The sequence below is a fragment of the Panthera tigris genome, chromosome C1 (assembly GCF_018350195.1).
Source record: "Panthera tigris isolate Pti1 chromosome C1, P.tigris_Pti1_mat1.1, whole genome shotgun sequence".
NCBI lineage: Eukaryota > Metazoa > Chordata > Mammalia > Carnivora > Felidae > Panthera > Panthera tigris.
Genome location: NC_056667.1, coordinates 100652048 through 100724136, shown reverse-complemented (window position 1 = coordinate 100724136; position 72089 = coordinate 100652048).

The following is a 72089-nucleotide window of genomic DNA, read 5'->3' as shown; positions in this document are numbered from 1 at the left end:
TTAACCATATATGCATAGGTTTATTTCTTAGCTCTTTGCTCTGTTCCATTGATCTATGTATCTATTTTAACGCCAGTACCATGCTGTTTTAATTAGGATAGGCTTTTAATGCAGTTTGAAATCAGGAAGTGTGGTATCTCCAGCTTTGTTCTTTGTTCTCAGGATTGTTTGGCTATTTGGGGTCTTTTGTGGTTCCATACCAATTTTAGGATTTTTTTTTTTTTTTAATTTTTTTTTTCAACATTTTTTATTTATTTTTGGGACAGAGAGAGACAGAGCATGAACGGGGGAGGGGCAGAGAGAGAGGGAGACACAGAATCGGAAACAGGCTCCAGGCTCCGAGCTGTCAGCCCAGAGCCTGACGCGGGGCTCGAACTCACGGACCGCGAGATCGTGACCTGGCTGAAGTCGGACGCTTAACCGACTGCGCCACCCAGGCGCCCCAGGATTTTTTTAATATGTGAAAAATGCCATTGGAATTTTGATAGGAATTGCATTGAATCTTTTGGTGGCTTTGGGTGATAAAACCATTTTAACGATATTAATTCTTCTGATCCAAGAACACGGGATATCTTTCCATTTATTTGTGCCTTCTTTGATTTCTTTCATCCGTGTCTTACAGTAAAGCTATTTCACCTCCTTGATTAAACATATTCCTGAGTATTTTATTGTTTTTGATACGATTATAAATGGGATTGTTTTCTTTATTACTTTTACAGAACAATACTGTTTTACAGAAATGCAGCTGATTTTGTATGTTGATTTTATATCCTGCAACTTTTGAATTTGTTTATTAGTTGTAACGGTTTTTTTTGGTGGAGTCTTTGGGGTTTTCTCCACATAAGATTATATCATCTGCAAATAGAGACAGTTTTGCTTCTTCCTTTCTGATTTGGATGCCTTTTTTCCCCCTTGCCTAATTGCTCTAAGACTTTGAGTACTGTTTCATAAAAGTGGTGAGAGTGGCCCCCCCTTGTCTTGTTCCTGATCTTAGAGGTAAAGCTTTCTGTCCTTCACCATCACGTATGATGTTAGCTGTGGGTTTGTCACATATTATTGTCATATATATATTTATGAAAGAAAATATATATTATACTTTATTATATTGAGGTACATTCCATCTATATTAATTTGTTGAGAGTTTTTGTCATGAAAGGAAGTTAGATTTGGCAAATGCTTTTGCTGCATCTGTTGAGGTGATCGTATGATTTTTGTCTTTTATTCTATTTCTGTGGTGTATCACATTGGTTGATATGTGTATGTTGAATTATCCTTGCATCTCAGGAATAATCCGACTTGATCCTGTTGTATAATTTTTAAATTGTGTGGTTGAATTTGGTTTGCTGGTATTTGACAGAGTATTTTTTTGCATCTGTATTCATCAAAGATATTGGCCTATAATCTTTTCCTGTAGTGTCCTTATCTGTCTTTGGTATCAGAGTGATGCTGGCCTCATAAAAGGAGTTTGGGAGCATTCCCTCTTCTTCAGTTTTTTTGGAGATTTTGAGAAGGATTGGCATAAAATCTTTAAAAAATGATAGAATTCATCAGTGAAACCAGGTACTGAGCTTTTGTTGTTGTTGGGAAGTTTTTGATTACTAATTTGATCTTACTTACTATTGTTCTGTTCAGATTTTCTATTTCTTCATGATTCCGTCTTGGTAGTTTGTTTATTCCTAGGAATGTGTCCATTTATTCTAGGTCCAGTTTTTATTTAAAGTCTATTTTGACTGGCATAAGTGTAGCTATCCCTGTTCTACTTTGGTTTTTCTATTTGTGTTGAATATGTTTATCCATCACTTCACTTTGTCCCTATCTGTGTCCTTAAAGCTGAAATGAGTATCTTGTAGGCAGCATATTGTTGGGTCTTGTTTCTTTGTTCATTCAGCCTTTTGACTGGAAAATTTAATCCGTTGTATTCAAAGTAATTATTGGTAGTTGAGGACTTATTAATACCATCCTATTGTTTTATGACATTTTGAAGTCCTCTTGTTTCTTTCCTTGTCTCTTGCTATTCTCCTTTATGAATTTTGATGATTTTCTGTAGTGATATGCTTTGTTTAATTCCTTTCTCTTTATCTTTTGTGTAGCAACTATAGGATTTTGCTATGTGGTACCATGAAGCATACATAAAAGATCTTTTAGGTGTAACAATATATTTTATGGAGATAACAACTTAACTTCAATCACATACAAAACTCTACCCTTTTTCTCCCCCTGCCATTTTTGTTTTTGATGTTGGTTTACATTTATTTATTTATTTATTTATTTATTTATTTATTTATTTTAGTAGGCTTCATGCCCAGTATGGGCTTGAATTCACGACTTTGAGATCAAGACCTGAGCTGAGATCAAGAGTTGGGTGCTTAACCAGCTGATCCATGCAGGCACCCACAGTTTACATCCTTTTCTATTGCATATTCATTAACAACTTATTGTAGCTATAGTTAATTTTATACTTTTGTCCTTTAACTTTTATACTAGAGTTAAGTGCTTAGCATGTTACCATACTACAAGTTTAGAGCATTCTTATTTTGAATTTATGCTTACTTTTACCAATGTGTTTTATATTTTCATTTGTTTTCATATTCAAATCAATATCCTTTCATTTCAGCTTGAAGAAGTCTTTTTGGTATTTTTTGTAGGGCAGGTGTGGTGATAAATTTCCTAAGATTGGAGGGATTTTTTTTGGAGGTAAGTCTTTATCTCTCCTTCATTTCTGAGGGAATACTTTGCCAGATAAAGTATTTTTGATTGGCAGTATTTTTCTTTCAGAAAGCACTTTGAATGTGTCATTTCACTTTCTTCTGGCCTACAGAGTTTCTACTAAGAAATCCAGTGATAGCCTCCATTGTATTTGAGGAAATGTTTTTTCTCTTGCTGTTTTAAAAATTCTCTCTTTTTCTTTGATGTTAAGACAGTTTAATTATAATGTGCCTTGGAGAAGATTGTTTTGTGTTGAAATTTTGGGGTGACTGATTAGCTTCTTGAACTTGCATGTCCAAAACTCTCCCCATATTTGGGAAGTTCTTAGCCATTATTTTTTAAAATATGCTTTCTTCCCCCTTTAATCTGTCTTCTCCTTTTGGAAACTTTTAATAGTGCATAGATTATATATTTTCTTATTTTTTTTCTACTGGAGGCATGAGGCAGATGAGGATGGCATGGTGTGTGCTGTGTATGAAGGCAGTGGCAAATAGTATTTGGAGGAAACGAAACTCAGGTCTGCAGGAAGAAGAGAAAAGTGAGATAGCTAGGGACAGCTGAAGGAGGGTGGCCAAAGCTGAAGGTACCTGGAATGCTCAAGTGAGTTCCCATTCAGGTTGGCTCCCCACCTGACACAACTTAAGGGTATCATATAGTTTGCATATGCTTTCTTTACTCTTTTCCATTTTTTTTTTTGCCTCCTCACACTGTGTAATTTCAAAAGCCTGTTTTCTACTTCACAGATTCTTTCTTTTCCAAAGGAGCCATCCAGATGGCTAACAGATACATAAAAAGATGCTTAACATCACTCATCATCAGGCAAATACAAATGAAAACCACAATGAGATACCACCTCACACCTGTCAGATGGCTAAAATTAACTTAGGAAACAATAGGTGTTGGCGAGGATGCAGAGAAAGGAAAACCCTTTTACATGGTTGGTAGGAATGCAAACTGGTGCAGCCACTATGGAAAACAGTATGGGGGTTCCTCAAAAAGTTAAAAATAGAACTACCCTACGACCCAGCAATTGCACTATTAGGTATTTATCCAAAGGATACAAAAGTGCTGATTTGAAGGGGCACATACACCCCAGTATTTAGCACTATCAACAATAGACAAATTATGGAAAGAGCCCAAATGTCCATTGACTGATGAATGGATAAAGAGGATGTGGGGTGTGTGTGTGTGTGTGTGTGTGTGTATTCCATATATATTCTTCCATATAATGGAATATATATATATATATTATATATATATATAATGGAATATATATATATTATATATATATAATGGAATATATATATATGGATATGGAGGAATATATAATGGAATATATATATGGATATATATGGATGAAGATATAATGGAATATCTATATATGGATATATATAGATAAAGAGGATGTGGTGTATAAATAAATATATATATATATATATATGTGGTATATATATATATATATATATATATGATGGAATACTACTTGGGTGGTAAAGAATATTGAAATCTTGCCATTTGCAACACTGTGGATGGAACTAGAGTATATTATGCTAAGCTCAATAAGTCAGTCAGAGAAAGACAAATATCATATGATTTCACTCATATGTGGAATTTGAGAAACACAACAGATGAACATATGGGACGGGAAGGAAAAACAATATTAAAACAGAGAGGAAGGCAAACCATGAGAGACTCTTAAATACAGGGAATAAATTGAGAGTTGCTGGGGGGGGTGGTGGTGTGGGAGGATGGGTTAAATGGGTGATGGGCATTAAGGAGGGCAGTTTTAGGGATGAGCACTGGGTGTCATATGTAAGAGGTGAATCAATGGGTTCTTCTACTGGGTTAACTAATTTGAATTTAAATTAAAAAGGCTCACTTTTAACATATATGTATGTGTGTACATATATATGTGTACACATATAAATAATGTACATATATATGTACACACACATATATAAATAAATATATATATAAACATATATATAACATACACATATATATATATGAAGATAAATAAAGAAGTAGAGGACTTGAACAACACTATAGACTATAGAGCAATTGGACCTAACAGTCATATACAGAACACTCTGCACAACAATAACAGAAAATACATTCTTCTTGAGTGCCATGAAACATCCCTTTTTTTTTCTTTCTTTTTTTTTTTTTTTGCCATGAAACACTCTTGAGGACAGATCACATTTTAGGTTACAAAACAACTCTTAACAAATTTAGGAAGATTGAAATCATACCAAGTATCTTTTCCAAGTAACCACAGGGGAATGAAACTAGAAATCAAGTGCAAAAGGAAAACTAGAAAATTCACAAATGTGTGGAAACTAAACAACACACTTTGAAGCAACCAAATAGGTAAAAAATAAACCACAAAGGAAATTAGAAAATATCTTGAGATAAATGGTAATGAAAATAAAATATAACAAAACTTGATGGATGCAGTAATGGCATTATTAAAAGGGAAGTTTATAGTGACAAATTCCTACATTATAAAAGAAGAAACAAAAACCTAACTACCTCAGATAGAGAAAAACTAAACCAAAAATTAGCTGAAGGAAGTAAATAATAAAAATTAGAGCACAATAAATAAAACAGAAAAAAAAAGTTTAAAAATAAATGAAAATAAGAATCGGTTTTTGAAAAGATCAATAAAATTGGCAAGCCCTTAGCTAGACTAATAAAAAAGAGAGCACTCAAATAAATAAAATTAAAAATGAAAGAAGAGACATTACAACTGAGGCCACATGAGTTAAAAAAGAAAGATCGTAAGAGACTATCATGAAAAATTACACCTCAATAGAGTGGAAAACCTATAAGAAATGGACAAATTTCTAGAAGCATATAACCTACAAAGACTGAATCATGAAGAAATAAAAAACCCAAACAAACCTGTAACTAACGAGATGTGATTGAAATAGTAATGAAAACTACCCCTCTCCCACCCCCACCCAGCTCCAAATAACTTCCTTGGAGAATTCTACCAAATATTTAAAGACGGAATTAACACCAATCCTTCTCAAGCTTTTCAAAATAATTTAAAGAGGAGGCATGCTTCCAAACTCATTTTTTGAGGCCAGCTTTACCTTGATATTAAAATCTGACAGAGATACTATAAGAAACGAAAATGGCATACCAATAGCCCTGGTGAATATTGATGCAAAAAATACTTAACAAAATGCTGGCAAACTGAATTCAACAATACATTAAAAGAATTATACACCATGATTATACACCAGTGGGATTTTTCTTGCAGTACAAGGATGGGTCAACATATAAGAACTAGTCATTATAATACAATATCTTTACAGAATGAGGAGAAAAAACCCATGTGATCATTTCCGTGAAGAGAAACCATTTCATAAAATCCAGTGCCCTTTCATGATAGAACTCCTCAACAAACTAAGAACAGAATGAAATAATTTCAATTTAATAAAAGCCAAATATTAAAATCCCATAGCTAATATGATACTCAATGGTGAAAAACTGAAAGTTTTCCTTCTCAGACCAGGAGTAAGGCAGGATTCCCTTTGTCACCACTTCTATTCAACGTAATAGTGAAAGTCATAGAGCAATTAGGAAAGAAAAAGAAATTAAAGTCATCCATATCATAAAAAAAGTAAAATTATTTATGTTCACAGATAACATGAACTTATAGGTAGAAAACCCTACAGATTCCATTAAAAAAACCTCGTAGAACTAAATGAACAAATTTAGTAAGTTTGCAGGATACAAACATAACACATAAAAACCAGTTGTGTTTCTTTTTATACATTAACAATGAACAATCTGAAATGGAAATTAAGAAAATAACCTCATTTGCAATAACATAAAAAATACTTAGAAATAAACTTAACTAAGGAGGCAAAAGTCTTGCACACTGAAAACTATAAAACATTGTTGAAAGAAATTAAAGAAGACACAAATAAATGGAAAAACATTGTAAATTCATGGATTGGAAAACATATTATTAAAATATCTCTACTATCTAAAGTGATCTACAGACTCAATGCAAATCCTATCAAAATCCTAATGGCATTTTTGCAGAAATAGAAACAAAAATGTAATATTCACATTGAATCCCAAAGGATCTAGAATAGTGAAGACAATTTAGAGAAAGAAAAACAAAGGAGGCCTCACACCTCCTGATTTCAAAACTTGCTACAGTGATCAAAACGGTATGGTACTGGCATAAAAACATGTAGAGACCAATGGAATAGAATAGAGAGCCCAGAAATAAACCCTCATATATATGGTCAAATGGTCTTTCACAAGCATGCCAAGGGTACACAATGGGCAGAGGTTAGTCTCTTTAATAAATGGTGTTGGAAAAACTGTGGACTTAAATACAAAAAATGGAGTTGAGTCTTACCTTACACCATCCACAAAAGTTAAATTGGATTAAAGACCTAAATGTAATACTTGAAAGTATAAAAACCATAGAAGAAAACATTAGGGGAAAAGCTTCATGACACTAGATTTGGCAATGATTTCTTGGCTACAACACTGAAAGCACAAACAATAAAGGAAAAGGAGACAAATGAGATTACATCAAACTTAACTGTGCATTAAAAAAAACAGTTAACAGTGAAAAGGCAACCTACAGAATGGGGAAGAAATTTTGTAAGCCATATATCTGATAAAGAGTTAATATCTAGAATATCTAAAGAACTCCTACAAGTCAACAACAAATTATAACAAATAATCTGATTAAAAACTGGGCAATATTCTTGAATAGACTGTTTTCCAAAGAAGATATACAATGGCCAACAAGCATGTGAAAAGATACTCAACATCACTAATCATCAGGGAAATGCAAATCAAAACCGCAATGAAATAGCACCTACCCCTACTAGGATGGCCACTATCAAAAAAACAAACAAAAAAAACACACACAAAGAAACAAGTGTTGGTGACGATATGGAGAAATTGGAACACTTGTCCAATGGTGGTAAAGTAAAATGGCACAGATGTTATGGAAAGCAATATGGAGATTCCTCAAGGTATTAAACATATGGGTACCATCCCACTTTTGGATACATATCCAAAAGAATTAAAAACTGGATCTTGAAGATATATTTGCTGCCCCGTGTTCATTGCAGTATTATTTATAGGAGCCAAATGTAGATATAATCTGAATGTTTATCAATGGATGAATGGATAAAGAAACTGGTATATACATATGTAAAATTTATATATGTAACATACACATAAAACATGTATGTAATATATGCATACGTAAAATATTATTTAGCTTTAAAAAAGGAAATTTTGTCATATGCTACAACATGGATAAACCTTGAGGTCATTATGCTAAGTGAAATAAGCCAGTTACAAAAGGACAAATACTGTTATGATTCTACTTATATGAGCTATGTAAAGTAGTCAAAGTCTTAGAAACAGAAAATAGAATGGTGGTTGTCAGGGGCTGGAAATACAGAGAACAGGAGAGTTTGTGTTTAATGGGTATAGGGTTTCAGTTTTTCAAGATGTAAAGTTCTAGAGATTTGTTGTACAATATAGTGTGTATGTTAACACTATTGTACTGTAAATGGTTAATATGGTCAATTTTAATGTTACATGTTTTTTACTACAATTGAAAATAAAAGGTACATGAGGAAAATGGTGGTTGGATATGTTCATGATTTGGATGTTGATGTGTTGATTTAAAGGATGCAACCATATGTCAAATATTATATTTATGGTTTAAATATGTGCAGTTCATTTGTATGTTAACTACATCTCAGTAAAGGTATACTATAGGAAACATGGTATATCCTTTTTTTTTCAGGTCTGATTTATTATTTATATGGATTGCTTGATTCATATTTTTGGCTATTTTAACATTCCTCACATTTGGAGCTGTTGGTATTTCTAACACAGAAGGAAATATAAGATATCTAATATCTGACTATCAAGTGGCACCTATTGTTTCCTTAAATTTTTTAAAATGTCTATTTATTTTTGAGAGACAGAGACTGAGCATGAATAGAGGAAAGGCAGAGAGAGAGGGAGACACAGAATCTGAAGCAGGCCCCAGGCTCCAAGATGTCAGCACAGAGCCTGATGCGGGGCTCGAACCCACAAACCGTGAAATCATGACCTGAGCCAAAGTTGGACATTTAACTGACTGAGCCACCCAGGTGCCCCAAGTGGCACTTGTTCTTTCAGTTCAAAGACAGCTATGCCTTGTAACATGAAGCAAGTTGTTATCAGAACAAGGTGGATAGACTTAGGTATATGGGGACTAACACTTACCATTTTTTCAAACACACAGGTGTACACATACTGAACAATTGTAACTTCTTATATTCACTTCTTAAGTTTACTTATGTTTCAAGTTTTTATTTAAATTCTAGGTAGTTAACATGTAATGTAATATTGGTTTTAGACTTAAAATTTAATGATTTATCACTTACATATAATACCCAGTGCTCATCCCAACAAGTGCCCTCCTTAATGCCCATCATCCATTTAACCAATTCCCTCACCCACCACTCCTCCAGCAGCCCTCAGTTTGTTCTCTGTATTTACGAGTCTCTCATGGTTTGCCTCCCTCTCTGTTTTTATCATATTTTTCCTTCCCTTCCCCTATGTTCATCTGTTTTGTTTCTTAAACTCCACATATGAGTGAAATCACATATTTGTCTTTATCTGACTTATTTCACTTAGCATAATGCTCTCTAGCTCCATCCACGTCCTTACAGATAGGAAGATTCCATTCCTTTTGATGGCTGAGTAATATTTCATATTATATATACACCACATCTTTTCCATTCATCAGTTGATGGACATTTGGGCTCTTTCCGTAATTTGCCTATTGACAATGCCGCTATAAACATAAGGGTGCATGTGCCCCTTCAAATCAGTGTATTTCTATCCTTTTGGTAAATACCTAGTAGTGTAAATGCTTGGTTGTCAGGTAGTTCTGTTTTTAAGTTTTTGAGGAATCTACATACTATTTTCCAGAGTTGCCGCACCAGTTTGCATTCCCACCAAAAGAGGATTCCCCTTTCTCCACATCCTTGCCAAAATCTCGTTTCCTGTGCTATTAATTTTAGCAATTCTGACAGGTGTGATGTGACATCTCTTTGTGGTTTTTATTTGTATTTTCCTGATGGTGAGTAGTGTAGAACATCTTTTCATGTGTGTGTTAGTCATCTGTATGTCTTCTTTGGGGAAAAAAAAATGCCCATTCATGTCTCCTGCCCATTTCTTAACTGGATTATTTATTTTTTGAGTGTTGAGTTTGATAAGTTCTTTATAGATTTTGGATACTAACCCTTTATCAGATATGTCGTTTGCAAGTATTTTCTCCCATTCAAAAGGCTGCCTTTTAGTTTCATTGATTGTTTCCTTCCCTGTGCAGAAGCTTGTTATCTTGATGAGTTTCCAGGAGTTCATTTTTGCTTTCGTTGCCCTTGTGTCTAGTAAGAAGTTGCTCTGGCCAAGGTCAGAGAGGTTGCTGCCTGTGTTCTCTAGGATTTTGATGGTTTCCTGTCTCACATTTATGTCTTTCACGCATTTTGCATTTATTTTTGTGTATGATGTAAGAAAGTGGCCCAATTTCATTCTTCTGCATGTTCCTGTCCAATTATCCCAACACCATTTGTTGAAGAAACTGTCTTTTTCCCATTGGATATTCTTTCCTGCTTTGTTGATTAGTTGACCATTAAGTTGTGGGACTATTTCTGGGTTTTGTATTCTGTTCCATTGATCTGTTGGTCTGTTTTTTGTGCCTGTACCATAGTGTCTTGATGACTACAGCTTTATAGTATAGCTTGAAGTCCAGAATCCTGATGCCACCAGGTTTGCTTTTCTTTTTCAAGATTGCTTTCACTATTCCGGGTCTTCTGTGGTTCCATACAAATTTTAGGATTGTTTATTCTAGCTCTGCGAAAAATAATGGTAGTATTTTGATAGGGATTGCATTAAACATGCAGATTACTTTGGGTGATATGGGCATTTTAACAATATTTGTTCTTCCTGTCTGTGAGCATGGAATGCTAGGAATTCTGTTTTTTTATGAAATTTTAAATGGAATTGATTCTTTGATTTCTCTTTCTGCTGCTTCATTCTTGGTATATAGAAATGCAACAGGTTTCTGTATGTTGATTTTGTATCCTGCAACTTTGCTGAATTCATTTATCAATCATAGCAATTTTTGGGGTTTTCTACATAGAGTAGCATGTCATCTGTAAATAGTGAAAGTTTGACTTCTTCCTTGCTGATTTGGATGCCTTTTATTTCTTTTTGTTGTTTGATTGCTGAGGCTAGGACTTTCAGTACTATGTTAAATAACAGTGGTGAGAGTGGACATCCCTGTCTTGTGCTTGATGGTAGAGGAGAAGCTTTCAGTTTTTTCCCATTGAGGATGATATTAGCTGTGGGTCTTTCATATATGGCCTTGATGATATTGAGGTATGTTCCCTTTATGTGTACTTTGTTGAGGGTCTTTATCAAGAATAAATGCTGTACCTTCATTTATTGAGAGGATCATATAGTTCTTTCCTTTTCTTGTATTAATGTGCTGTATATCACGTTGATTGATGTGTGAGAATATTGAACCACCTTTTGCAACCCAGGAATAAATTTCACTTGTTGGTGGGGAATGATTCTTTTAAAACACTGTTGGATTTGATTTTCTGTATTTTGTTGAGAATTTTTACATTGATGTTCATCAGGGATATTGGCCTGTAAGTCTCTTTTTTAGTAGGGTCTGTGGTTTTGGAATCAAGGTAATGCTGGCCTTATAGAAGGAGTTTGGTGGTTTTCCTTCCATTTCTATATTTTGGAATAGCTTGAGAACAATAGGTATTAACTCTATTTTAGTGTTTGGTAGAATTCCCCTGGGAAGCCATTTGGCCCTGGGCTTTTGTTTGTTGGGAGATTTTTTCTATTACTGATTCAATCTCTTTGGTGGTTATAGGTCTGTTCAATTTTTCTATTTTTTCCTGTCTCGGTTTTGGTAGAATGTATGTTTCTAGAAATTAATCCACTTCTTCTAGATTGCCCACTTTGTTGGCATATAATTTTTCATAATATAATCTTATAATTGTTTGTATTTCTGTCATGTTGGTTATGATCTCTCCTTTCTCATTCATGATTTTATTTATTTGGGTCCTTTCTCTTTTCTTTTTGTAAGTCTGGCTAAGGGGTTATCAATTTTATTAATTTTTTTAAAGAACCAGTTTTTAGGGGCACCTGGGTGGCACAGTCGGTTAAGCGTCCGACTTCAGCTCAGGTCACAATCTCGCGGTCCATGAGTTTGAGCCCCACGTCAGGCTCTGGGCTGATGGCTCAGAATCTGGAGCCTGCTTTGGATTCTGTGCCTCCCTCTCTCTCTGCCCCTCCCCCATTCATGCTCTGTCTCTCTCTGTCTCAAAAATAAATAAACGTTAAAAAAAAAAAAAAAGAACCAGCTTTTAGTTTTGTTGATCTGTTCTACTGTTTGTTTGTTTGTTCCTATATCATTTATTTCTGCTCTCATCTTTATTATTTCCCTTCTTCTCCTGGCTTGAATCTTCATTTGCTGTTTCTTTTCTAGCTACTTTAGGTATAAGGTTAGGTTGTATATTTGAGATTTTTCTTGCTTCTTGAGTAGTTCTGTATTGATATATACTTCCCTCTTACAACCACTTATGTTGCATCCCAAAGGTTTTGGGCCATTGTGTTTCATTTTCATTTGCTTTCCTGTATTTTTTAGTTTCTTCTTTAATTTTCTGGTTAAACCATTCATTATTTAGTATGATGTTCTTTACCCTCCATGAATTTGTGGTCTTTCCAATTTGTGTGTGTGTGTGTGTGTGTGTGTGTGTGTGTGTGTGTGAGACTTTATTTCATAGCATTGTGGTTAGAAAATATGTGTGGTATGGTATGATCTCAGTCTTACTGTGTTTGTTGATGCCTGATTTGTGACCCAGTAGTTAATCTATTCTGGGGAATGTCCCATGTGCACTTGAAAAGAATGTGTATTCTGTTGCTTTATGATGAAATATTTTGAATATATGTTAAGTCCATCTGCTCCAGTGTGTCATTCAAAGCCATTGTTTCCTTTTTGATTTTCTCATTGTTGTAAGTAGGGTATTAAAGTCCCTTGCTGTTACTGTATTACTATCAGTGAGTTTGCTTATGTTTTTTGCTTTTTGATTTATATAGGTGTGTGCCTTCAAATTGGGGACATTAACATTTACAGTTGTTAGATCTTCTTGTTGGATAGACCCCTTTATTTATTTATTTATTTATTTATTTATTTATTATTTTTTCTTAGGTTTATTTATTTATCCTGAGAGAGAGAGTGGGAGATAGGCAGAGAGAGAGAGGGAGAGAAAGGGAATCCCAAGCAGGCTCAGCACTGCCATCACGGAGCCTGATGCAGGGCTCAAAGTCACAAACTCTGAAATTATGACCTAAGTCAAAATCAAGAGTCAGACACTTAACCGACTGAGCCACCCAGGCACCCTGGATAGACCCCTTTATTATTATATAGTGCCTTTCTTCATTTCTTATTACAGTCTTTGGTTTAAGTTTTAGTTTATCTGATGTAAGTATGGCTACTCTGGATTTCTTTTGATGTTCATTAGCATGATAAATGGTTCTCCATCCCTTCACTTTTAATCTGCTGGTGTCTTTAGGTTTAAAATGAGCCTCCTGTAGGCATATAGATGGGTCTTGTTTTTTAATTTATTCTGATGCCCTATTTTTTTTTTTGATTGGAGTATTTAGTCCATTTACATTGAGTAATTATTGATAGATACGAATGTAGAGCCATTGTATGACTAGTAAAGTCATTGTTTCTGGAGATTTTCTCTGTTCTTTTCTGGTCATTGTTGCTTCGGGTCTTTCTTTCCCACTCAGTGAGTCCCCTCTAATATTCTTGCAGGGCTGGTTTAGTGATCATGAAGTTCTTTAGTTTTTGTTTGTCTGGGAAAGTCTTTATTTCTCCTTCTATTCTGAATGACAGCCTTGCTGGATAAAGTATTCTTGGCTGCATATTTTCCCCATTTGGTGCATTGAATATCACATGCCACTCCTTTCTGGCCTGCCAAGTTTCTGTGGGTAGATCTGCTGCTAATCTTATTTGTCTCCCCTTGTAAGTTGGGGATTTCTTTTCCCTTGCTGCTTTCAGGATTTTTTCCCTTATCTCTGCATTTTGCAAATTTAACTATGATATGTCTAGGTGTTGGCCTGCTTTTGATGGGAGTTCTCTGTACCTCCTGGATTTGGATGTGTGCTTTCTTCCCCAGATTTGGGAAATTTTCAGCTATAATTTCCTCAAATAAACCTTCTACCCCTTTCCCTCTCTTCTGAAATTCCTATGATACAAATGTTATTATGCTTTATGGAGTTGTTGAGTTCCCTAAGTCTACCTTAAGATCATAATTTTTTCCCTCTTCTGCTTCATTATTTTCCATAATTTTATTTTCTATATCACTTCTTTGTTCCTCTGTTTTTTTCCATCCATGTGGTCATTACATCCAGTTGGTTTCACATCTTGGTTATAGCATTTTTTATTTTGGTCTGATTAGTTTTTAGGTCTTTTATCTCTGGGGTACAGGACTCCCTGGTGTCCTTTTTTTAAAGTTTATTTTGTTTATTTTTGAGAGAGAGGACAAGCAGGGGAGTGGCAGAGAGAGAAGGAGATAGAGAATCCCAGCAGGCTCCACGCTGTCAGCACAGAGCTTTACACAGGGCTCGATCCCACAAACTGTGAGATCATGACATGAGCCAAAATCAAGAGTTGGACCCTTAACCAAATGAGCCACCCAGGTGCTCCTCCTTGGTGTCTTCTGTGCTTTTCTCAAGCCCAGCTAGTATCCTTATGATTGCTGTTTTAAATTCTGGATCAGGCATATTCTTTATCTCTATTTCAATTAGATCTCTGGCCATGACCTTTTCTTGTTCTTTCTTTTGGGATGAATTCCTCCAGTTGACATTTTTGTCTAGTCTCTGTCTTCTTCTGTGTGTTAGGAAAGCCAGTTATGTTTCTTGCTGTTGATAAATGGCTTAAGAAGAGGTCATATACTGTCCAGGGCCTGGGGCCTCAGGAGGTATTTCTGCTATATGCTGTATGCACTCTGCCTTTGTGTTTTGGCTGCTCTTTCCCTCAGGTCAGTCCTCTGCAGAGTTTCTCCTTGCTTGCAGTGGTGGGGTGGGGGTGGGGGTGGGTGAGGAGGGTTTGGTTGTTGTCTAGTGTGGCAACTTTTAAGTAGGTGTGCTTTTAGTCTGCTTGTTAAAAGAAGCCAGATCCTACTTCTACTAGAACTGAAGTTTTGTAGCACTCTATGCTCAGTAGACTTGGTTGCGTATGGGGGTTTTGTGCTGGTCTTCTGGGGGAGGGGCTTGCTTCTGCTCTGGCTCTCAGGCACACTTGCCCTAGTAAAAAAATGCATCTGCGGAATGCAGGGAAGGCGGGACTTAGTGTAAACTGCTCAAGCCTCCACTGTGGGCACTGTGTTTCTCAGGGAAGTCTGTCCATGCTGATGCATGGGGGATTAAAATGGTGTCAGCCCAATCTCTCTTCCGTCAAGAGAATTTGTACCCACCACTGTTCAGGAAGCCCTCACTGAAGAGTGAACAGTCTCCCCTTGTGTGTCCCAGACATCCTGCAGATCCCTGCCTTCACCTGTCTGTGTCCAGGCTGTCTGCTCACCTGGCAGTGCAGTGCACTTGTGTTTTATCTCAGGCATGCTGGCTGAGTTTCAAAACTCTAAATTTTAGGGACCCAGCGTGGCAGGGACCCTCACTGATCCTCTGGGTGTGGGTCTTGTTGGGATGTGGCTGGTGTCGTTTTGTCCCATGGTAGTCGCATCAGTATGCAGGGGGTTGGAGTTTACAGTAAAGAGAAGCATAAAACCTGCATTCAGGTTAGCTGCCCCAGCAGATATCTCTGCCCCTGTGCTAATGGATGGGACAGCACAATGGCGCTCACTGGCTTTTTTGTGTCCTGAGAGGCAATGCTATCTCTCCCAAATGCACTCCAAAAAGGGGAACTGTCTCTCCCAGTGCAACCTAGGGGAGCCTCAGACCATGCTCCCTGGCCTCTGCCCTCCTGCATGGGAGCATCACTACAACCCCCAGGCTCCACACCCACCATGGCATGGACTTCTAAAACTTCAGTCTTTGAGCTCTGCTGCTTGTGAAAACTCATGATAGTCAGCCCCTCTCATTTTCCCAGTCAGTGGTGCTCTGCCCTGTCTCTCTCCTTCTCTCCCCCCACCCCCATGATCAGGGCTCCCTCCCCTCTATAGCCACCTGCAATTCTTTTCTCCCCCAAATCCTGTCTTTGCACCTCCTATCTTCCATGGTGTGGCCTGTTTTCTCCCTCTAGTTGTGCAGTTTGTTCTCTGAGTCCTCAGATAGATTACTTGGGTGTTCAGAATGATTTGATATTTATCTAGCTGTGTTCAAGGGACGAGGCAAGCTAGGGTCCCTGTGCGCCTCCACATCTTAACTCCTCTCTGCAAACACTCTACTTCTTCATAAATTTAGAAATAGGCATACTAAGTGGTGCCTGGTAATGATGGTGTATACAGTGGGGCTGTGGTACTGACTAAAACAAAGAATTTTGGAGGGGCCTTATAGCAGACAAAGAGGAAATCATAATGATGATTATAAAAGCCCTACATATGTAATGCTATAATTTTTATGACAAAATGTTATAGTTACTTCCCGGTGCTGACCAAGGACATTCATAACATACCCTAAGACTTTGGCTAAAGGGCTGGGGCATCTTTTGATGGAGAGACTCCCCAGGGAAATAAGATGTTACCAGAACTAACTAAAGGCCTATATTGTTCCTGAAGTTTTGGGGCTAAGTGTTCCATGTTACTATTTTCCTTCTCTGCCTCCAGTGGGCCAAGGAAGCTCCTCCTCCTCCTCCTCCTCCTCCTCCTCCTCTTCTTCTTCGTCTTCTTCTTCTTCTTCTTCTTCTTCTTCTTCTTTTTTAAACTTTTAGTGTTTATTTATTTTTGAGAAGGAGAGACACAGGGCACAAGCAGGGGAGGGGCAGAGAGAGAGAGACACAGAATGCGAAGCAGGCTCCAGGCTCTGAGCTGTCAGCACAGGGCCCGATGCGGGGCTCAAACCCACGAACCGTGAGATCATGACCCGAGTCGAAGTCAGGCACTCAACTGACCAAGCCACCCAGGCGACCCAAGGAAGCTCTTCTAAATATATTAGAACATTGTCACTCCAGGCTACTGGCATTGCTTCAAACTTGAATTGCCCCTAATCCACGGTTGATTAATTACTATGATACAGGGAATCTCTTTTAGACTACGTTTTTAACCACCATTCCTAGGATTTGTCAAGGCAGTAAAGAAAATTTCAAAACATACTGTGTTAGTTAACATTAATGTGAGCTATCCCTTCATCTTCAAGTGTCAACAATCTATAGATTTACTTGTGTAAGCCTACTTCTGGACTTTATAGATAGTGTAGTGTGAGAGAATCGGTGTTCATCAACCCAGGGAGGTGAGACACCGTGCCGAATGAAGCTGAACATTTGAGAAAAACTGGAATAATCTATACAAAGACCAGGTATTTCTAATAGTCATATGTTTATATCTTTTTTTTTTTTTTTTTTTTTTTTTAGGACCAAACATCTGGCTGATTACATTCTTTTGTGACTTTGGTAGATACAGTGTTAGGCATGATGAGTAAAATTATGACAATTATAATGCTATTTGTACCTTGTAACACTGACAGTGTTAAAAAGACTATAGTTTATATTTTATATAACTAAATAAAATAATTATTTTAAAAATAGGATGAGATTATGGGTGCTTTTTGTTAATTTATTTTCTTAAAATTTGAGAAATATTAAAAAACAGTTATCTAAGAAATAAAAATAAATGGAATAAAAACTTAATTGAAAATGCAATAGTAGTAAGGAATTAGGAAAAAGAAGAAAATAAGAGGAAATAATAGGAAAAAGCTACAATGTGTAGAATTGCCTGAGTAGCTTTTAAATTTTTATGTCATATGATCACTAGTATTTTTTTGAAACTGAACATGAGTAAAATTTGTTTAGATAGTATATATTTCTTTGCAATTTTTGTAACCTATGTGTTAACTATTCCCTAAAGAGGCATTTATGGCATGTGGCTTTTGAAGGCTTAAAGTTTAATTGCCCTTTTGTTAGTTTAGTACATCGGTAGAACAAGAGTAAAGGATAGAAGTCTATTATTTTTTATAAGATAGAAGTCTCATTTTTAAATTAAAAAACCTCTTTTCATTGTGAAATAGTTTCAGGCTTATGAAAGTATTCAAAAAATAGTTTTAAGAGTTCTCAAATACTCCATAATCCTGATTCCCTAAATGTTAACATCTTAAATAACTACAATATAGTTATTAAAATCAGGAAGCTAACATTGATACAATATTATTATCTAATCTAATAGATCTTACTCATATTTTAACAATATCATTTTTCTGGTCCAGGATCATATATCACCATTAATTTTCACATGTTCTTTAATCTGGAACAATCCTCTAATCTCATTTTTTCTATTATGACTTCAGCACTTTTTTTAAATTTTTTTAATGTTTAGTTTCTGAGAGAGAGAGAGAGAGACAGAGCATGAGCATGGGAGGGGCAGAGAGAGAGGGAGACACAGAATCTGAAGCAGGCTTCAGGCTCTGAGCTGTCAGCACAGGGCCCAACGCGGGGCTCGAACCCACAAACTGCGAGATCATGACCTGAGCGGAAGTCGGACACTCAACCGACTGAGCCTCCTAGCCACCCCGTGACTTGGCACTTTTGGGGAGTACTTGCCAGTTATTTTTGTAGAATATTCTTCATTTTGGGTGCGTCAGATATTTCTTGATGATTAGGATTACCAAAGAAGCAAGTGTTGTGTTTTTCACAGTGTGGCATCCAGAAGCACATGATTAAGAATTTTTCCCATGACTTGTGATGTTAACATTTATTACATAATTAAGGTCATGTTTGCCGGTTTTCTCTACTCTAAAGTTAACCTTTTTTTTTTTTTTTTTTTTTTTACAATTAATACGTATCTGGTGATGAGATATTTTGAGAACATGAAAAACCATTTATCATTATACTTTTGCCCACTATTTTTTTTAAGCCATTGATGATTTTTGCCTGAAACATTTGATATTTGTTAATTGATAATTTTCTCTTTTCATGATTTTTGTTTACATTTATTAGTTGGAATTGTAAGGAAGAACTATTCTTTCTCCCCCATTTATTTATTTGCCCAATTATTTGTATTAGTATGGACTGATGGATTTTTTACTATTTTGTGAGCTGTAATCCATTACTATTACTTTGTTGTTCAAGTTGTCTCATATTTGGTAATCAGGAGCCCCTTTAAGTAGGCTCCTGTGTCCTTAGACAAGTTCCCATCTTCCTCTCTCTTTCCCTCCCTTCCTTCCCCCCCCCCCACGCCCCCCTCCCCCCTCCGGCTGTCAGTCTGTCTGTCTTTCTTTCTTTCAAGTATTTCTTCCTGGCACTGTAAGATGTTCTGAGCTCATCTCTTACGTTCCCCGCCCCAGTCCTTGAATTAGTCTTTTCTCTAAGGAGTCCTGTTGCCTTATTGGAAAAGGATATTTAGAATTTAATATCTGGGTGTTAGGGGTCATTGTTTTAGAGTTTGTCAGCAGACAGTAAATTTAGGAAATACATACATACATAGATATACATACACACACGTACACACACACACACACACACACACACACACACTCATTGTCAGTACTCTCTAGCCAGCGTCCACTAGTAACACACCTGTACTTAAACAACTTGTTACTACTTAATGCCATGAGGGAGGTTGTACACCATGGATAATGATGAGTCATTTTAGTAAGACAGTGTTGGAATTTACTACAATATTTGGGCTTGTGTTAGGCGTTTTGGGGAAGTATTTAAGGAAGTGGGACTTTGCTCTGGAAATCTTAATATATTTTATCTAGAAAAAGAGAAGACTAGAGGGAGGTTAAAGCTATAATTTGAAAAGAAGCAGTCAACATAGTAGCCAAAATCGAGGGATGTTTTGTTATTTTTGTAGTTTGCACAGTGATCCTGTTTTGTTTTGTTTTTCCCCCCCATACTTAAAGCTACAAAGTGTTTTTTTTTTGTTTTTGTTTTTGTTTTTTTTTTGGTGCCATTTCAAGAACATTCCTGTCTGGTTGATATGAGATAGTCACAGAGTGGCTTTATCTGGTATTTATGCTCTGTAAGATCATTTATATTGGAGATCATTTATAAAGGAGAACACCAAGGCCTAGTTGTGGGTGTCATCCAGTGTCTGGATGTCATGGGCCACTTTGCCATTTCTCAGTGTATACACACACACATCTATCTATCTATCTATCTATCTATCACCTATATAAATTAAAACCATGAATTCATGTTAATACTTTCAACTATATCTTTAAAATTCATATTTCAAAAAAAGAAAAAGCAGAGTGGTGTTCAGCTCTTACTTTCCAGAAAAAGTATAGAAGAGTTATATCCAAGTGGACAATTTTGAAGTTATGGACTACTGAATAGTTAGCCATAATAAAATGAAACTCACCTAATACACAGACAAAACACCATCAGTTACTGAAATGATGTTTCCTCTCTAAAGACATCAGCCTGAGTTTTCCCTTTCAGAGACAAGTGTGCACCCAGTAGGTCTTCTACCAGTTTTTGATTATATGGTAAGGTATATTTGAAATATCTACCCTGCTTAATGGAGTCCCTTTTGCTGTGGACTCCATTCCCAGTGATCAGCTTCTAGGAGCCCTGTTAATGACCTCACATTGTCCATAGTTGATAGGACTAGAAATGGGTAACTGAGCCAATTTGAGCCTTCTTCCAGGGGATTTGAAATGGGTATGGGAAAGAGATTCAGACATCTTTTTTTAAAAAAAGTTTACTTGAAGTATCGTTAACATATAATATATTAGTGTTGGGTATACAACATAGTGATTTGACAATTATACACATTATATATAATATATACAGCATATGTGTGGTTACATACAACATTATTACAATATTATTGACTGAATTTCCTATGCTGTACTTTTCATCCCATGACTTATTTAAGTTATAACAGGAAATTTGTGCCTCTTAAACTCCTTCACCTATTTTTCCCATCTCCCCAGTCCCCCTCCCTTCTAGCAATCATTAATGTGTTCTCTATATTTATGAGTCTGTTTGTTTTTTGTTGTTTGTTATTATTAGATTTCACATATAGGTGAAATCACATGGTATTTTTCTTTGTCTAACTGATTTTACTTAGCACCATACTCTGTAGATCCATCCATGTTGTTGCAAATGGCAATATTTCATTCTTTTTTATGGCTGCGTAATATTCCTCTGTGTGTGTGTGTCTGTGTGTGTATATACCACATCTTATTTATCTGTTCATCTGTTAATGGACACTTAGGTTGCTTTCATATCTTGAATATTATAAATAATGCTGCAATAAACATATATCTTTTGAAATTAGTGTTTCCGTTTGCTTTGGGTAGATACCCAGAAGTGAAATTACTGGATTTTATGATACTTTTATTTTCAGTTTTTTGAGGGACCTTCATACTTTCCCACAGTAGCTGCACCAATTTACATTCTTACCAACAGTGTGCGAGGGGTTTCTTTTCTCCACATGGTCTCCAACATTTGTTATTTCTTGACTTTTTGATGGTCAGCCATTCTGACTAGTGTGAAGTGATAGCTCATTGTGGTTGTGATTTGCATTTCTCTGATGATTAGTGATGAGCATCTTTTCATGTGTCTGTTGGCCATCTGTATATCTTCTTTGCAAAATGTCTATTCAGGTCCTCTGCCCATTTTTAAATTGGGTTATTACTACTCTTATTTTGTTGTTGTTGAGTTGTATGAATTCATTACGTATTTTGGATATTAACCTCTTACTGTAACATCATTTGCAAATATCTTCTCCTATTTAATAGGCTACCAGTTCATTATGCTGATGTTTTCCTTCACTGTGCAAAAACTTTTTAGTTTGATTCGGTCACAGTTGCTTATTTTGCTTTTGTTATCCTTGCCTGGGGAAGACATATTCAGAAAAATATTACCAAGGTTGATGTCCAAGAGATTACCACCTATGTTTTCTTTTAGGAGTTTTATGGTTTGGAGTCTTACATTTAGGTCTTTAATCCATTTTGAGTTTATTTTTGTGTGTGGTATAAGACAGTGGTACAGTTTCATTCTTTTGTATGTAGCTTTCCAGTTTTCCAAAAACATTTATGAAGAGATTCTCTTTTCCCATTGTATATTTTTGCCCCTTTTGTCATAGATTAGTTGACTACATGAACATGAGTTGATCTGGGCTCTCAATTCTATTTCATTGATCTATGTATCTGTTTTTGTGCCAGTACCATACTGTTTTTATTACTCTAGCTTTGGAGTATAGTTTGAAATCTGGGATTGTGATACCTCCAGCCTTGTTCTTTTTTTCTCAAGATTGCTTTGGCTATTCAGGGTCTTTTGTGGCTCTGTACAGATTTTAGCATTTTTTTGTCCTAGTGCTATGAAAAATAGTATTGGGATTTTAGTAGAGATTGTGTTGAATCAGTAGCTTGCTTTGTGTATAATGGACATTTTAACAATATTAGTTCTTCCAGTCCAGAGAGTGTTATGTCTTCCATTTATGTCATCTTCAGTTTCTTTCATCAATGTCTTAACAGTTTTCAGAGTTTATGTCTTTCACCTCTTTGGCTAAATTTTTTTCTGGAGGGCCCAGTGAATTGCACTCAACTAGACACACACACACACACACACACACACACACACACATATACCCATATTTATATACAAACTTAATAGGAAATAACATCAGCTAATATTTTAGTGTATTTTTGGATAATGCACTTACGGGTGGTTTTTATTTTATTTTTCCAAATTGTTTATAATTGTGCATTATTTAAAATGAGAAGGAAAACAATTTTAAATGTAATACAACCACAGATTTTATAGAAGTAATGTGCTACTATTGGGGGAGAAAGGGGTGTGCAAAGTGAAGAAAACTCTTCTATGAAAGATGTCCAGGGTTGGTAACCAGAGGGAAAGGGAATACAAAAGAGAGATTCATTCATTCCAGTATTACAGTACCAGGTGTATTTTTTAAAATATATTTTATTAATTTTTAAAATGTTTTTGTGTTTATTTTTAAGAGGCAGAGAGACAATGTGTTTATTTTTAAGAGACAGTGCATGAGCAGGGGAGGAACAAAAAGAGAGGGAGACACAGAATCCCAAGCAGGTTCCAGGTTCTGAGCTGACAGCACAGAGCCCAATGCAGGGCTTGAACTCATGAACCATGAAATCATGACCTGAGTCTAAGTTGGACACTTAACCAAGAGAACCACCCAGGCACCCTACCAGGTGTATATTTGAATGACTCTGAGGAGAAATAATCTGAGGAAAAGAAACTATTTAAGAGAAAAGATGCTCTTGACGATGGATTGATTATGAACTGAAAATTGACATAATCATTTCTGTAACTGCTGGATTTCTATAACTGTTCAGGAAGATATTTCTTTTTTCCTATTTCCTGTTTATATATTAATTTAGAAAAATTCAGAAAAAGACACTGAATAGGAAAGGTGAAAAAATTTGAGTTTATCTAGATTTGTACTCTTCAGGGGGAATCATTGTTGACATTTTAGTGACTATATTCTTAGACCTTTTGCTAAATAAATAAAATGTAAAGAGATATATATCAACTGTTTTTATAGGAAGAATTGGACATTATCTCATAACTTTTTTCTTTAATTGTATCCTAAGTGTTATTTTAAGTAGAAATTGCTGTGTTTAAATGAAGTTAAACTGAAATTGGTTTTGAGTACTCTATGACATCCCGGGATGATTGAAAACCTGTATGATTTTGAAAGCAGGGCTAGGAGTCCCTAAATGAGAGGATTCCAGACAGTGACTAAACAGTCTAGTGGCTTTGCTGACACTACTATTACAGCTCCAGTATTCTCAATTCAAAACACATGAATGAATGGAGTTTTGAAAGCAGTTGGATCCTAAGAAGCTTTTGTTTCTTGGCTTTATTTTTGAAATTAATTTTTTTTTTTGCCACTAAAAAAAATACAATGGCTTGGTAAGAGTAACCTTTTGTCTTTTGATTTTCTTCCTGGCTAAAATTGCTTTCTCTTACTTCTACCCTAAATCACTGTAGATTGACCTAATTCTTTTTTTTTTTTTTAAGTTTTATTTATTTATTTTTGAGAAAGAGACAGAGAGAGTGAGTAGGGGAGGGGCAGAGAGAGGGAGAGAGAGAGAGAATCCCAAGCAGGCTCTGTGCTGTCAGCACGGAGCCCGACGCGGGGCTCGAACTCACACACTGTGAGATCATGACCTGAGCCGAAACCGAGTCGGACTCTTAACCGACTGAGCCACCCAGGCGCCCCTAGATTGACCTAATTCTAAACCATGTGACAAGATAAATACAATGAAAACCCAGGAGAATTCACGCAGTAATTTGCTTAAGTAGGCACTATGCAGAAAATTAGTGGGAGTGTACAGACATTACTGGAAGTGAAGAGAATGAGGCTGAACACTAAAAGTTAAGTCTGGGGGGTTCTCAAAGATAGTTTAGGATTGCCTGATGGGCAAATTTTTATTTATATGCAAATTCCCAGGTACTTTCCCTGCTCTCCCAACCTTTCTATTTAGTGAATCAGATGCCCTGGAGGTGAAGCTAAGGAGTTTCAATGAGTTTGACTTTTTTTTTTTTTTTTTTTTAAGATTCCTCATGTATGTGATACCATGCAGTTTTTGTCTTTGGTTTATTTCACTTAGCATAATGCCCTCCAGGTACATCCATGTTGTCTCAAGTGGCAGGATTTACTTTTTTTTTTTAGGTTGAATAATGTAAATGTATACCACATTTTCCTTATTCATCTATTGATGGACACTTGTGTTGCTTCCATATCTTGGCGATTATGAATAAAGCTGCAGTGAACATATGGGTGCTGCTGTCTCTTTGAGATAATTTCATTGTCTTTGGATATAAACCCAGAAGTAGGGTTGCCAGATCATATAGTTGTGTTTTTAATTTCCTGAAGAGCCTGTATACTGTTCCATAGTGGCTGTACAAGTTTACATTCCCACCAGTACTGTACCAAGGGTTCCCTTTTCTCCACATCCTTGTCAGTATTTATCTCTTTTTTGATAATAGCCATTCTAACAGTCTTGAGGTGATATGTCACTGCGGTGTTGTGATTTCCCTTTTCCTGATGATTAGTGATGTTCAACAGCTCTTCAGGTAGTTGTTGGCTATTTGTATTTCCCTGGAAAACTGTCTCTTTAGGTCCTTTGCCCATTTTAAAATCAGGTTATTAAGTCTTTTTTTTTTTTTGCTATTGAGTTGTATAGGTTCTTTATTTATCTTGGATATTAGCCCCTTATTAGGTCTGTGGTTTGCAAACATTTTTTTCCTGTTCCAAGACGGTTGCCTCTTCATTTTGTTGATTATTTCTTTTGTTGTGCAGAAGCTTTTTAGTTTGATGTTGTTCCGTTTGTTTATTTTTGCTTTTCTTGCCTTTGCTTTTGGTGTCAAATCCAAAATGTCATTGCAAATACCAGTGTTAAGGAGGTTACCCATCATGTTTTCTTCCAGGAGTTTTACGCTTTCACGTGCTACATTTAAAGCTTTTATCCATTTGAGATTATTTTTGTGTATAGTGTAAGATAGGGGTACAGTTTCATTTTCTTGCATATGGATGTCTAGTTTTCACAGCACCATTTACTGAAGAGACCATCCTTTTCCCATTATTCCCCATATATTATTGGCTCCTTTGTCGGACATTAATTGACCATATATGCATAGGTTTATTTATGGGCTTATTCTGTTCCATTAATCTATGTGTTTGTTTTTATACTCATACCATAGTGTTTGATTACTGTAGCTTTGTAATATAATCTGAAATCAGTAAGTGTAATGCCTCCAGCTTTGTTGTTCTTTCTCAGAATTGCTTTGGCTATTTGTATCTTTTGTGGTTCCATAAGAATTGTAGGATTATTTTTTCTATTTCTGCAAAAAAAAAATCCCATTGGAATTTTGATAGAGACTGCATTCAATCTGTAGATTGCTTTGTGTAGTATGAGCATTTAAGCAGTATTAATGCTTCCAACCCATGAATGTGGAACATCTTCCCATATTTTTGTGTCTTTTTCAATTTGCTTCATTAATATTTTATAGTTTTTTAGTGTACGGATCTTTCACCCTCTTCATTAAGTTTATTCCAAAGTATTTTATTCTTTTTGATGCCATTGTAAATGGGATTATTTCCTTATTTCTCTTTTCAATAGTTTATTGCTAGTATATAGAAGCACAATTGATATTTGATACTAGTTTTGTATCCTGCATCTTTACTGAATTCATTTATTAGTTCTACTAGTTTTTTGGTGGAGTCTTTAACATTTCATGTACATAATACCAAGTCATCTGCAAACAATTACAATTTTACTTTTTGCTTTCTGATTTGGATTTTTAAAAATCTGTTTCTTCCCTAATTGCTCTGGCTAGAACTTCCAGTACTATATTGAATAAAAGTGGCAAGAGTGGACAAACTCGTTTTGTTCCTGATCTTAGAGGACAAGCTTTCAGTTACCATCGAGTATGATGTTAGCAGTGGGCTTGTCATATATGGCCCATGTTACATTGAGGTACATTCCATCTCCACCAAATTTGTTGAGAGTTTTTAATTTGAAAGAATGTTAAATTTTGACACATGCTCTTTTTGCATCTATTGAGACGATCATATGATTTTTATCCTTCATTTTGTTAATGTGGTGTATCACATTTATTGATTTGTGGATGTTGAACCATCCTGGACTGAATTACACTTCATCATGGTGTATGATTCTTTTAATATGCTGTTGAATTTCACTTGCTAATATTTTGTTGAGTATTTTTGCGTCTATATTCATCAGGGATATTGGCCTGTAATTTTCTTGTAGTGTCCTTGTCTGTCTTTGGTATCAGGATTGTGCTGGCCTTATAAAATTAGTTTGGATGTGTTTGTTCTCATCTCTTCAGTTTTTTTGGAAGAGCTTGAGAAAGAGTAGTATTAATTTTTCTTTAAATGTTCACCAATGAAGCCATCCGGTCTTGGACTTTTTGTTGTTGTTGGGAAGTTTTGATTACTGATTCAGTCTCTTTGCTAGTAATTTGTTCTGTTCAGATTTTCTGTTTCTTGTTTCCCCAATGGAAACAGCCTGCCCCCCAAATTTCTCAAACAAACTGCTTCTATAAACTTGAGTAAACCTGCTTTCAAGCATATGCAAAGTTTTTATTAGAAGTGAGCAAGTATAAAGCTAATCACAAGTCATTATAGAGCTGTTCCTAAATTTGCTAGTAGTGAATCTAGTACATAGAAGCAGTTATTTAACCTATTTCACAATATTTCTGGTATCAGAAAGTAATATATATATTTTTTGTGAAATAGCCTGTAATTCTCCTCTCTAGTTTTTCCCATGTTACGTTCTTTCTTCCCTTTTCCCTTCTCCCCCATGTCTCCTGACCCCTTCCTTTTCTCTTTCCCTTTTCTGTAGCCTGTCTCATTCCCCCTTTCCCTTTCCTCTTTTCTCTCTCTCTTCCTCCCACCCACCACCTCCCCTCCTCTCACTCTCTCTGCCTCTGTCACTTTTGCTTCTAAGTTGAGAGAAGTTTATATGCATATGGTTTCCTGAATGTAAAAGTGGTCAGTCTATGTGCTTCCAAGGTGCTAAGTCTTTCTCTCAGTTGCTTTGAGGTGAGGCTGGTGGGCCTTAAAAATGTCTGTTGTCTAAGCAGCTGGCCCTGGACTAGTCACATAGGTTGTCTGACCGTGGGTTTAAGGATCTGTGAAGCCTGGCTTTTTCCTTCACCTTTTTCCACCGGCCAATCTGTAAATTAAATGACATACTTTGCTTACTGTGGAAATATACACTGGCATACATTTTCTTACAGAAATAAAGAACTCTGGTGGCAATTTATTAATGTTAAATTGCTTTTACAGTGCAGAAGGAGAAAAAGACTCTAATTTGCACACACATTCTTCTGGAATGAAAGAATCTTTACCATCATGAAGCCATTTCAGCTGTCTCATCCCTAATTACCACTTGGTATCTCTCTCTCTCCCTTGCTCCTTCCCTAGTGTTCTCTTTGTTTTTAATTGGTGTTTTCAGCCATCTGGATCCACTAGCTTATGAAGGCATGAGAGAGAAATAGAACATAAAAGAAAACAAACTTCACCCATTTCAATCACGTCCACATCTGAAAGCTCCCATATTTTACAGCATTTCCTTTGCTATAGGAAATATGGTGTCAGAATAAGCCAAGCTGAAAGGATGTCTGGGGATGAATGCAAAGAGAAATGCTAATGCCCCATTAGTGCTGAGGCCTGGGGTCCAAAGCGCTTTCAGGAGAAGCTGCCTGGCATGTCAGTTTGCCACATGGTGGAGGAAAGGACCTAGAGGGTTTTACAATCTTGCAATCAGACCCATCTGGATTTGAACCCTGACTCAGCCATTTCTGACTTTATAATTTGGGACATAATTTTGTTTTCTTTATTGTACTTCAGTTTTGTATCTGGAAAGACCAGGAAACAATAAAGTTGTAATTATTAAGTAAAACAAAATACGAAAATACTTATTAAATGATGTTGTAAAATCTTGGCTTAAAATTACAGTAGCACATATGATGGCTTTTGGGGGTCAAGTATGTATAGGAAGAACTTAGAGATTAAAAGGAATTGCTGCAAGACTTATCTTGAGGTTGTGTTTGCACTATAAGTAGCACACCGTTTGTACCTAGATTATGTTACAATTTGGGGTAAAAGACATTATAGAGCAAGGGCCAGGATCCCTCAGAGCCACTCATTGGTATAGCCTAATGGTAACTGTTATTGATAGTTTAGAGAAATCTCTTTCAGGTATCATCCCCCTGCCCCCCCCCCCCCCCCGCCCCGACACACACTATTATGAGGATTTTCACAAACTTCCTAAATGTTCTTCTGTCTGCTCTGTCCAGCTCTACTCTATCCTAATCCAGGCTATCATAGCCTCTTATCCAAGCCACAGATATGGCCTCCGAAAAACAGTCTCTCTTTCTCAGGTTCTTTTCCATTTGTCTTACTTAAGCTTGGGTAATCTTTTAAAAGCCTTTTTGTATACCAAATGTGATATTTAACTTGTAAAAACATTAATGGCTTTTCACTGACCATAGAATTAAAGTCTAGTAGAAACAAAGCCTCTACATCATGTTTCCCTAGCCACTATTTATTTTTTAATTTTTTAATGTTTATTGATTTTTGAGAGAGAGATGAGTGTGAGCAGTGGAAGGGCAGAGAGAGAGGGAGACACAGAATCCGAAGCTGGATCCAAGCCCCAAGCTGTCAGCGCAGAGCCCGACGCAGGGCTGGAGCTCAAGAACCACGAGATCATAACCTGAGCTGAAGCCAGACGCTCAACTGACTGAGCCACCCAGGCCCCCCCCCCCGCCCCGCCCCCAGCCACTATTAATATGCCCATTAGCACTGGGCCATTCTTTGCTCTTCTCTCCACACTGGATGTGTCTAAGTCTGTGATTGTTTTGTGCTCCCTTTCATCTCAGTGCTATTCCCTCTGTCTGGAGTGTGCCTTTCTACTTTCTTCAGCTATCTAATTTCTATTCATTCTCTCAATAGCTGTTTGAATATCAAAACCGCATGGAAGCCTTCCTTGATGGCTCTGATTGTTGAAAGACCACAGAGCGCTGGCAAGGGATTATTGGTAATTCATTTATTCTTCCTTTCATTCAATCATTGAACAAATTATCACCTGGCACTATGCTAGATACTGGGGAAATAATGATAAGCAAACAGATAGGAATCTGTCCTTAGGGAGAGGCAGAACTTAATTAAATAATCACACAAATAAATATATAGTTACTAATTGTATAAGACCTATGGAGACAGGATGCATAGTGCTAAGAGAAGTTACTAACTGGAAGGTCTGATTTGGCCAATGAAGGAGGCTTTCTCCAAGGAAGTGATGTGTGAACTGAGCTCCCAAGAATGAATAGGAGTTAACTAAGGGATGAGAAGTCAGTCAGGGACAACATACATAAAGCCTGTGGCAGGAGGACACATGTCAAGTTTGAGGAATTGTGATGTGGCAAGAAAGTAGTGAGAATGGAGAAGTAGGCAGTAGGCAGGTCAGGAAAGGATCTGTAGGCCAGATGAAGGAATTTGTACTTTATCTAAGTCAAGGATGGATTGGCAGGAGGACAGAGTGGATATGAGATACCTGTTGGGAGGCTTTTGCTATGCTCCAGTAGATGGAGGCTCAGAGACTGAGACCTTGGAGATGAAAAAAAGTAGATGGACTTAAAAAATATTTAAGAGGCAAAATGTACAAGACATAGTGATGAGTTGGACGTGGGGGTAATGAGCCAAAGTCGTCAAGGATGAATTTTGGCTTATAGAATTTACTGCAAAAGGAAACTTAGAAGAAGCCCAGAGGGAAGTTCTGGAAGTCACTTTTGTACACATTGGTTTTCAAATGCCTTTGAGACATCAACACACTTGATTCCTTCTCCCCTGCTAGAGTGTAACAAAGTCAGGATATTTTTGTCTTTTTCATCACTTCGTACCGGGAAGCTACCCTATCACCTGCTGCATTATAGGCGTGCAGTGGATTTGTTGACTGATTGATACAAAAGGCTTGAATTCTAGCTTAGGGGGTGAGTTTATTGAAGAACCTTGTGCTGTCAGTTTTAGCAGCTAGCACCTTCCTGATGTGACCACGAGAGTTGCCTCCCCTCTGAACTCAGTTGACCTCAGCTTCAGCTCTGTCCTTTCCCCTCAAGCACTGTGTCAGTCTTGCTGATAAAAACAGGTGTCCTCAAACAGTACCATCTCCTCTTGCCAGTGGAAACCGCGTGGTTTCCCTCCAATATTTTCATCAATGCGTGTCCATTCCAAAGTAACGATGTCCCTGCAGCCAGACGTATTGCCACACACTCCTGAGGAGTCTGGGCATAGGAAACTCCCAAGGTCATCTGAGGATACTTTGAAAGGTCATCATCCTGATACTGTTCATGTCTCACCAATTCCTGGTTAAGTCTGTATTGCATGCCCCAGTAAATTTATAAAACTTCTTTGTTCAGTGTTTACTCTTGCGTAAACGTTATAATAAACATTGTATTCTTCCAAGTCCAGTGTGACGTTGAATTCACACAAAAGACTTCTTCACCCGCAACATAGAATAGCAGCAGGCCTGATTTTCCCCACTAATCCCATTCTTTTCTGAATACGCACAACCCTCATTCCAGTAACAATAGCAACTAACATTTATTGAGCACTTACTTTGCTCCATGTGTTATTCTAAGTACTTGTTTTAATTTTTTAATCTTGTCAACAATTCTATCAGGCGGACATTGTTCCATTTTATAGAAGACAACACTGGGGCAGGAAGAGGTTAAGTAACTTGCTCAAATGCACCTGACTTGAGTCAGAACCAGGATTCACGTGCAGGCGGTCTGGCGTCAGAGTCCTCACCTTTAACCATGCCACTGTGCTGCCTTTCTACAGTGTCCCCCTTATACTCTGAGGCCAGGACAGCCGGATAAGGTAGAATTCCAATTCTTATTACAATTTCCTGGAGCTCGTTCACTCCACGACTTTTAAAAGATAATCTGTCTGAGTCCAAATGAAGTTTAAACATTTCTACCCTGGCATTTAGGTCGATAGTGTGGCTCACACCCATATTTCCAGCCTTAGATCCCCATCCCCTGTATGGACCAACTCTCCCACCAGCTGTTCCTCTGCAGGTTCCTATCTCCATGTCTGTGTGAACACGCTCTGCCGTCTCCACGTAGAATTCCCTGTCTCCTTCAGCACCTCTCTTAAATGTCTCCTTCATGAAACCTTTTCTCTTGCCCCCAACTCTTCATGTAAACCCCACGGAACACTTTTTCTATATGTTTTCCTTGGTACTTATCATACTTTAAAAATGATACTTAACTCATAGAGTCCTAGTTGTACAATTTTAGAGCTGAGATGGACCTATCATCTAACCCCACAGGTCATTCCTTTTTTAGAATAAAAATAACTTAGTGAGGTAAAAGGAGCCACTTTAAAGTGAACGATTCAGTGGCATTCAGTGCATTCAAATATTACACAGCCACTGCCTTTAGCTCTTTTGGAGACATTTCTGCCACTCCAAAGTAGAACCCCACACCTATTAAGCTGTCTCTCCCTCCTCCCTCCTTCCCCAGTCCCTGCCAGCCACGAGTCTGCATTCCAACTCTATGAGTATTTCACATAAGTGGAGTCATGCAACATGGGGCCTTTTAAGTCTGGCTTCTTGTACTTAGCATGACATTATAGAGGTTCATTCATATTTTATGTTCATTCACGTATATCAGTACTTTTAAAAATAAATGAATAATACTTCATTGTATATACATATTATAATTCGTTTATCCCTTCATCCATTGATAGACATTGGAGCTATTTCCGGGTTTTGACTGTTGTGAAGAGTGCTCTATTGGAACAGGTATTTGGAACTCCCTACTCTATCTTACTGACATCTACCCTCATTCCTTTTTTTTTTTTTTTTAATTTTTTTTAACGTTTATTTATTTTTGAGACAGAGACAGAGCATGAGCAGGGGAGGGTCAGAGAGAGAGGGAGACACAGAATCTGAAACGGGCTCCAGGCTCTGAGCTGTCAGCACAGAGCCTGACGCGGGGCTCGAACTCACGGACCGTGAGATCATGACCCCAGCCGAAGTCGGCCGCTTAGCCGACTGAGCCACCCAGGCGCCCCTACCCTCATTCCTTTTTTAAATGAATTATTATCAGAAGCCAGATGTATAATAGTTACAAATGGATAGAAATGCGGCTTGTCTAGTTGAAGGCTGGTAGGTGGCCTCAAATTAGAACACACTGCCCTCCCCACGCAGTCTGCAGTTCTACGTGGAGCCCAGTTTTGAAGGCCCCTGAGTTACTCCTCCTCTGCTGCCCTGTATGTGAAGAACCTGAAGCCCAGACGTGTGCTGAAACCAAACACCTGGTTAGTGTGACAGTGCACCCTCACCTAGATACGTTTACATAACAAGAACATGATGGAGCCGGAGTTAACCAGAGCAGGCTTAGATAACACATTTTCAGGAGACATAATTTATAACAAATATCCTGCCTCTTTGTTCAGGAAGATTTACGGAAAACCCGAGGAGCAGAATCGGAACTCCTAAACTAATTCTCATAAATGTATTTTATTTTATCATGAGAGATTTAAATATCTAGTTCTGCGGAAGTAGGTAAATCACAACACAGTATCGTGCAGTACCTTCACTACATTAGAATCAATAGGGGAAACTTTAAAAAAACTTCTGACGCCCGGTCCCCAGCCCAGCCCAGTTAAAGCAGAATTTCTGGGGCTGGGGACCAGGTATCCGAATTCTAAAGGATCGTCGCAGATGATTCCGATATGCCGGCAGGTTTGGGAATCTCTGGCTTTGGCTCTTGCCACAAGTGCATTATTCTTACTCATCCTTTCTGTGTGTTCAGTTTATCTTTCCCATGAGGCCTGGCTCACATGCCGCATGACTCTCCCAGGCTGCTCCAGTTCACGCTGCTGCTCTCTCCCTTCTCTGAAGACCTGGGGCACTCGTGGGTTTCACGTGTTCTGCTTTTCGCCATGCCCCGGCAAACATTGTGTCTTGCTCTTGTGGGCGTTGGTTTTGTGTCCCCGGCTGGAAGGCAAGGCGCCTTGGCGGTCAGGAATACAGTCTGCTCACTCTCTCTGCAGACCTCTGCTTCCCTTCTCCTTTCTAAACCACCAGTACTAAAACCTGTGCTTCTGTGTTATTAAAAGCATAGTTACCCTGCTGTTGACCTAGGGCTGAAGTAGTATGTATTTATGGAATGACTCTGAACACTCCATGTGATACAAAGTGAACGCAAGTATTCTTTGGAAGGCATTACATGTTATGTATATATAAAAGATCAGATTGCTGTTGTGACTAGAAAGAAAAACAACTATCTTTAGTTTTTTGCTTCCCCAGAAATATGTTATAGGGAATTACAGAAAACAGGAAAATCTCAACCTCCTTTCTGGTTTAATTCAAATTTGCCTCTGTGGGAAAAGGATGCTATTTCATTATTGTCTGGGGATTTACATACCTCTGTTATTCTCACAGTAGTTTTTCAGGGACTACCTTCATTTTATAGCTGACAAAATAGACTTGTTTAAGACCCTATATATAAATGGATGATCTGGATCCATATTTGTCCCAGTCTAAAACCCATACCATTTTATCACACCCAAATGTTCCTTCAGTGCTAAGACTTAGAGTACATAATAGTTATGATTGTGGGGTAGGATTTTTTTATTCCAGGTTTATAAAATTGATATGGTGTAACATGGTAGATATTCGTGGAATAGGTCCAAAGGGGATTTCCTACAAAATGTGGCTGGGACTAAAAGATGGAGAGGTACTTGGGGGAGAATTATCTTTTCTTGAAAGAGGTTCATCAACCCTGTATGATTTGATTTCAGGGGCTCGTGCCCTTTACTTCCTCTCACTCTTCCTGTATTACTTGTTGCATCAAGTATTGAATGCAAGATCCTTAGAGGAGATCAGCAAAGTGAGGAAAAAGATAACTTGTCTGTTGTTCTGTCTGTTTTCTTTACATGCAGAGATTCTGGCCAGCCTTTGAACAGGAACAGCATGATAGCTTCCCCTGTAGAGAGACTTGAGAGGCTCCAGAATAGCCTTCTTATCCAAGAACATTTCTCCAAGAGCCTTGGAATTCCAAAACCAGAGACATATTCATACCTCTTGGAAGGTTTTGAGGAGTCCGGAGTTCCCAATATAAATAAAATGGCTTTCAAAGGGCTGGCAACTCAAGCCGATCATTATGGGAACGAGAATTAGGGGCAGAGAGAACGGAAGAACTCAGAGTCCTCTTTATTAAAGAGCAGAGGCAGAAACTGGCTGGGGCAGAGGACCCACTCTCCATGCTGACCCCAGTCAACCTCAACATTGCATCCTCCAGGAAGGCTTGCTGACGGCCTTCTGAAATGAACAGCTCACTCCAGACATACCTCCAACAAGCCACTCTTGAACAACCAACACTCCCTCTGAGGCCAGACTCAAACAATCCTTCTTAGCTCCAGACTCCTCAAACAATCTTCCCAGCAGGGTAATGAATGGAGGCTTCTGGCAAGCACCTGAAGGCCAACTCCTGTCTCTCAGGCTTGGGTTTCAGGAAACAGCTTGGGAGGATGCTCTCCAGTCCTCACAACTGCTGGGACTTGTCTTGGGATTTGTGGGAGAGAGAGTGGAGGCTAAGAGGGATTAAAGCTGCTCTGAAACCTTGTAGCCTGAGGGGGATTTGGAGGTGGAAAAGGAGGGGGCGATCCGCTCAGCTGCTTCACCTTCCCAGATAATCCATCACTGCCACTGTCGCTGCAGGAAAGCAGTCCCGTAAACTGTCTGCCTGGAAGGAAGGATAACCTGCCGCTGGCTTTTATTTTCAGTTGAATTATAACACTTACCTTCTCATCTGGCCTTTCATCAAGAGGCTTAAGTGTTTTTCTTTCTGTGGGCCTTACTGGCCACGTTTCCCCATTCATTATCAGTATAGGGGCCTGCCATGCTGAACCCATGTGCAGCCCTCCACCCCAACCCCCCATGCCCCAGGGGCTCCTTAGCAGCAACAATTTTCTAATTCAGAACAGACTCTCCTCTGAGCATTTGATCTTACAAGTACATTACAACTGGCTTTAACAGGAGTTACCAAAGGCAGGGATTTCAGAAACAAGATGTGAACTCCCCAAAAGATGGGGCACCATGAATACCTCCAACATCTTTGAGTTTACCTGTGATACTTGACTGTGTTTCTTGGAGACTTCTCTGTACCTGGGGCTAAGGGGAAAGGTGTCTTGGAGTTTGGAATCATTTCAGATCATCATTAACAGACTTATTACCTTTAGGAGAGAATTGTGGATTGTTTAGGGCCAGTAGGGTAAGGGCTGTGAAGTCAGAGTGCCTGCGTTCTGATCCTGGCTCCCTTAACCAGGAGCAAGTGATTTTAGCTCTCTGCGCCTCGATTTCTTCATCCATAAAATGGGTGGATAATACTCGCTTCGGAAGATTGTTATGTTAGTTGTCATAATCCATTAAAAGCTCTCAGCATGGAGTCTGATACAGTATGTGCTCAGTAAATATTAGGCATTACTGTTGATTCATTTATTCACAAAATGGTTACCAATCATCTACATACTTGTTGGCTTTATATCCAAAATATATCTCAAATCCAACCACTCCTCTCCGTCTTCACTTTCAGTATCCTTCAGCAAGTTACGGTCCTCTTCTACATAAATTTTTCCAGTAGCAACTTAAATCTTGTACTCTTATTCCTCTCAAATGCATTTCCACAGCGGAGACATATTTTTAAAAAGTAAAGCTGAGCATGTCACTTCACACTTAAAACTTCACAGAGGATTGCTCATTGATTAAAATGAGAATTCCTGTGTCCTAAAAGGCTCTGCATGATTTTGCTCCTGCCTACTTCTCAGTGTCAAATTACTAATTTTTCTCCCTCCCTTCCTCCCTCTTTCTCCTCCACTTTCTCCTCCTTTTTCATTCTCCTTCTTCTCCTCGTCCTCTTCTTCCTCCCTCCTTCCTCACTGTCCTTCTTTTCTTTTTTCGTCTCTTCCCCTTCCTCACTGATTAACCTCTAGCCACACTGGCCTCCTATCTCAGAGACCGACTAGTTCCTTGGCAAACCACACCTCTGAACTCTCAATTAGACTGAGAGCCTAAAATTACATTTCTCATTACCCCTTGCTATTAAGTATGGCCTTTGCCCGAGTCCTGCCAGTGAAATGGGAGTGGAGGTGACAGGTGACAGGTATCACTTAGAAGCCCAGACCATAAAGGACCTCCAGACATAACCCTTTCTTCCTTCATCTTTTAGCTGGATATTGATATGGATGAAAACCTCAGGCATCAATTACACTTTAAGTAAATGGAAAATAAATTTTTACTGCTAAGCCACTGAGATTTTGAAGTTTATTATAACAGCCAGCATTACCTTACCTGCTACACCCTTTTTCTCTTTCTCAAACACATCAAGCTTTCATTCACTGCACTTGCTGTTTCTTCTTCCTGGAACATTTATTTTCCAGCTCTCTGTACGGCTGGGTCATGGATTCTCCACATCTTAGCCCAAGTCTTAATGACTCAGACAAGGTTTTCATAATCCCCCTGCCTGAAATGACTGTCTTCTCTCTTATCACCATGTTTACTTCTGTCAGAGGATTTTCCCCAGCTTATATTTCCCCTTTTATTGTCTGTCTCATTCACCAGAATCTAAGAAACAGGTTCACATCATCTGTCTTGCTTGGTATGTAATCCTTAGGGACAGAATATTGCCTGAAAATAAATCAGTGAATTGAATGAGCAAGTGAAAAAAAATAAAATGTTTAATAGACACTGAACAGTGTCTTGGGACCAAAGAAAATGTTGATCTATTCGGTGATAAGAAAATGTATTCTTTATGATAAGGGTATTAGGGTTCTCCAGAGAAATAAAGCCAATAGGCTATGTATATATACATATATATATATATATATATATAGCCTATTATATATATGTATATATATGTATATATACATAGCCTATTATATATGTATATATATGTATATATATATATAGCCTATATATATATAGCCTATATATATACACACACACACATATGCATATATATATACACATATATACGTATGTATATACGTATATATGTGTATATATATATATATATATACACACATATCTCCACATGTATAATATATCACATATATATGATACATAGAACCAGCAGGGGGTGTATATGTATATGCATATGTACATATATTCTTTGACCTACGATGGGGATATATCTCAAACCCATCATGGGTTGAAAATATCATGTGGAAAATGCATTTAACACACCTAACCTACCGTACTTTAGCTTAGCCTACCTTAAAGATGCTCAGAGTACTTATATAAACCTGCATTTGAGCAACATTATCGAACACAAATCCTATTTTACAATGAAGCGTTGAATGTCTCATATCATTTACTGACTACTGTATTGAAAGGGAAAACCAGAATGGCTGTGTGGGTACAGAATGGTTGTCAGTGTGTTCATTGTTCACCATTGTGATTGCCAGGCTGACTGGGAGCTTGCTGATGCTGTCCAGAATCATGAGAAAGTATTGTACCACATATTGCTAGCCCAGGAAAAGATCAAAATTCAAAATTCAATGTATATACAGTTTCTACTGAATGTGTATCATTTTTGCACCATTTTAAAGTTTGTATATACATTTATATGTGTATATATAGATATATATACACACACGTAATATATGGATATGTATCTATATAATATATAAGTATATAATGGATATATACTGTACATACATAGATAAAATACATTAAACATATATATGTAGAATATATGTACATGCAGGCATACCTTAGACATATTGCAGATTTGGTTCCAGACCACTGCAATAAAGTGAATATTGCAGTAAAATGAATCAAATGAATTTTTTGGTTTCCCAGTGCATATAAAGTTGTGTTTACACTATACTGTAATCTATGAAGCGTGCAATAACATTATGTCTAAAAATTCAATATGCACACCTTAATTAAAATATTTTATTGCTTAAAAATGTAAACCGTCATCTGAGCTTTCAGCAGATTGTAATTAATAAACTTTTTCCTGGTGGAGGGTCTTGCCTCATTGTTGATGGCTGCTGACTGATCAGGGTGGTGGTTGCTGAGGGTTGGAGTGCCTGTGGTAATTTCCTAACATAAGACAACACTGAAGTTTGCCACGTTAACTGACTCTTCCTTTCATGAAAAGTTTCTCTGTAGCATGTAATGCCGCTTGATAGCATTTTACTTACAGTAGAACGTATTTCAAAATTGTAGTCAATCCTCAAACCCTGCCACTGCTTTCTCGTCTAAGTTTATGTAATATTCAAAATCCTTTGTTGTCATTTCAACAATCTTCACAGCATCTTCACCAGGAGTAGATTTTATCTCAGGAAACTACTTTCTTGTTCATCTGTAAGAAGCAGCTCCTCATCTACGAAAGTTTTCTTATGAGATTGCAGTGAAATTCAGGCATATCTCTAGGCTCCACTTCTCATTCTACTTCTCTTGGTATTTCTAGCACATCTACAGTCACTTCCTCCACTAAAGTCTTGACCTGCTCAAAGTCATCCATGAAGGTTGGAATCAGCTTCTATCAAACTCCTGCTAATGTTGATATTTTGACCCCTTCCCTTGAACCATGAATGTTCTTAATGACATCTAGAATGGTGAATCCTTTCCAGAGGGTTTTCCATTTACTTTGCCCAGAACCATCAGAGGAACCACTATGTATGGCAGCTATCGCCTTACAAAATGTGTTTCTTAAACAATAAGACTTGAGAGTTGAAATGACTCCTTAATCAATGGACTGGACCAGAATGGATGTTGTGTTAGCAGGCATGAAAACAACGTTAATCTCATGGTATCTCCATCAGAGCTTTTCAGGTGACCAGGTACATTATCAGTGAGCCATACTATTTTGAAAGGAATCTTTTTTTCTGAAAACTAGGTCTCAATAGTGTGTTTAAGATATTCAGTAAACCATATTGTAAACAGATGTGCTCTCGTCCAGGCTTTGTTGTTCCATTTATTTAGTCCGGGAAGAGTAGATTCAGCATAGTTCTGAAGGATTTTTGGAATGACCAATGAGCACTGGCTTCAACTTAGAGTCACCAGCTGCTAGCCTTTATCAAGACTGTCAGCCTGTTTTTGATGCAGCAAAGCTCGATTTCTCCTCTCTAGCTATGGTAGTTCTAAATGGCATCTTTTTCTAGTAGGAGGCTGTTTTGTCTACATTGAACATCTGTTGTTTAGTGTAGCCACTTTCATGAATTGTCTTAGCTGGATCTTCTGGATGCCTTCCTGCAGCTTCCACATCAGGACTTGCTGCTTCACCTTGCACTTTATATTGTGGAGATGGCTTCTTTCCTTAAACCTCTAACTTTTGTTAGCTTTAAACTTCTCTTCTGCAGCTTCCTCACCTCTTAGTCTTCTTAGAATTAAAGAGAGTTAGGGCCTTGCTGTGGATTAGCCTTTGTCTTAAGGGAATATTGTGGCTGGTTTGATCCTTCATGCAGGCCACTAGAACTTTCTCAATGTCAGTAATAAGACTGTTCCACGTTCTCATCATTAGCATGTTCACTGGAGTAGCACTTTTAATTTCCTCCAAGAACTTTTCCTTTGCATTTGTAGCTTGGTTAACTGATACAAGAGGCCTAGTCTTTGGTCTGTCTCAGCTTTCAACAACTGTTCCTCGCTAAACATAATCATTTCTAGCTTTTGATTTCAAGTGAAAGACATTGGGGCACCTGGGTGGCTCAGTCGGTTAAATGTCTGACTCGTGATTTCGGCTCAGGTCATGATATCATGGGTTTGTGAGGTCGAGCCCCACACTGGGCTCTGGGATGACAGTGCAGAGCCTGCTTGGGATTCTCTCTCTCTCTCTCCCTCTCTCTCTGCTCCTCCTCACTCTCTCAGAATTAAAAAAAAAAGTGAAAGACATGTTATTCTTCCTTTCACTTGAACACTTATAGGCCATTGTAGAGTTATTAATTGCCCTCCTTTCAATATTATTGTGTCTCAGGCAATAGGGAGGTCTGACGAAAGGGAGAGAGATGGGCGAGCAGCTGGTAGGTGGAGTAGGCAGAACACATACAGCATTTGTCAGTTAAGTTCCCTGAATTACATAGGCAGTTTCTGGCACCCCAAAACAATTTCATTAGTGACATCAAAGATCACTGATCACAGATCACCATAAAAAATATAATACTATTGAAAAAGTTTGAAATATTAAGAGAATTACCAAAATGTGACACAGAGATACGAAATGAGCAAATGCTGTTGGAAAAATGGTGCTGATAGACTTGCTTCATGTACGGTTTCTAGAAACCTTCAACTTGTAAAAGTGTGATGTCTGTGAAGCACAGTAATGCATAGTACAATAAAATGAGGTATGCCTGTAAATGGATAGATAGGGTGGAATGGAATCTGAGCATTCTGTCAATCTGTTTAATTCTAGTCTTAAATCCAAAGACCTGAGAACTAGGTGTTAATCCCACTGGTGTTAATCCCAGTCCCAGGGCAGGAGAACACCAGTGTTCTATCTCAGTGGGCAAGCAGGGGAAGAAGACAATTCCTTTTTCTGGTCTGCATCTTTCTCTACTCAGGCCCTCAGTGGATTGGCTGATACTTGCCCCTATTGGGGAGGGCAATCTACTTCACTGAGTCCACTGATTTCAAATGCCAATCTCAATCAAAAGCACCCAGAAGTAATGTTTAATCTGGGCACCCCTTGGCCCCATGAAGTTGACACATTAAATTAACCATCATAAGAATGGTTAATAAGACTGGTACATTTCTAAGTATGTATACTTTTATAGAAGAATTAATATACAACATGGAATAAAATGAGATGGCATACATTTAAAAAAAAATTAAAGAATAAAGAAGACCTCACAATAATCTAAAAGGTAGTCTGTTATTATTATCTCCATTTTGTAGATGAGGCTAGAGGCTCCAAGAGTTTTTCTTACTTTGCCAAAAATTACACATCTGGTGAATGGTTGAGTTAGGGAGGGCTGCAAGCCAGTCTTTTGACTCCAAATTCTATGTCCTAGCACCAAAATAACAACTTTATTTTTTATTCACGTTTTGCCCATCACTCAATACTCAGTTTATTTTTTTTTAATTTTTATTATTTTTTATTTTTTTTAATATATTAAATTTATTGTCAAATTGGTTTCCATACAACACCCAGTGCTCATCCCAAAAGGTGCCCTCCTCAATACCCATCACCCACCCTCCCCTCCCTCCCACCCCCCATCAACCCTTAGTTTGTTCTCAGTTTTTAACATCTCTTATGCTTTGGCTCTCTCCCACTCTAACCTCTTTTTTTTTTTTTTTTCCTTCCCCTCCCCATGGGTTTCTGTTAAGTTTCTCAGGATCCACATAAGAGTGAAACCATATGGTATCTGTCTTTCTCTGTATGGCTTATTTCACTTAGCATCACACTCTCCAGTTCCATTCACGTTGCTACAAAAGGCCATATTTCATTCTTTCTCATTGCCACGTCATATTCCATTGTGTATATAAACCACAATTTCTTTATCCATTCATCAGTTGATGGACATTTAGGCTCTTTCCATAATTTGGCTATTGTTGAGAGTGCTGCTATAAACATTGGGGTACAAGTGCCCCCATGCATCAGTACTCCTATATCCCTTGGATAAATTCCTAGCAGTGCTATTGCTGGGTCATAGGATAGGTCTATTTTTAATTTTCTGAGGAACCTCCACACTGCTTTCCAGAGCGGCTGCACCAATTTGCATTCCCACCAACAGTGCAAGAGGGTTCCCGTTTCTCCACATCCTCTCCAGCATCTATAGTCTCCTGATTTGTTCATTTTGGCCACTCTGACTGGCGTGAGGTGATATCCGAGTGTGGTTTTGATTTGTATTTCCCTGATAAGGAGCGACGTTGAACATCTTTTCATGTGCCTGTTGGCCATCCGGATGTCTTCTTTAGAGAAGTGTCTATTCATGTTTTCTGCCCATTTCTTCACTGGGTTATTTGTTTCTTGGGTGTGGAGTTTGGTGAGCTCTTTATAGATTTTGGATACTAGCCCTTTGTCCGATATGTCATATGCAAATATCTTTTCCCATTCCATTGGTTGCCTTTTAGTTTTGTTGGTTGTTTCCTTTGCTGTGCAGAAGCTTTTTATCTTCATAAGGTCCCAGTAATTCACTTTTGCTTTTAATTCCCTTGCCTTTGGGGATGTGTCGAGTAAGAGATTGCTACGGCTGAGGTCAGAGAGGTCTTTTCCTGCTTTCTCCTCTAGGGTTTTGATGGTTTCCTGTCTCACATTCAGGTCCTTTATCCATTTTGAGTTTATTTTTGTGAATGGTGTGAGAAAGTGGTCTAGTTTCAACCTTCTGCATGTTGCTGTCCAGTTCTCCCAGCACCATTTGTTAAAGAGACTATCTTTTTTCCATTGGATGTTCTTTCCTGCTTTGTCAAAGATGAGTTGGCCATACGTTTGTGGGTCTAGTTCTGGGGTTTCTATTCTATTCCATTGGTCTATGTGTCTGTTTTTGTGCCAATACCATGCTGTCTTGATGATGACAGCTTTGTAGTAGAGGCTAAAGTCTGGGATTGTGATGCCTCCTGCTTTGGTCTTCTTCTTCAAAATTACTTTGGCTATTCGGGGCCTTTTGTGGTTCCATATGAATTTTAGGATTGCTTGTTCTAGTTTCGAGAAGAATGCTGGTGCAATTTTGATTGGGATTGCATTGAATGTGTAGATAGCTTTGGGTAGTATTGACATTTTGACAATATTTATTCTTCCAATCCATGAGCAGGGAATGTCTTTGCATTTCTTTATATCTTCTTCAATTACCTTCATAAGCTTTCTATAGTTTTCAGCATACAGATCTTTTACATCTTTGGTTAGATTTATTCCTAGGTCAATACTCAGTTTAAATAGCTCTTCTCCCCATAAGATTTTCTCTGGTATATGCACTAATAATACCTCCATGAATGAAGTACTGAGCAATAAATGGACTGCTGCCTGTTCAGGATTTGTACATTTAAATGTACCCTCACTAGACTTGTCCTCTATTTGTTTTTTCACTCGTTTGTTCATTTTTTTGTTTCATCCATTTATTCATTCAACAAATACTGTTTGGAGCCTATATGTGGTAGGGGCCGTGGCTAAAAAAGGAAATAAATGATTCTTGCCCTTGAGACACTTAAAAACTAATAAGAATGATAGATGGGCAAGCCTCTTGGATCATGAAGAAAGAAGATATGGAGTAAAGATAGTGGAACTCAGGTCCCAAATGAAACCGTGCTCATTTGCTTCAACTTCTCATTTCTAGACTTATTTTACAGAAAAGAGGAATTAGCTTCAATATTACTTATATCACTTTATATTGGTCTGTTTTCTAGTAACTAAATATCCTTTCTAATTGATGCTGAAACCTAATACAAACTATTTGAATGGCAAGAAAAGTGTCCTCATTTAATCATAGTTTTTAAATCTGTCTGCAGAAAATACATAAATTGAGTAATTATGGAACCAGAGAGGGGAAATGACTACATGATATTTCAACTCAACTGAATGGCATAAACTAAATAGCTACTGTTGATATCAAGAATATTAAAATCCTATATGTTATTTAGGTTCTGTCCAAATTATGTGGGAAAGAGCATGGGAGATTTTCACATGCAGCATGTTCCTTAAACTTGAGACATTTCAGAGAGGCCCCAGAGGTAGAATCAATATGACTGAGTTCCTACCATGTGATGTCCTCATGTAAATGAGATACACTGCTCATTTCATCCAGTTCGGCTTTGCTCTGGGGAAGGGGCAGATTTCTTACTAATTCATTTGTATCTTAATCGAAAATTGCCATCGATGGGGGAAAAAGCAGAATTTGGGGTATCTCTTGATACTGAAGAGATCCCCTACTTTGAAAAGTGAAGACTTACAGGGTCTGGGGTATGTAAGCGGAAAGAGAGTGCAATGTTATTTTCCCTTTATATTTCCCTAAAATTTACATTTTGTAGGGAAGATAGAACTGTGTAAGAGGACTCCCATTTGTACTTATATAGTTGTAAATCAGTCTTTGGTGGAAGCTTTTGGTCTTGTCCCTGATAAGTATATTCAGCAACAGTTCCTCCCCTACCCACGCTTGTCAATTTCTAAGCCTTTGTTTTAAGGTATTTGGGGAGTGTAGGAAAGGTGAACACATATGTTTACGTTTAATTTATAATTAACTTTATAAATATATTATCTTGTAAGAAGTATTGAAGTCTTAATTGTAGCCTTATTTTCTTAGCTATAGGGAATTCCAATTTTTCTGAAATGAATAAGATCTCCTGACATTTTAGTAGGCATTGAACCCATAGCACAGTTGAACATAGTTCTTTAGAAATTGGGTTTTGGAATTGGATCCTCAGAAATATAGTCAGATTCAAGCTGCTAGGTCAAGTAATGGTTTCTCATTTGTTTCAAGAAAAAAAAATAGTATCTTGATTCCCAAGTTGGCTTTTATAGGAATATTCAGATAAGAGGACCAGTGACCAAGCTAAGTAAAATATTAGAAAGGTTGGGAGACGTTGTTGGAAATTAGAGCTACCTTGAAAGTTTGTATGGGCCGCAGAACTTCTTGGCCTGCCTCAGAAACTTACAAAAAAATATTGAAGTAGTTTTTAAAAAGACAGTGCAGTATAAATCCCCATTTGGAATAAATATTTCTTTTGCTTTGTGAAATTCAAGAGAGACTCTTCTTGAACTGAAATGCTCTTACTCACTAACAGGGTATTAACATCGGAAGGGAAAGAGCTTGGAGTACAACCTGGGTAGGTTGCTGTATCATGGCACTCTCTTTTGCCTGGGTATCACCCTTTCTGAGGAACATTGGGAAAGAGCATGGGGTTGGAGAAGGCTTGGTGGGGCACAGGCAGTAATTTTCTTGCTCCAGGCTTAGAGCAGAGCAGCTATTCTAGGATGGGAAAAGGAAAAGTGAATGCATGGTCCTCAGGAAGTGACTGCATCATCCTCTCCTAAAATCCATTTGATTACTAAAGACAAGGAATTGAATGACCGGTAGTGACAAGCTGAGGAGGTGGTAATTGTTTCTGTGTTTGATATGTAGTAGTTGAGAAGTAGTGTCCTCCTATTTAGATGCAGAGGCACTTTTCTGTGTAGGTCCTGTGGCAGATCAGTGTATTATCCCATCATGGCTTCCTATATATTCCACATAGTCTTCCTAGAATGTGACATTGACACTCCTCCATTTAGAAGCAAGGTCTGTGTCCCCTCCCCTTAAACCCTAGCAGACTTTTGTAACTGATTTGATCAATAGTTCAAAAGTATGTGGCACAAGTGATGTTGCATAACTTCTGAGGCCAAGTCACAAAAGGCAACGTTGCTTCTGCCTGGGTTGCTCTTTGGATGCTCAACCTTCACACAAGCCAGTGTGCTGTGAGAAAACCCAAAGTAGCTTATACCGAGACCGCATGGAGAGGCCCATATGGAAAGGAACTGAGACTCCTAGCCAGCAGCCAGAATCAACCACCAGACTTGTGAGTGAGCGAGCCATGAGAGACTTCCAGCCTCCGTTTTCTATTCAGCTGATCCCAAGTGGAACAAAGATTAACTATCTCCACTGAACCCTGCCCAAATTGGAGAGTTTATAGTCAAATAAATGATATAATTATTTTACAACTTTCGGGGTGGTTTGTTACACAGCGTTAGATAGCAGGAATAGGGAGTGCTAAATGTGAATCTTCAGAGTACCTCCAATCCTCTCAATATTTATACCAACTGCTTTTCTTATCATAGCTCTTAAATCCAGGTTCAAGAAAACCTAGTAGTGGGGTACCTGGATGGCTTAGCCATTGAGCATCTGACTTGGGCTCAGGTCTTGATCTTACGGTTCGTGAGTTCGAACCCTGCATAGGACTCTGTGCTGACAGCTCGGAGCCTGGAGCCTGCTTCGGATTCTGTGTCTCCCTCTCTCTCTGCCCCTCTCCCACTCACACTCTGTCTTCCTCTCTCTCAAAAATAAATAAACATTTGCACCCATGTTTTAAATAAATAAATAAATAAATAATCATAATAATAATAAAAGAAAACCGAGTGTAAACATAATACATTTTTAGTGGCGTCAAATTGTATGTGTGTGTTTTTCTGAATGTGACAGTCTCATTGATTCTTATGTCCATAAAAGGGAGAAAACAAATGTAATTATCCTTGGTGTGACTTTTAAAAGGGTCTGTTTGAAACGGTTTAGGTTAGGTTTCTCTAACAGCTACAGTTAGAGAAAATAAAGGACCCTTTGGCACTTGTGTTTAAACTTTCAGTAGCCACTTGCAATCTGTTAGTGTAACTGTTACAATATTTTAGTCATAAGCCAAATTTACCTTTGTGGCAAACAACCTGGCCAGTTTTTGCCTAAAGGCAAGTCTATAAAATTTAAAAAACAAAAACAAAAAAACAAAAACAAAAACAAAAAACCACACTAACTTCAACTTTACCAGGTGCTCTTTTCACAGTGAAAAAATTTTACTCCTAAATTAGTAAAATCTACAGGCTACCAACAGAAATCCAATTATTGAAACTAACCTCATAAGGAAATCGTGAAAAATAAAACTTAAAAGCTATAATGTGCAGTGTGGGGATAGTATGAGTGAGAGAAAGTGCACAAGAGGAAAGGGAAGAAAAATCATTGCACAGGACTTGGTCATGACATCAGATCAATGAGTGAACATCTGTGGTGAGGATGAATCATGATGATGGTGAAGATTATGGACAGATAATTTTTAAAATCTCACATTATCCTGAAATTATTAAGTCTTACCATGCACTTAGAGCCGTGGACTTTTTAGATCTGTTCCTTTACGAGACCCAACCAAGGTCAAATCCCTTTCTGTGCTGCTGAGCCAGCTGTCATGTTTCTAACAGGAAGAGGCTCTTACCACCTTGTTCTCCTTTATGGCTTAAGTACGTCTTGAACTGCTACTTTATTTTTATAATGTGTTTCTAACCTCTCTTTGATCTTCTCAGTTTCTAAATACTATATACATTTTCTTCATACAGTTCATACTAAGACTTTAGACTTGGGAGTTAGTACTTCCCCTTTGGCTCTGATTCTTGGCTTCCCCCTAGAGCTATACATTGAGCTCACCCACCTGATAATGGTGTTTCCAGTCCCTCTGGGACCAGTCTAGGGCTACCCCTACTGTTCTACTAAACATAACTCCATGTACTAGCATTCCTAACTCTGCCAATGGGACCTAGTCAGGGACCAATTTAAGAGTAATCTAAGCAGACTCTTGTTTCACAGGCCCTCCAAAGTTGAGAGCCCTGTACAGAGCCACATACCCGGTACTGAAACAATCAGACCTATTCTCCTGATCTCTTGAACCCACTCACTTTCTAGTTTTCTTTTTATGTATCACCATGTTTTCTTCCTTGTACTTAAATGTTGGTGTGTGTCTGACTGCAGTGAATGAGCAGTTCTTTGTAGGAAAATGCAACAACAGTTGATACAGTGTCCCTAGTCTTCTACCTTTAAAAACTTTTTCTCCTAGGTGTGTTTATGGTTAGACTTGATACACTGTCCCAGTAGGTTAATCTAGACTTTGATATTACTTTTGTACGAAACTCTCCCCCCCCAGACCAAGCCAATCTTATTCTTTTCCTTTTTTGGTTTTCCATATTTAAAAATAGAACAAAAACCCGTCGAAAAAAAAATAAGAAAAAGGAGAAAAGAACCCCATTATATACTGCAACCAGGTAGAATATTTGATTCTGATAGATAGTTAACACACACAGTAACTTCACCATGATGGAAGGTCATGGCCACTAAAATTAAGGGCTGCCTTAATTGTGCTGACTGCTGTACCCCAGCTCAAAGAGACTCAGAGGAAGAGAAAAGCCACTTCTGGGCTGTTAGCACTGTAGGACCCTACCCAAGGGCACACTGGTAAGACATGATTTTTTGGAGTTCCTGGATTTAACAGATCTATTTGGCTACAAGATGGAGATTTTATATTTAAAGCCTATAAGTAGAACATGACAGAGACTATATGTGTATGTATATGTACATGTACATGTATATGTATATGTATATGTATATGTATATGTATATGTATGTGCCATGCTCCTGGCTGGGGGAGAAGAAAAAGAACCATTCTGAATTATCCCAGAGCACTCTGTTCTTAACAAGGTCTTCACTCAGGGGAAGCTATTTTACCAAAATCTAACCTACCTAAAGGAAGGGAAATACCCAACTCCAGCCCCTTCTTGCCATCCTATCCCATGTAAGGAGGGTGAAAACCTGAATAGCCCTGATGAAGTTCACAGTCTAGGAACACAGGCTCACCAAAAGACTGAAACCTAATTATGGGACTACAGCATTCTTGCCCTCACTTGACAGCTTACCATTGCATTACTGAAGTTCTATTTCCATTATTCATTTTACTCAGTACATCATGTCTGCTGTTCAACAAAAATTTACAAGGCAAAGAAGCCAAAAAAAAAAAAAAAATCACACAGTTTGAAGAGACTGAACAAGCATCAGAAACAGAATCAGATATGGCAGGAATGTTGAAATGATCAGACCAGGACGTTTTTAAAATTATGATTGATATGCTGAGGGCTTCAGTGGAGAGGCAGACAACATATGAGCATAGATGGATAATGTAAGCAGAGAGAGAAGAGTTCTAAAATAGTAACTGAAATGAAGAATGCCTTTGATGGGTTTATTAGTAGGCTGGACATGATTGAAGAAAGATTTTTTTTTAAATTTTTTTTAATGTTTTTACTTATTTTTGAGAGAGAGAGAGAGAGAGAGAGAGCAAAGGAGGGGCAGACAGAAAGAGAGAGAGGGAGACACAGAATCTGAAACAGGCTCCAGGCTCTGAGCTGTCAGCCCAGAGCCTGATGTGGGGCTCAAACTCATGAGCCGTGAGATCATGACCTGAGGCAAAGTTGGATGCTTAGCCGACTGAGCCACCCAGGCACCCCTGAAGAAAGATTCTATGAGCTTGATATTATAACAAGAGAAACTTCCAGAACTGAAAGGCAAAGAGAAAAAAGACTGAATAAAGTGAAACAGCAAGACAGCCATAAACAGGTATAATATATCCATAATGGGGATGTGAGAAGAAATAGAAAAAGGAACAGAAACAATATTTGAAGCAATAATGACGAAGAATCTCTCCAAATTATCATCACACACCAAACCACAGATTAAAGAAACTCAGAAAACACAAATCAGGATAAATGCTAAAGCAAAACAACACAAAAAACCTCCCTACATTTGGGTATATCATATTCAATCTTAAGAAAATCAAAGATAAAGTGTTTAAAGAAGCCAGAGGAAAGTATTTCTGAAAGACATACCTGATAAAGGACTATTATCCAAAATATACAAAGAACTCTTAAGACACACACACACACACACACACACACACACACACACACAAAACAACCTGATTAAAAAAATGGGCAAAAGACCTGAACAGACACCTCACCAAAGAAAATATTCCAATGGCAAGTAATCAATGTGAAAAGATGCTCCACTTCATAAGTATATCATCAGGGATTTCAAAAACAACAAGATACACCTACACACCTATTAGAATGGCAAAATCTGAAACACTGACACCACTAAGTCCTGACGAGGACATGGAACAAGAGGAAATCTCTCTTATTGATTGCTAGTGAGAATGCAACATGGTAAATCCACTTTACAAGACAGGGTTTTTTTTGTTTTGTTTTGTTTTTGTTTTGAAGTATAATTGATATATAACATACTGGTTTCAGGTGTACAACATTATGACTCAGTATTTGTACACACTATGATCACCCTAATAAGTCTACTTTCCATCCTTTAACATATAACATTACAGAATATGCAATAATTTGTTATTGACTTTACTTACCACACTGTACATTATATTCCTAAGACTTACATGCTTTATGACTGGAAGTTTGTACCTCTTGACACCCATCTCCCATTTTGCCCACTCACCATCACCCCTCCTCTGTGGCAACCACCAGTTTCTTCTTTGCATCTGTGAGTTTTGTATTGTTTTGTTTATTTATTTTTTATTTTAAAGGCAGAGAGAGAGAGAGAGAGAGAGAGAGAGAGAGAGAATCTTTAGCAGGCTCATGACCCATGGGATCCCAGGATCCCATGATCCTGGGATCATGCATGACCTGAACAGAGATCAAGAGTTGGACACTGAACTGACTGAGCCACCCAGACGCCCCTGTTTTGTTTTCTAGATTGCATGTAAAGTGAAATCATATGGAATTCATTTTTCTCTGTCTTATTTAACTTAACATAATATACCATCAAGTTCCATCCATGTTAATCACAAAAGGCAAGATTTTATTCTTTTTTATGGCTGAGTAAGTATTCCATTGTGTGTGAGTATGTGTTTATGTGTATTTTATATATATGTATCTCACATACTCTGTCCATGTATCATTGCACAGTTTGGTTGTTTCCATATCTTAGCTATTATAAATAATGCTATAACAAATATATGGGTGTACATATCTTTTCAAATTCATCTCTTTATTTCTTTGGATAAATATCCAGAAGTGGAATTTCTGGACCATATGGTAGTTATATTTTTAGTTTTTTGAAGAACTTTGATTCTATTTTTCCATAGTATCTGCATCAATTTACATTCCTACCAACAGTGCACAAGGTTTCTCTTTTCTCTCAATCCTTGCCAACACTTTTTATTTCTTGTTCTGTGATAGTAGCTCTTCTGACTGGTGTGAGATGGTATGTCATTGTGATTTTGATTTGCATTTCCATGATGATTAATGATGTTGAGCATTTTTTCATGTGCCTATTGGTTATCTATGTGTCTTCTTTGGAAAAACATCTATTTAGATCCTTTGCCCATTTGCAATTAGATTGTTGTTGTTGTTGTTATTGTTGTGTTGTTGTTCTTGTTGTTACTGAGATGTATGGGTTATTCATAGATTTTGGATATTAACTTCTTATTGGATATATGACTTGCAAATATCTTTTCCCATTCAGTAGATTACCTTTTTATTTTGTTGATGGTTTCCTTTGCTGTACAGAAGTTTTTTAGTATGATGTAGTCCCATGTGTTTGTTTTTGCTTTTATTGCCATTGCCTTTGGAGTCAGAACCAAAAATGTGTCACCAAGAATGATGTCAAGGAATTTAACACCTATGTTTTCTTTTAGGAGTTTAGTGGTTTCTGGTCTTATATTAAAGTCTTTAATAGATTTTGAGCTAATTTTTATGTGTGGTGTAAAATAGGAGTCCAGTTTCAATTTTTTGCATGTGACTGTCCAGTTTCCTGAATACCATTTATTGAGAGACTATTCTTTTCTCATTGTATAGTCTTGCCTCCTTTGTTATAAATTAATACAACATATATGCATGGATTTATTTATGCATTGTCTATTCTGTTCTACTGATATGTTTGTCTATTTTTTATGCCAACATGATACTGTTTTCATTACTATAGTTTTGAAATATTGCTATATTCAGTATTTCATGATGCCTCCAGCTTTGTTCTTTTTTTCCCCCCCTTGAAGATTGCTTTGGCTATTTGGGATCTTTTGTGGTTCTATACAAATTTTAGGATTATTTGTTATATTTCTATGAAAAATGCCATTGGGATTTTGATAGGGATTGAACTGAATCCGTAGATTGCTTTGCGTGGTATGGACATTTTAACAATATTAATTCTTCCAGTTCATGAGCACAGAATATCTTTCCATTTGTTTGTGTCTTCTTCAATTTCTTTTATCAATGCCTTGTAGTTTTCTGTGTACAGGTCTTTGTAAAATTTTTCCTAGGTATTTTATTCTTTTTGATAAAATTGTAAATGTGATTTTTTCCTAATTTATCATTTGGTATTTTATTGTTAGTGTATAAAAATGTGACAGTTTTTTTTATATTGATTTTGTATTCTGAAACTTTACTGAATTTGTTTATTAATTCTAATGGTTTTTTGTTTGTTTGTTTGGGGTTTTTTTTTTGGTGGAGTATTTAGGGTTTCTCTATATAAAATCATGTCATCCCCAAATAGTGATAGTTTCACTTTTTCTTTTTTTTTTTTTAATTTTTTTTTTAACATTTATTTATTTTTGAGACAGAGAGAGACAGAGCATGAACGGGGAAGGGTCAGAGAGAGAGGGAGACACAGAATCCAAAACAGGCTCCAGGCTCTGAGCTGTCAGCACAGAGCCCGATGCAGGGCTTGAACTCACGGACCGCAAGATCATGACCTGAGCTGAAGTCAGATGCTTAACTGACTGAGCCACCCAGGCGCCCCTCACTTTTTCTTTTTTAACTTGGATGCATTTTATTTCTTTTTCTTGCCTAATTGCCCTGGCTAAAACTTCTAGAACTATGTTGAATTGAAGTGGTGAGAGGGAGCATCCTTGTTTTGTTCCTGATCTTAGAGGAAAAACTTTCAGCTTTTCTCCATGGAGGATAGCATTAGCTGTTGGCTTGTCATTTATGGCCTTTATGTTGAGTTATGTTTCCTCTTTACTTGCTTTGCTGAGATTTTATCATAAACGGATGTTGAATTTTGTCAAATGCTTTTTCTGTACTTGTTGAGAGATCATATCATTTTTATCCTTCATCTTGTTAATGTGGTTTAGCAGTTGATTAATTTATGGATGTTGAACTACAAATGAAATTTGTTTCTTGGAATAAATCCCACTTTGTCATGGTATGCGATCTTTTTAATGTATTATTGAATTTAGTTTGCTAATATTTTGTTAAAGATTATTGCATCTATGTTCATCAGGGATATTGGTCTATAATTTTTTTTATTGTGATGTCGTCTGATTTTGGACTTATAGTAATGTTGGCCTTGTAAATTAAGTTTTGAAATACTCCCTCCTCTTCAGTTTTATTGAAAGAGTTTTTAAAAGGATGGGTATTAAATCTTTGAATGTTAGAATTCACCAGTGAAGCCATCTGTCCTGGACTTTTTCTTTGTTGGGAGGTTTTTGATAACTGTCTCAAACTCCTTGCTAGTAATTGGTCTATTCAGATTTTCTATTTCTTGATGACTCAGTCTTGGGAGATTGTATGTTTTTACAAATTTATCCATTTTTCTAGGTTTTCCAATTTGTTGCTGTGTAATTATTTATAGTAGTTTCTTATGATCCTTTGCATATTTTGGTATCAGTTGTAAATCCCCCCTTTCATTTCTAGTATCTCTTACTTGACCCCTCTTTTTAAAAAAATCTAGCTAAAGGTTTATCAATTTTGTTTATCTTTTCAGAAAAGTAGGTCTTGCCCTTGGTTTCATTGGCCTTTTCTATTGTCTTTTAATTTCTGTTTCATTTATTTTTTCTCTAATATTTATTACTTTATTTTTATATAATAACTTTGGGCTTTATTTGTTCTTTTTCTAGTTCCTTTAGGTGTAAAGTTATACTGTTTATTTGAGAATTTGTTTGTTTTTTAGAGAGAAGGCACAAGTGAGTGAGGGCAGAGAGAGGGAGAGAGAGAGAATCCCATAAGGGGCAGAGAGAGATAAAGGGAGAGGGAGAGAGAGAGGGAGAGGGAGAGGGAGAGTGAGGGAGGGAGAGAGAGAGAGAAAGAGAAACAGGGCTCACCTGAAGGAGGGCTTATGCTCACCTGATGTGGGGCTTGTGTTCACCCAAATCAGGGCACAAGCTCACCCGATGTGGACTTGAACTCATGAACCATGAGATCATGACCTGAGTTGAAGTCAGATGCTTAAACGACTGAGTCACCCAGGTGACCCTTGTTTGTTTCTTGAGGCAGGCCTGTGTGCTATGAACTTCCCTCTTAGAACTGCTTCTATTGTATCCCATAGATTTTATTTTCATTATCATTTGTCTTTAAAGGTATTTTCTTAAAAGTTCTTTAAAAAAAACCCTTATATTTCTGCTCTGTTTGGGTTGTTGAAGTGTCTTGTCTTCTGGATCACTGATCCTTTCTTCTCCTTTTTATAGTTTGTTGTTGAACCCTTCTATTGTATTTTCAGTTTGTTACTGTGTTCTTTAGGTCTGTAACTTTTATTTGGTATGTTCTTATATTTTTCTATATCTTTGTTGCAGTTCTTTCTGTGTTCATTTTTTCTTCTGGAATTGATGAGCATTATGACTGTTACTTTGAAGTCTTTATCAGGTAAATTATTTATTTCTATTTCATTGGTTTTTTTTCCTTGTGGTTTTATCTTGTTCTTTTATTTGGAACACGTTTATTTCCTCATTTTGCTTGACTGTCTCTGTTTTCTTCTGTTTTTGGCAAAACATCTATTTCTCTGGTCTTGAAGGAGGGTCACAGAAAAAATGAGAGTGTGTTTCAATCTGCTGTCTGTGTAGTACCCTGGGGGTGGTAGCCTGCTAAGAACTGTTCCTCTGATTGTTTTAGTCCATGGGGCCCTGTAAGGAAAACCTCCCTGGGTACCAGGGAGAAGTGCTGGCCCAGGTCAAACCCTCCTATGGGCTTTGATGGGGCAGGGCTGTAGGAGAGTGACAGCCCAGGGCATGATGCCTGTTGAGTTTGGTGAACTGGTTTGTAAAGGAGTGCTGGGCCAGGGCACACTCACTCATTGGGTTTGGTGGGCTGGGGCCATGGGACAGTGCAGGGGTAAAGCAAGCATCAGTAGCAAGGTAGAGGGAGAGTACAAAGATGGCTCCCACCAGGGCCAGCATTAGCAAGGAAGGAGAGTGTATAAATAGTGCCCACCAGTACTTCTGTCCCCAGAGGGAGTACCAGAAGACTCCTTCCCCTGTAGCAGATGCTTTAAGATAAACTGATGAATCTCTTTCACATATGGTCTAGACACTTTTCAACCTGCTGCTTTTTCATTGGGCCCTGCAGCAAATAAGTCTCTATGAGCCCTTTAGAACAAAGTCTCAGTTTTCTACAGCCTCTTGCATCTCCTGGAGAGAAGCCCATTGTTTTTCAAACCCTGAAAATTTAGGGTTTCATATCTTCAGTGCAGGTTCCAAGGATGGGAAGTTATGTGGGGCTCAAACCCCTTGTTCTTCAGGGATACACTTCGTATTTGTGACACCCTTCCTGCCTGTGGGTTACTGCATTGCAAATGGGGTTTTAGTGAGATTTTATATCTGTCTCTTTTACCTGGTTTGCTGTGGCTTTTTTATTTTGTTGTGTAGCAGCTGTTCAGCTAGTTCTCAGGTCCTTTTCATAATTGTTCTAAATATAGCTATAGATTCAGTGTGTCTGTGGGAAGAGGTGAGTGCAGGGTCTTCCTATACTGCCATTTTGAACTACACCCCTCCCGCACACACACACACACACACATTTGGCAGATTTTTACAAAGCTAAACATACTCTTACCATATGACCCGGCAGTCATGCTTCTTGGTATTTATCCAAATTGAATTGAAAACTCATGTCCATACAAAACCCTGCACACAGATGTTTTATATGTTATATAAATCTTAGCCCTCATAATGGTCTATACAGTGGTGCAGAGTTTTGAACCCACATTTCCCATAAAGCTTCAGAACATCTATCAGTGGACATGTGATAATGCGCCAAGAACAAACAACAGTGTAGAAAGCTTTCACAATGCAATATAAAGCTCAGTTACAAATATGCAATTCTCGTATTTGGAAACTGACACTTCTCTTAATGAAGAAAAGACATTTAGTGAGAAAAAAAGTGTGATGCCAAAGAAGGAGACAAATCAACAAGCAAAAACATATGTGTAAATAGTATGAATGAAAAACTTTGAAAACAAATGCTTTCAAACAAATCCACAAAATAAAATCAGTTACGTGAGTCTACAATGTACGTTTTGAATATATTCAGGTATTTTATATTCCACAATAAAATCTTTTAATTTTATTAATTTTTCATGTTTCATTATGTCCTTAATGAAAGTCCCTCTCTTCTTTTCTGTGATTTATTTTTTATGGCAAAATATCCTAATAGGCTATTAGTTATGTGGCAAAAATGTTTGTGATGAAGATGCTTGTGGCAAAGGATGCTTATGGTGAAAATACCAGACACATTTTGCAGCAGCTATTACAAACTAATGGTAGTTCCTAAAATACCTCATACTATATGAGGTATTTCTGCCCCTTTCTACATGCCATTCTCTGTCTGTAGTTCCCACCTCTCTTTTTAAAACTTTATTAACATGAACTCATGAGGTCCGGGTCTTTTCCAGAAGATTTTACTGACTTTCCAAAATAATTTAGACCAGCCTTCATTGTGATTTCTTAAGATACTCTATCATAGTTTTTGCTAAATAGTTCTGTAATGAGCCTTTATTTTTCTCTTTTCCTCATTATCGTAATATTCCTTGGAACATGTGTCTATATCCTGGGAAAGCACAATTCCGGTCTTGTAGTCCTATGGGTGAAATAGATAAGTAAATCTTTCTCTTTTCACATGAATCAATGCGGTTTTTATCAGGCTTTTTGATAAATTAACAACCTATGTTTAGACTATGATTATAGGGGCACCTGGGTGTCTCAGTTGGTTGAATGTCTTACTCTTGATTTTGGCTCGGGTCATGGTCACAGGGTCATGGGATCAAGCCTAGCATCGGGCTCCGTGTTGAGCATGGAGCCTCCTTAAGATTCTCTCTGTGTCTCTCACTCTGTCTCTCTCACTCCTTCTGCCCCTCTCCCCAGCTTGCATGCACATTCTCTTTCTTTCTGTCTCTGTCTCCCCCAAAAAAGATAAAGTTACTTGCAGTAACTTAAAAAAAAAGAACATGATTACATATATTTTACAGGGAAATCATCTATTATGATCAGTTTCCCTTATTGTACAATTTTTATTTTTCTGAATGTAATACTTTCTGCTTAGCTTTTTATTTCTTTTCATTCCAATTTAGATTATATATTTTTTAAAATTATATATCTACGTAGTTTCAACAAAGGGAGGGAAAGAGAAGCTCCCATTTTCTCATTTTAATCATCTAGAGGCAACCATCTTAACTAATTAAGCTAATTCTTTGGGCACTCACTTCCATATAGCTAAATATTGCCTATATAGTTACTTGATTTTGTAGGTTAGACACTATCTCTTGCTTTCTACTATGACATTTAGGATTTATCTCTTCTTTCCTATTAACTTTGCTCCCATCCTAATTGCACACATGCTTATTTTCCATGCCTTTATTTTTTATTTTATTTTATTCTAAGGCTTATTTTCGATGCCTTTTATTTTATTGTTTTATTTTACTTTATTTTATTCTATTTTATTTTATTGTTTTCCAAATTATATCTTATTTTAACTAACTGAACATTAATTATTCACATTATTATTACTGTGTAAATTTATTTACAGTTAAACCATAGAATATACTGCAATTACTTTTACTTTTTTTGCACAATATTTTGTTTTTCTTGGAATCAGTAATTATCTTCATTCTTTCCCCTCCCAGCCCCTTTGGATTGTGTTCTGTACACTATCTCCCAATTCTTCTTAGAAACCACAAAAGAGCTGTAGCAGTCCTGTCAGAATGGTCAAATGCATTGCTTCATTCTTGTTTTTTTGACAACTCCCTCTTGGGGTCATCTGCCTTGTGCTGGTGGATCGCTAGGGTGTGACAGGATTTTGCCTACAGACTTGCTAGAAAATCATCTTCACTTCTCTCACGTGTTGGATCTTGTTTCCTGGGTTCCTTGTTTTCTTTCTTGGTTTTCCCCTTTATTTTATTGAAGGACATCATCTAATTTCTTACAGAAAAAGAAAGCCATGGTCGGTAAAATTCTTGACAACTTGTGACACTGAAAATGTATTTTATCTTAACATTAGATTTCAAGTTTGTCTTGGTTTAGAATCTTAGGGTGGGAATTATTTCTATGCAGAATGCTATAGCTATTTGTCTATTTTTCTGTTTTCCAGCATGGCTTTAGAAAATTCTGACACTGTCCTGTTGATTTTTTCCTCAGGACTCATTTATGTCTCCTGTGAAGAGCTTAGAATCACTTCTTTATCCTGGTGTTTTAAAATGTCACAGTGTTATTATACCTTGATGTAGATCTTTTTCATTAATTTTGCATGACATTCATTGGCTGTTTTATCTTGGAAGCTGCAATCCACTACTGAGAAAATTATTGTATCTTTGATAATTCTCCACAACCCAATCTCCTAGTATTTTTATTACTATTTTCTGGAGCTTCCAGTAGTAAGATGTTAGTCTTCTTGGCTTAATATTCTTTCTTTTTTAATTATATCAATAATTTTGTTCCTCTTGCGTTCTTATCTAATTTTTACATAACTTTTACAAAGTATTCCTCATGTCAGGGATAAAAAGCTTGTTATACTTTTAAATATAACACTATCATACATATATATGTATATTATATCATATATGCATGTGTGTGTGTATATATATATGTTTATATATGTGTCATATATATGTGTGTTTGTGTGTGTGTAGGTTGGTACATTTTCTTCCTCCCTAACCATTCTTTTTAATATTGTTTCTATTTTTGTTTTTAAAATACAATTCATGTATAATAAAATACAAAAACTGTAAGTGTGCAGTTCCACAAGTTTTGACAAAGGTACACACTCAGTGTACACAGAAATACAAATCGCCACTTCAATCAAGATGTAGAACACTTTTATTATCGTAGAAGTTTTTATCATGCCCTTTTGCAATTAGTACTCTTTTATTCCCAGCCCAAGACATAGCTACGATCTAATCTGTGTCATCATAGCCTAGTTTTTCCTATTTTAGAACTTCATGTAAATTCAGTTGTACACCGTGAACTCTTTGGTGTTTGTTTGTTTTTGTATTCAGCCTAATATTTTGTGGATTGATTAAAGTCGTAGCATGTATCAGTAGCTTATTTTTCTTTTCTCTTTTTTTAAATTTTTTTTAAATGTTTATTTATTTTTGAGACAGAGAGAGACAGAGCATGAGTGGGGGAGGGGCAGAGAGAGAGGGAGACACAGGATCGGAAGCAGGCTCCAGGCTCTGAGCCATCAGCCCAGAGCCCAATTCGGCGGAACCCACGAACTGTGAGATTGTGACCTGAGCTGAAGTCAGACGCTCAACCGACTGAGCCACCCAGGCGCCCCAGTAGCTTATTTTTCATTGTTTCGTCATACTCACTAGTTGATATCCACTCACTAGTTGATGGCTATTTGGGTTGTTTTTAGTTTTAGGCAATTATGATATTGGCCCTCAGCAGCTTACCTTCAGTTTCAAGCATAGTTTTCCAAAGAGGGGGAGTTCCTTCTTTAAAAAGAATTCTAATACCAGATGAAGAAGCTTTTATTATATAAATAATGAATATCTTATACACATCATTTTATGGACATAGTTTTTTATTTCTCTCGGACAAAGCTATCTTGTGGGAGTTGTCAGATTGTAGACTTTGTGTGTATATTTACCTTTGTAAGAAATTACTTGCTTTCCAAATTGATTGTAGTATTTTACATTCTCACCAAAACTATATGAAACTGCTGCTCCAAATTCTCACCAATACTTGGTGTTATCTGTCTTTTAAATTTTATTCACTGTGGTTTCAGTTGGTATTTCCCTGATGGTCAATAATGTTGAAATCTTTATGTGTGTTTACTGATCATTTGCATGTCTTTTTTGGTTAAGTATTGGTTCATGATTTTTACCCATTTTTATTGCATTATCTTCTTGGTAATGTTTTGCAGGCGTTCTCCATATATTCTAGATGAAACTCTGTTGTCAGCTGCATGCATCATTGATATTGTCTTCCACCATGTGACTTGTCTTTTCATATTCTCCATACTGGTTTTCAAGTGAAGAAATTTTTATGTTGATGAACTCTAATTTATAATTGTTTCTTTTGTGGTAGTACTTGGTATGCTCTATTTAAGAAATCTTTGCCTGTCCAATAATGATAAATACATTTTTACATTTTTCTTTTAAAACTTTTATGGTTTTAGCATTCACATTTGTATCTGAAACCCGTCTCCAGTTAATTGTTTTGTATGGCGTGCAAATAGGGATTAGAGTTTCTTTTCTTTTATACGGATATCCATTTATTCCAGCACCAGTTTTTGAAGACTATCACCATCATTTCCCCCCACCAAATTAGCTTGGTTCTTTGTTAAAAATCAGTTGTCTGTCTGTATAGGGGTGTGTGTGTGTGTGTGTGTGTGTGTGTGTGTGTGTATCTGCGTGTATCTGAACTTTCTTTTGTGCTCTATCGACCTGTATGTCTGTCCTTATTCTAGTGCCCCACTGTGTTGATTACTGTAGCTATATCGAAAGTTCTCGAAATCAGCTGATGTATGATCCTAAGCTTTGTTGTTCTGTTTTTCAGATTTGTGTTAGCTTTTTGTATTTTCATCTATGTTTAGAATCAGCTTTAATTTGAGAAGAATTGACATTTTAATAATTATGAGCCTTTTACTTCATGAAATAGTAAATATATTCGATCATCTCACTTTCTTTCAGCAAAGTTTTGAGGATTTCTGTAAAAAAAATTTGTCTATCTTTTGTTATGTTATTGCTATTTCATGCTTTTGGATGCTATTATAAATGGAAATATTAAAGTTTACCTTACTAGTTGTTTGTTGCCAGTTATATAGAATCACAGCGTGAGTCCTGCAAGCTTGCTAAATTTGCTTAGTAATTGTCACAGCTGTGTTGTAGAATCCTTGGGATTTTTGTATGAACAATTATAATTTCTGTGAAAAAATAAGTTTAAATTGTCTCTTTCTAAAGTCTGTCTTTTATTTTTCTTTCTTGTGTTCTTGCACTAACTAGGACATCCTGCACAATGTTCAATGAAGGTAATAAACATGGATCTTTTTGCCTTATTCCTTATCTTCAAGGGAAAGGGTACCTTTGCCCATCAATTATGATATTAATCATGGTTTCCAAAATACCCTTGTATTCTTAGGTTTCTGAGAATTTTTATTCTGATTGACACTGAATTTTTTCAAGTGCCTTTTTAAGTCTATTGAGATATTCACTTGTTTATTTTTAGTCTGCTAATATGATGAATACATAGATCTGTTTCTGACTGATAAACCAACCTTAAGTTCTGGGATAAACCCCACTTGGCATGGTGTATTTTTTTAGAAGATTGCTGGGTTTGGTTTTGTCATTTCTTTTAGTAATTTGTACATCTATGTTCATGAGTGCTTTTAGTCTATAATTTTAATTTTTGTGATGACTTTGTCATATTTTAATATCAGGGTTATATTGGCCTCATAAAATCAGTTGGAAAGTATTGTGTACTCCTTTTCATACAGTGAGAATGTTCAGTAAGTATGGAATGAATGTTATGGTCAGGATTGAAGCAGGCTTTTTTTTTTTCGGCCTTACTTCCTGTTTTGTCCATGTCAATATATGCATTTTCATTAGTTTCTCCATCAACCAGCCAACCGAACAGCCAAGAGTTTTGAATCACACAAAGTATGTATGAGTGTAGAAAGTGTTACCTAAGAGCTTAGATAGGGGGAGATGTCACAGGAAAGTTAGTAGTACACACAATAAAGAAAACCCACTGTGTAAAATATTGCATTCTCAAGTATACTTTTTGTTTAATCCCCAATGAGGGTCTTTACTTGGTTCTTCCTTCACATGGCATCTATTTTCTTCTTCCTCTTTTGCTCTTAGCTTTCACTTCCTTATTTTAAGAAATAAATTTATTTTTATTCAAGGCACTGTATTGTATTGCCTTCTGTGCCATTTTGACCTTGAAGATGCATTGACCCTCAACAGCTTACCTTCAGTTTCAAGCATAATTTTCCAAATAGGGGGAGTTCCTTCTTTAAAAAGAATTCTAATGCCAGGTGAAGAAACTTTTTTTATTATATATATAATCACCTGAAAAATACACCTACATGGCACATTAGTGTGTGAGGAAATGCCCATTGAAATCTCTCCTTCATATCTTGTAGTCCTTAGCAACATACCCCTAATATGCCTGGAGAGGAAAATACCTACACTTCTTGATGCTATCTGGTCACATGTTAGGGAAACCCGGCTTCTTGGCTGAGCATAGACAGGGATACTTCCTACCATCTCCATAGCGGCCCTGAAGATTCCTTGATAATTTCCAGAATAGAGTGGCTCAAGTAAGGGCTAGCACCTGGAGCCTTACGTGTTTTCTTAATGGAGTAGACCTCTTAACTGGGGTTCTATGCTACTCCTGAGTTCTGTGCTACTTCTATTAATAACCTATTACAACGTTTGGCAAGTTTCTCTACCCTCCGGACCAGGTTTTCTCAGACATGAAGTGAAGTAGATGGCTTAGATATTTAAGAGTTTAAACTTAACATTCAAAAGAATTTTCAGTTCTGAAATCTTATGTGTCTATAATTAGCAAGGTATGTACCTCAGTCTTGCCCCAACTCTTACCCCTAAACAAGGTTCCCCTCTCAAATCCAGGAGAGGGGAGTTTTCTCCTTCTTTGACTATGAAGTATTTCACAGAGTCCCTCTTTTTTTTTTAAGATTTTATTTTTTTAATTTATTTTTTAAATGTTTATTTTTGAGAGAGAGACAGACATAGATACAGAGCATGAGCTGGGAAGGGTTAGAGAGAGAGAGGGAAACAAGCAGGTTGCAGGCTCTGAGCTGTCAGCACAGAGCCCAACGTGGGGCTCGAACCCACAAACCGTGAGACCGTGACCTGAGCTAAAGTCGGATGCTTAACTGACTGAGCCACCAAGGCACCCCTTCACAGAGTAACTCTTAATTATTTCTTTCTTGTTCTTTTCTTACTCTCCCCTGTACTTTTTTTTTTTTTTTTTTTTTTTTTTTTAGCTGAAGAACCAAAGCTGATTTAGGTCATCCTTAGCCTAAATAGGGAGTGGTTCTCCTTGTAAGCCATCATTTCTCATTATATAAGCCACTGCTTGAGTAACTTAGGCTCTTTAGAACTTACTTTCAGTTCAGGGGGAAGTAGCTAGAAAATTATAAGAAATCCAGCTGTAAGGGTTATTAAAAGCACCCCTGCACTGTGGTACAGCAGAGTCTATTTATAATGAGTACTGAATTAGGACTCACATTCCCAGCCCACTGCTCCTCACACGTGGCCTACTTCTTTCTGTTTTGTTTGTGAGGTAGGGAAGAGCGTGGAGTGGCTGTTTCCTGAGTAAGGCAGGTCGTGCAAGTGAGAATTGCTTCAAAGTCAAGCAGGCCTGGGCTTCAGTGCTGGCTGTACTTGCAGACTGGTCATGGGCACTGTATTTACCTTCTCTAGGTTTCAGCTTTCTCCTCTGTGGAGTGGGATTAATAACTTCTACCTCAGACAGCAGCAACAAGGAAAATTTATCCAAAGGTGTCTGTTACGATTTGTGAAATGAGCAGTAGAACAATAAAAGAGGCAGTACCTTTTTTCCCCTTTTCTTTTTCTTGATTCTTCCTGCTTTGGTCTTTAATAATGTGGCTGCAATGTAGAACTCCCTTCTTTTAGCATTTATTGAACATCTAATGTCTAATAGATATTGCCTTAGGTTCTTAGGTTAAAGAAATAAGTAAGGCAGGAACACTGACTTCAAACAGTCCAGTAGGGGACTCACGTCCATAAACAAATCACCGTACCCCCATGTGGTAAGTACCGCGTGCCAAGATGAGGCCGGATGAAGGAAAGAGGATTAGCTCTCAACTCCCTTTGTCCTTTTGCGTTTCCTCTCTTCCTACCTAATCCCTTTCCTTCCTCCAGCCCTTCCTTTCCCTACAGCCCAAAGTGACAGATGGGGAGGGCTGTGGGGAGTAGAAAAGTCTGTCAGTTCCTTTTTCTCCCCACCTCAAGCCCAGCGTATGGGAACATTACACAGGGAGCCATAAAAACGTTCTTTCTCGTAGCACGTTTCAGGGTTTTTTCCAGTGACATCATGGGCCATCTGGATTTGAAGACAGCAGCTTCATCCAGAACACACACAAACACTCTCCCCTGCCAGGCCCTGCAGGCCTGCCCTCTAGGATCAAGAACACTATAAACGTCCTGTAAAGCTGTCTTTTTAATAGCCTCCTCAGAAGCAGGCTAAGGAAGATGGCCTTTGCCTCCTGCACTCCCTTGTATGGCTGATAAAGTGGATTCTCAGCCCAGAGGCCTCAGAGGAGAAGGTGAGAAGTAAGGTTCAGAGGTTTCTGCAAAAATCTCACACTGCCTCCTGCTGGGAAGAAGAAAGTCATTTTCCAACAGGAAGTTGAATTTAACCTCTACAGCGTAAAGGATTCAGGTTAGAGTTAATTAAGTACACATATCTAATATTGGATTGTTTTTGCAACTGTCTTTGGAATTACTTGAGAGGATATAAAAGAGAGGGAAAACAACTGCATCCAATAGCCAAAGAGCTGGGGGCTGATCCTCACATTTGCCTAATTGAGAAGGAGAATTCAGAAGTGGGAAAGACAGGCTGATTTCTTTCCCACCCCTGAACAATCTCAAGTCCTGTGCATGATGGGAAAAGTCATGCCCATGGAGCTGATTCTCTTCTGTGAAGTTGAAAATACAATCCTTCTCAGATGCAGCATGCCCCTATTCCATTGAACTGTTTGGTTTTATCTCCAAAGTAACTTGACTCATCCACCTCTCTCCATCTCCAGGACCACTCTCCTGGTCCAGCTGTAACAGGAGAAACTTAGCATGTCTGACTCCATATTGCTTCTCTTTCCCTTGTTGCTGTGACCTATAGCTTAGAAATTTCTGCTTAGCTTTACATGTAGGCATGTTACAGCTAAGATTTGCAAAAACTGCTTTTTACCTGAAATTTACCTCACCTGAGGAGATAAGGAAATATGTACAGAAATGACTGCTATGTTGACCAGATTTCTATACACGACGATCAACTGACCAAAGACAAAGAAATTACATGACCTTCCTTGATGTCTACAGATGTCGGTCACCTTTTGACTCCAACCCTCTCCTGCTTCCCCCTCTTCCTACATAAAAGAAACTCAAATCTAATGCTTGGGGAGACGGTTCCTTGGGACGACAGTGTGCCATCTGCTTGGTTTGCTGGCTTTCCAAGTAAAGTTGCTTTTCTTACCCCAACATCTTGAGTTTCGATTTATTGACCTGTCCACAGTGGACAAACAGAATGAGCTGAGACTTAGTGACATGGCCCCTTTTGTCTTCCACTTGAACGATGGACACATCTTTCTAATTGGCCTCCAGGTTTCCAGTCTTGATCTCTTCATTCAATTTATCTTCCACACAGAAGCCAGCCAGATTTTTTAAAACATCTAAATTGGACTATATTAATTTCATGCTTAAAATCTTATAATGGCTTCCACTGCACTTAACATACAATTCAAAGGTATAAATAGTTTGCAAAGACGTGTATGACCCTGGACCCTTGTATAGCTCCGGTCTCCTCCCACCCTCACCTAAAGTACTAATAACACCCTCGCTGCCCTATTTCTGTTCTTGTAACCTCATGTTTCTGCCAGCCTTCAGGCCTTAGGCTATCACTTCTACCTGAAAGGCATTTCTTTTTATTCTTGCCTTCACTTCTCAGCCTAAGTAGCAATTCCTCTGTGGCCTTTGCTTAGCCCTTCCCCCTATTTTTCTCTCTCACAGTAACTATTATTTTATGTTGTAGCACATACCATTTGTAATTATATATTTAGGAGTTTGCTGAGTGTCTGGATTTCTCACTAGACTTCATGAAGGTAAAACCCATGTCAGTTTTATTGGCCAGTGTATCCACTGTATCTGTCCACAGTATTAGAAGTAAGTGTGGGATGGATGTGTGAATCAGGTAAAAGCAGAGTCAAGGAAGGCATCAGGCCTGGAGCTCACTTTGCCTGTGTCCAAGTGATGAGGTTTTTTGGGGGTAGTAGTGGGGTTCATGGGGTCCGGACCCAATGGCCAAGAAAGAATTCTTGAAGACGTCTTTGGTGCAAAAAGGTGATTTTTATTGAAGTACGAGACAGGACTGGTGGGCAGGAAGAGCTGCTGGGGGACCATGAGGAGAGACTGATGTCTCTGGTGAGAGACTGGTGAAGGCTGGTGTCAACCCTATGGGGTTGAGGGAGGTAAAGTCCAGGGGAAGTTTCCAGTGAGATTTTCATATGCTAAAGACTCACAGGATAGTGGAGGCCTAGCTATTGTCAAGCTAGGGTTGTTTTCCCAGCTATTGTCAAGCTAGGGTTGTTTTCCCTCTAGCAAAGCATTAGCATCAAGACATTAGGGAGTTCCTGGAGAAACTTACTCTGCCCGCCACAAGTATTTGTCAATGGGCTGCTGATTATAAGGAAATTTAATTCTATCTGCCATTTCCTTCTGCCTTTGTTTCCCACATCATTCTCCCCTTTCCTTTGTTCTTGGGAAGCCAGAAGTGCCAGAGGAATATCCCACATATCCCACCTGGCCTGTCAGCTTGCCTTATGCTCCCTCATCACAAGGACACTTTGAAATATGTTTTGGCCGGGTCTCACCCATACCACATATCCTTCTCTACGCCGGAACACCATTGTGCCACGATAAGTACGCGTATCGTTATGGTTTTACTTTGCTTTTCCCCAATGATGGGTGAGATTGAGAACTTTTTCATATATTTATTGTCATTTGCATCTTTTCATTTTTAAACTGTCCAAGTGTTTTGTCTATTTTTTTCAGTTGTCTGAAAAAGAAATCGCAGTATTTCTCCCACTCTGTGGGCTGGGCTGCCTTTCACTCTATTAATAATGTCTTGATTAACAGAAGTTCTTTTTTTTCTTAATTTTTTTTAATGTTTATTCATTTTTGAGAGACAGAACAGAGCGTGAGCTGGGGAGGGGCAGAGAGAGAGGGAGACACAGAATCACAAGCAGGCTCCAGGCTCTGAGCTGTCAGCACAGAACCTGGCTTGGGGCTCCAACTCACTGACCACGAGATCCTGACCTGAGCCGAAGTCAGACGCCCAACCAATCGAGCCACCCAGGTGCCCTAGTAGTAGTTCTTAATTTAGCCTACTTTATTTTTTTTCTTTTATGACTAGCACATTTCAAAACATGTTAAGGAATTTTTGCCTACCCCACATCATGAAGGTGTTTTATGTTTTATTCTAAAAGCTTTACAGTTTCTCATTTCACATTCAGATCTGCAGTTCATTTGAAATTGATATGGGAGCATAATGGTAGATAAAGGCTTAGTATTCATTTTCCACCCATAGGCACACCCAGTTGACTAGCACCATTTACCAAAATACATGCTTTCCCACTGGCATTTCAGTGTTCCTTTTGTTAAGGTCCGTGTTTGTTTCTGGGCTTTCTATCTGTTGTTATTTATTTAGCTTTGTTTATTTATTGTGTTTTATCCTACCTCCTTTCTTCTTTCTTTCCTTGTACAATTTTTGCTCCCAGCCTGAAATAGGGCTAGTTTTATTCATTACTGTGTTTTCAGGGCCTTGAACATTGACATATAATAGATACTGAAAGAGTTTTTGTTTCTGACTGTGTTGTGCAAACCAAGGCCTACTTTCAGATAGCACACACAGGGCCTGCTGGAGTGGAATTTATCATGGAAATCGCACAGAGACTGGAGCAGGGACAGCACACAGGGATAGAACAGGACCAGAGCCAAATGCTGGGTAGGACCTGTATGGATTTCCTGTGGCTGCCGTAACAAATTACCTTCAAACTTGACGACTTGAAATAACCATTCTGTAGGCCAGAAGTGTGAAATCAGTTATCATCGGTGACACTTAAGTTGCGGGCAGGGCAGGACTGTCTCCAGAGGTTTTGGGGAGAGTCCACTCTCTGACTCTTCCGACCTCTGGTGACCGTTAGCATTCTTTGACTTGGGGCCCCATCACTCTGTTCTCTGCCTCCATGCTCACATTGTTTTCTTCTCCTTTGTGTGTGAGTCTCCTCTGTTATGTCTCAAATTCCCCTTTCTTTTAAAGACACTTGTAATTTCATTTTGGTCTCCCCACCGCCCCAGATAACTCAGATAGTATTTCCATCCCTATATCCTTAATTAAATCCCCCTTTCTTCATAAAGTAACATTCATAGATTTCAGGGATTTGGAACTGATGTCTTGGGTGCGGGGAGCATTTGTCTGTCCGCCACAGAATCCTTGACTCAAAGTTCGTGGGCTTTTAAGGTGTATGTGATTAGGGAAGCACAGTTTATTTCCTAGTGTAATCAGAGTTGGGATGCAACAGCAGTATTATGGTTAGCACCTGGCCACAGCCTTATTCTATCAGTTCAGCATTTTTCGTCTGGGTTCACCTAGTGCAATGATTATTAACCAAGGGGGATTTTGATCTCTAGGGGACAAATGGCAAAAGCTGAAGACATTTTTGATTGTTCCCACGTGGGGAAAGCATGCAGTTAGCATCTAGGGAGTAGAGGCCAGAGATGTCGCTAAATATCTTACAATGCACAGGGCAGCTGCCCACAAATAAAGAATTACCCTATTCAAGATGTCAGGAGTGTGAGACTGAGAAACCCTGTCCTGATATGATCAGGAATTGAAGCCATGCAATTGCAACGGGGTGACCTGGCAGGCAGGTGGCATGATTTACCACCTCAGCATTAATGGTTGCAGAAGCATTAGCCCTTTTTGCTGGTGAAGGGAGCTGAGGTCAAGGCCTTGGGGTTATAGCTTTCATGACTTGGCAAACTGTTCTGCCAGCACTGACCACTTTAAGCATTTGACTCTATCAAGCTGGCTTCCATTGAACTTTTCAGGGAGCTGGGCTATGGGGAAACAAGTCTCAGACAAATTAACTTTAACTCTCAGAATAAATCTGCACATTTGTCCTGTGTGGGTGATTCAGTTATTACCTTTCCGAGGGAATAGAGTCTCAGGGAAATTTAAGTAGCTTGTTCAAGGTTCCGGAGTGGTGGTGACAATTCAATCCAAGAACATTTTGGCTCCAAAGCCCTAGTTTTAAGTACCTGTAAGGGCTTTGATATCTCCACATCCTCACCAACACTTTGGTCTTTTTTTTTTTTTTTTTTTTCATAATACGCATCCTAACAGGTGTGAGATTATACCTCATTGTGGTTTTGGTTTTCATTTCATGATTACTGATGTTGAATATCTTTTCATATATCTACTGGCCATGGCATGTCACTTTTGAAGAAATGTCTATTTAAGTTCTTAGCCAATTTTTAATTGGTTATTAGTTTTTTAATTACTACATTGTAGGAATTCGTTATATATTTTGGATATTAACCTCTTATCAGATACATGATTTGCAAATATTTTTTCCCATTCCACACATTTTCTGTTGTATTTCCACTTGTCATTTTTTGCTTTTGTTGCCTGTGCTTTGGTGTCATTTTCATGGAACCATTGCCAAAACCAGGGTCATGAAGCTTTTCTCCTATGTTTTCTTTTAGGAGTTTTATAGTTTTAGGACTTATGCTTAAGTCTTTATTTTGAATTCATTGTTTTTTTGTGTATGCCCTAAGGGTCTAATTTCCCTTCCTACCTTCCTTCCTTCCTTCCTTCCTTCCTCCCTTTCTTCCTTCCTTCCTCCCTCCTCCTTCCCTCCTTCCCACCTTCCTTCCCTCTTCCCTTCCTTCCTTTCTTCCCTTCCTTCCCTCCTTCCTTCCTTCCCCTTCCTTCTTTACTTCCTTCCTTCCTTTCTTCCTTCCCTTTCCTTTTCCTTCCTTCCTTCCTTCCATCCTTCCTTCCTTTCCTTTTCCTTCCTTCCTTCCTTCCTTCCTTCCTTCCTTCCTTCCTTCCTATGTGGATATATAATTTTCTGACACCATTTATTGAAGAGACTGTCCTTTCCCTATTCTGTATTCTTGACACCCTTGTGGAAGATCATTTAACCATACATGCATAGATTTATTTCTGGGATCTCTATTCAGCTACATTGGTTTTTATGTCTGTCTTTATGCCAGTACTCCTCCCCACCTCGACAATGCCCACACACACAAATAAGATATATCAGATGTTGGTGAGGACATGGGGATATTGAAACACTTGTACATTGTTGGTTAGAATGCAAAATAGTACAGCCACTATGGAACAGAGAATGGAGCTTCTTTAAAAAGTTAAAAATAGAAGTACCACATGATCCAGCTTCTGGATATATATCCAAAATACGTGAAATCAGGGTCTGAAGAGATATTAACACTCGCATGTTCACTGCAATGCTATTCACAATAGCCAAGGTATGGACACAACCTAAATGTCCACAGAAAATGAATGGATTTTTTAAAATGTGGTATATACATACAATAGAATATTTTTCAGCCTTTATTTATTTAAAAAAATTTTTTTAATGTTTATTTATTTTTGAAAGAGAGAGAGAGAGAGAGAGAGACAGAGACAGAATGTGAGTGGTAGAAGGGCAGAGAGAGAGAGGGAGACACAGAATCTGAAGCAGGCTCCAGACTCTGAGCTGTCAGCACAGAACCCAATGCGGGGCTCAAACTCATAAACTGTGAGATCATGACCTGAACTGAAGTCAGATGTCTAACTGACTGAGGCACCCAGATGCGCCTATTTTTCAGCCTTTAAAATAGAAGGAAATACTGCAAAATACAACAGCATGGATGAACCTTGAGGATATTATGCCAAAGTCACAGAAGGACAAATGCTGCATGATTCCACTTATATGAAATATCTAAAACAGTCAAACTCATAGAAGCAAATAATAGAATGATGGTTCCCAGGGACTTGAGAGTTGATAATCAATGGGTTTAAAATTTCAGTTATGCAGTACAAATAGATTCTAGAGATCTGCTATACAACATTGCATTATTTATAGTAACACTATATTGTAGTTATGTGTTTTTACCACATAAAAAAACCCTCTTTATAGCACACTGTCTGTCATGGATCCAGAGAAGATCAGAGTTAGATCCTAGAGATTAACTAGCTTGGTGATTTTCACATTTATTTTCATGAATTAAAAGGAGTTGAACTTTTTTTTCATAGATTTATTACCCGGGAAATCTGAAATGTCAGATAAATAAAAGTGATGGACTAAATGGGTTCTTCAGGAAACGGAAATCTTGTTGTTTGGTGGAAACACTCTTTCATTTACTGAGAACTTCTCTGTAGAAGTTGCTTTATAGTTTGAGAAGTATCACTTGGAAACCCGCAATGTACTTTAGAAGCATCATCATACAGATGAGAAACTGAGCTATAGAATCAGGAAATGAGTGGTTTCAGTCTACATATGTATCTGCTTGCATAGGCTCAGTTTAGTTTCTGGCTTTCTAGTGTTTCTTTTATACTACGTGGTGTCTCTCTAGAGCCACTGCACCTCAGGCAAGATTGCTCCTTATCTTCAGAATTGCTTCTGCTGTATTACAAATTTGCATCTCTAAATAAAATTACTAGCTCAAACACAGATATCCTTTCAAACTCCTTGTTAGACTCATTCCTTGGCATGGATATGGGGGAGGCATGCCCCATAACTGAAGTAATGCCAGTGGGGGTCATCAGGGCAAACGGGAGGTGCTTTTTCAGAGGCACGCTTAATCCAGAGCGGGCAGCAGAATCGCCTGCCCAGTGCTCAACAAAACAGTTCTTAAAAAAAAAAAAAATCTTCCCAGCATATGTCCATGTAAAATGACATGAATATCTGTGTTCCTCTCTGTTCTTCCTTCCTGCAGTGGACACACCCCGAGGTGAGCCCCCCAAAAGTCATGCTCTTGTACAATCCCTAACCCTCGAGTGTAGGTAGAACCTGTGATTTGCTTTTACCCAACGGAATGTGACAAAGATGATGGGCAAGCCACTCCCTGATTACATTATCTTATGTAAGAGTCCATCTTAACAGACTAGAGAGAGATTCCTCTGCTGACCTTGAAGAAGTAAGCTGCCATGTTGTGTGAGAGTCTATGGCA